The sequence below is a fragment of the Eulemur rufifrons genome, chromosome 8 (genome assembly GCF_041146395.1).
Source record: "Eulemur rufifrons isolate Redbay chromosome 8, OSU_ERuf_1, whole genome shotgun sequence".
NCBI lineage: Eukaryota > Metazoa > Chordata > Mammalia > Primates > Lemuridae > Eulemur > Eulemur rufifrons.
The window spans coordinates 76,408,994-76,481,082 of record NC_090990.1 but is presented as its reverse complement, the minus strand read 5'-3'; positions in this window follow the sequence as shown (position 1 = coordinate 76,481,082).

Genomic DNA, 72,089 nt, shown 5'->3' with positions numbered 1-72,089 from the left:
CAAATCAAGTTTAAGTGAGATAGTTGGAATGAACCATATTTGATAGCAAAACAGAGTGACTATAGTCAATGATAACTTATGATATCCTTGAAAAAACTAAAAGAGTGGAATTGGAATGTTCAATAACTAAAAGAGTGGAATTGGAATGTTCCTAACACAAAGAAATGATAAATACTTGAGATGATAGATACCCTAATTACCCTGATTTGATTAATACACATTGTATGCCTGTATCAAAACATAACATATACACTATAAATATAGACAACTATTATGTACCCACAATAATTAAAGATTTAAAAAAGAAGATAAAGTATCTTCAGTGTCACTTTCTCCCCCTTGACTCCTTCCCCCACCCCCTGGTTAAAATATAACTTGTCTTCCTGGAAGGGGCATGGAAAGCTGTGGCTTTCTTACTTAATGACATTTAATAATAGCACCTGTTTGTTAAATTCATTTGCCTTTGCTGAGTAGCAGCATCAGTGGTTCTCAGACTATTGAGGGGAAGCCTCACTCCTACATTGCTGATAACAGTGGCGTTTCTCAAAGTATGGGCCAATTGATCACATGTATCAGAACACCCAGAGTCTTTATTAAAGATGTGGATTCTAAGTCTCATTACAGATTTATTGAATCGGAGTCTCTGCAGATGGGACCTAGCACCAAGCATTTGCACAAACTCTGAGGCGATTTTCATGCACACACTAAGGTTTGAGAACCAGCATGTTGCAACCTAGAGTCTCCTGTCAGTTTGTCCCTGGTGAAGGCCTTGCGTTCATTTTAGCCTTTTATTCCTATCTCCCAACCCTCCACCCAACCCCCTGCTTTTAATAGCCTTATAAAACTCCCAACAATAATTTTCCATTAATAATGATCTACTCAGAAATAAACATTCTTTTTAAGGCAGTTGTCAAAAATAGGATCTTTGAAAAACCACAGATTCCTCTGTTGCTCTTATTTATTTATTCTGTGACAGGGTCTCACTCTGTTGCATGGGCTGGAGAGCAGAGGCAGGATCATAGCTCACTGCAACCTCAAACTCCTGGGCTCAAAAGACCCACCTGACTCAGCCTCCAGAGTAGCTAGGACTACAGGCACGCACCACCACACCAGCTAATTTGTTTTAGAGACAGAGTCTTGCTATGTTGCCCAGGCTGATCTTGATCTCAAACTATCCTCCCACCTCGGCCTCCCAAAGTGTTAAGATTACAGGCATGAGCCACCACATTTGGACTCTATTATGCATTTTCAAATAAAATTTCTCCCCTTGAAAGACATTTACTAATAGACTAAAAAAAAACCCTCTCTTTTAACAATTTAAGAAATTAGATTCTTTGCCTTGTGCATCCACAGTACCTCGGGCAGACACCTGTAAAAATACCAAATGGAAATCCCACCAGAGGAAGGTGAAATTTAGGCACATGTTTTGCATCCTTCATTGATGTTTCCTTATTGTATTTCCCTTTTTTTGGATTTCCTTTCTTGGCATGAGTTTTTCCTTTCACTCAACCACCTCCCCATACCCTCTTTCTATGTTTACATTAAGCAGATATTTAGGCATTGAAGCTGAAAGGCTCCTCAAACCATTTACAACAAAGCCCATGACTCCTGAGGATTAGTAAGGGGAGGAGGAGGGAAGCCAGGCTCCCCCAGTGCATTGGCAGAGGACTGGGTTTGCTAGAAGAAATGTAATGATTGGAACTCACATTCCTGTGGGAGGCTCAGCAAGAAAACATCATTTCAAATGTGTAGCAGATAAATTACTCAAAGTTACAGGAAAAAAAAAAAAAAAGAAACCCTCCTAGCTGCAGCAAGTTATGTAGGCTATGAATTATTTTATTGAACAGCATTAAGTGCTTTCCTGTTGGAAAATGAGGAACTTATTAATTATATTAAGTTTGAAGTAATTAAGCCAGGCGCTGTCAGGCTGACACGGTTTGCTCAGCAGGCGGCTGGATTCTTTCAGCAGAGTGAAGGATTTTTCCCATATGCTGGGCTACAGGTGAGCCAGTTGGTAAATATGTGACACCTTTTAATTATATCTCATTGTAAGCTGTAGCTTGTCTTATGAATTATGTGATCATTTCTTGTTCTCTTACGAAAAAGAAGACTTCCTTGGTTTCTCTAGGAAGGGGGTCAGGGTAAGAATGGAGGAGTGAAGGAGTTCATGGAAAGGAGGAAAATCAACACTGTCGTGGGTGCTTTTCCAGGTGATTTTAGGACCTGCATATGACCTTCTACCACAAGTTCTGGAAAGGGTTCTGTCTCAACTGGCAGAGCAGTTGCAAGGATGCTGGTAGCACTGGGCACAAAAGGCTTTGTAGGCTGTCGGATCAGGGGCTGGGTGGTGGGAAAGACTGAAGAGCTGCCCCTGTTCACCTTCTTTCCGGGCTTTTCCTATGAGCTTTCTTGGCTGCGTAGCAGGATCTAGGAACACGATGGAGAGCTTTTGAACAGGAAAAAAAGATGGAAAAGAGGAAGTTGAAGAGAAGTTTGCAGCTAGCAACATAGGCTTGGCACAGCTGCAAAAGTTTTCCAGGTTATTTGTTTTCAAAGGTCTGTTTTGGTAGTGATATGTTTCCAACATTTCCTTCCATCACTTTGATGAAAGGGTGAGAAGAAATTCGTCTTTGACAGTCCTACCCAGTCCTGCCACTTCCAAACCCAATACCAAGTTCAAACAAGTAGTCCGCTCCTCTGACAGCGCTGTGTAACAGCACGTGTTTGCAACCTGGGGTTGCAGTATGTTGCCCACTTGTTTCTTCTTTTCTAGTGTTCAGGAAATATTCTTTTGTGGCCTCAAAACTTATTTGTTCTCACTCTGTGCCTTCTGCTGGATACTAACTAACTAATTTGATAATGGTATTTATGCTAATGTGCTTATCCAGTCTCTCATTTATTTAAGCACTATTAATTGACTGTCTACTTTATGGCCTGTAGGAACAGTGCACAAGACGAATACGGGCCCTCCGGCCTAGAACTTACCTTCTAATGTGAAAGAAATCTTTCCTGGTTCCCATATGTACGGAACCTGAATCTGTCCTCAAAGTTAGGTGGGCAAGAAATATTATATTAACTTAAAAAAATACATTTCATTTCAAATTCAACTCCCTGTATTTTGGAGCTGGTGGAAAATTCAATCTAAGTGATTTTTTTTTTTTTTTTAACAGTCCATACAGTTCGTAGACAGAGCTAGGAACCCAGGCTAGGTCTTTGCATGCCCCGCAATACAGAACTCTCTGTCTCCAAAACATAAACAATTTAGTGGGCAGTGTGGGGAGGGGGAGAGGACACAACATGGAGAGGGAATATTTAAGCTCCTGTCACCCCTCTGGGTGGAGAACAGAGGGCAGGGAGAGAGTGAGGGGCACCGTGACCAGAGGCTAGGGGCTCGAGGTCGGGAGGCATCAGAATGGAGCCTCTGAGGTCAGTGTTGGTGAAGAGAGGGGTATACTGGTCTGGGAGAGACAGGGGGCAAGGGCCAGGGAGCAGGGATAGGACTGACTTCCTGAGAATGCTTCCTGAGTAACCGTACAGTGCCCAGGAGGGTGGAAGAGCCTAGCCAGGGCCAGGGCAGGAATGGAGTGAGGGAGGGAAGGATCCAGGAGACAGGAGGAGGCAAGGGACCCTTGGAGCCCAGTTTCCTCATTGGCTGGGGCCCTCTGAGGTTCAGAGACTAGGAGGGAGGGCTACAAGGGGAGTGGGACCAGCTGGCCAAGGGGCTGAGGGTTGGGGAGGTGACAGCTGGAAGGAGAGTGCTTTACCCAAATGCCCCTGAGCTCTAGGCCCAGAAAGATAGACACACACACATCCTTGGAGCCCCATCTTTTTTTCTTAGTGGGGAAATGTAGTTCTACTCAATGCCCAGACCCCCAGCTGCAGCTCTGGCCTGGTCCTCCTGGTCTTTTAAGCACACACCTCACCGCTCCTGCCCTGCATTCACAGCCGCAGCCTAGAGTCCCCCGCCCAGGATGCTCAAGGCCCACTCCCCTTGCTCCCAGGTGCCTTCAGGCTCCTCCCTGGTCCATCTCCGTGGGTTGCCCATCTCCTCTGGAGAAGACAGTGTGGGTTGAAGCGGGGGAATGAGAGGACCTCAGAGAAGGGGATAGCCATGGTCTTCAGCAAGCTGGGTGGATGGGGCAGGTTTGAAACCTGGAAAATCACCATGGAGACTTCAAGGAGCCCCCACCTCTTGGAGGAACCTGTCCTCAGCCCCTGGTCTAAACTCTACCCACAAGGCCCATGACAGGGCCTCCCTCCCCTTTGATATGACCACCAAAGACAACACCATCAGGGAGATGAAGATGGGGTGTACTAGAGCCAAGAGAAAGCAGCAGCCTGGCGGTGCTGAGGAGCAGAGGCAGAGGTGCAAACGCGAGCCCAGCGGCAGAGCAGATGAAAGTGGAGCAGCAAGGGGCCGCCACCGAGGAGATGAACATTGTGGAGCTGAGCTGCAAAAAGATGAAGAGGAGTAAGAGGATATTTGATAATTGGATGACAACCCAAGAACTCTTAACCCCAGGCACAAATCACCAGATGGCTCTAGAGTATACAATTCGTTATTAGTGACTACTGTATCATTTTTATTTTTGCATATGAACATAAAAAAGAACACTATCATGGTAGCAGGAAATCGTGCTTTGTTCAATATAGCAGGTTGTATTATAGCAGGTTGTATATAAGCTAAATATAGTCATCAAGTGTATCGTCCAAATTTGTGAACTTCACAACTCTGTGTCATAGCTCTGTTTTAACCGGAGAGAACAACCCTTATAATCTTAAAAGGCAATAATAACACCAGCTATTTTCAAATAACAAAATTTGGTTATCTTTTTTTGCTTACCTTTTACAAAGTGTTTAATTAAAAAGAAATTATTTAGCATACTTTCCCAGAACAATTTGTTTAAACTGTATTATTTAAAGAGTTAAGCATGCTTTTTTCTACCTAAAACACAAATCCAACTGCCAATCTGTATTTATAATGAAATCTAATTTTACAATGTTACCTTGCTGACTGTGTTTTATATACAAGTGACCAGTAATAAATCATTTAGTTCAAAATTTCAACCCAAACCCACCAAATTCTTTGGTCAAAGATTTAATACTCATAACCAAACCAGCAGTTTTGAGAGTTGTGTTATAGATACAAGCATTATTCTGGTTAAGCTTCCAAAGAGAGTGTAAAGCCTTAAGGCTCAGGTTACTCAGCCCCAGTGTAAAGGTTTTAACAGAAGGCATAATATTGTGCAGTTTCATAGAAGTTTAAAGCATGTTTTCAGATATTGCTGCTCTTTGGAAGAATGTGCATGTACAGGAAAGATGTGGATGGAGACAGTTATGGAATTTTGAGTGCTCATTATTGAAAACCTATGCTACGCAGATTGAAGGTGCAGACTCTTATCGGCAAGTTCATAAAATCATGATTAGTTATAAACATTAGGTAAAATGAAGTTAAATTATTATTTTCTATTTGACACATTTGAAGTGATTTCTCATTTTGCAATAGTACCTACAAAATAAACACCTTTTGCTATTTTAACATTTTAAAAAACTTAATCCAACATGTTTATTTGGGTTTGCTTACTTGATCCTGTGGAGATGCTCACAGCCATTGGGTGTGCTGAGTAAATTTGACCTTGGCTGGGGTCCTTCAAAAACTAACGAACTGAAATGTGAAACAACCTCTTGCCCTATACTCTTGCCTTTCCATTACGAATCCTGTTTTACTTATTTTTTTAATTTAGTTTCTGAAGTCTACATTTTTGTTACTCATTACCATACAGAAAGATACAATGTATATACAATACTAAAAGGAAGTCACACTAAAAAAAACACTTAGAATAATGACATTTCTGTACACACCTATAGTTTGGAAAATGTAAAGATACAAGCACAGAACTTTATGAAGAAAAACAGTTGCCAAATAACTAGTGAAATTGAGGCAAGAATTCCTGTGAGAGAATACTGCGATAAACCCAGAGGGGGAAATCAAATCAGTTCTGAAAGTCTTAGGAGAGAAATTCTTGAGTTCTTACCAAATCATAGTTTATACTAATAAGTAAATGTCCTTTCTGCTTATGCTCAGGACCAGCCTTGTGCTTATAGAATTTGCCCACTGAGAAAATATTTCTGAATTTATGGCACAGAGAGGCAGCTTTCTCCAAAACAGAAATCATGTTGCATAAGTCCAAGATGCTGAAAGATAGGGTGTATATTAAACTCCGTGGAAAACTATGTTTGCCTTTCAATAAACAAGTATTTATTTTCTGTGTTACCCATATAAAGCATTATACTAGCTATTCTTTTTTGGTTTCATCTCTGTTTTGAGCAGGTATTTCCTTGTAATAAACTAAATTATAATACTCAAAGTAAAGAAATGTGGAAGGGATAGGAAAAGTGAATTTGTAGACAGAGCCATTTTCTCTCACATCTGAAATTTGCAAACTGCAGGACATCAGCAACTAGTAACCTAAATCTCATTCAACAAGTTAATTCCCAATTTCTCAGCAAACAATTAATGCTGATTTATAGAACCTTTAAGGTAGAACCATCTCAACCTCAAAAATGCTCTCGGATGCAGCCATGTGTTTGTCATCCCACGTGCACAACACAACCTTTACTCACTTCCCGTTAACAAGACAGCATTGTAGCACGCTGTATATTTTCAAAAATGTTAGACGTAAATTGACATTTGACCAGGCATTGTCTTTTGGAAACTGAGCTAGGCACTCATCGATTTCAGCACGTCTTCCTTTGCTCAAAAACTGAAGAGGATAGGCATGAATATTGTGCCACTCACCTTGGTTTACATTTTAGAAATCTTTTAAAGGCACTGCCCTCGGAAGAGTAACACCTCTTTCGACATTTGGGGGAGGCTGTGGGGAAGTGCTCTACCCGCCCTTCTGTGGGTGAATACCTTCATGTCTTCCATAAAGACCACACGTTTGCCCTGTTTGCCTGCAGCTTTCTGTCTGCCTTAGCTCAAGGACAGTGTTGAATTGGACACATAATGTAATAGGCTAAAAATCAAGAAGAAAAAAAAAAGACTTGTAATTTTTGCTGGGACAAAATAGGCATTTGCAATGAAATCAAATGTTTGGTTTAGCTTGGCCCCTATCAGATAGTAATTTTCATTTTCATGTTAAATTGGTAGACTTTGCTTAAGCCAGGGGCAGGACAAAATGACCCTGGAGACTAAATTACCTCTTAGCTTTGGAAATAGAGTTTACCTGCAGCCAGGTCTGAGAAGAATTTGCAGTGAGTTGACAGAAAGCCTGGAAACATTTGCAAGAGTGGTACCAAGAGTGTAGATAAACAGAGGTGCTAAATTCAGAAAATGAATTCTGTCTCATTCCCAGTGAATTCAGAAAAAATATTCATTATCTGTCTAATTAGCATAAGCTCAGTAAAAAGGTGTGCCATTCCTTTGTTGTCTAAAATTGAATAGTAATTTGTTTTTCTTTCTTAAGCAAGAGCTATGTTAAAAAAACAACAAGCCAACCAACCAACCAAACAAAAAATCAGGTGTTTCAAATCTAGGAACCCTCAATGTACACTGAGGAAAGAGGGTGTCATTTTGGCACCATGTGCAACAGCTTCTGTACAACCTTTGTGTCATCTTTTACCCCAGTGAAAATGATGCTCTTTGCCTGTGATTATAGACTCCTATTGATTTCCAATTTTCACCAGGCATGTTCAAATCCCTTGGGCTCTGGGCACTTGTAGATTCTTACCAGTCTTGCAGTGAGGCAACAATGTGGTAATATAATTGGCACAGTATAGCAATCAGAAACTCTGTTCTACTTTCAATTTAGTTTTTTATTGCAATATCATGATTATATAGTGTTCCATATTTAGAATTATATGTCTCTATATATCTAACATTTATCACTAGTGAACTCAAAACATTTCTCAAAGACCAGACTAAATTTTAATGAAGCCGGGGCTTACCTTTGTTACCAAAAAGAAAAAAAAAAAAAAAATTGAAAATCAGTGTAGTACCCTGAGTAGATTAGGTTGTGTCTTTGTACTCTGTTAGCTTGCTATGACTTCCGTCTCTAGAGTAACGATTGGTCCACAATTACACTGCAGCTGCTCTCTCAGGAACTACTTATGTGGGGGAATCTACATTCAGCAAGTGTTTATTTTATACAGTAGAGTGCCACCCAAACAGTTCTGGGCTCTTACCAAAAAGTCATCCAGAAAGCACACTTCACAAACTGTAGTGTGCAGCATGCAACTACTTTCTTTTTATCATGAAATATCTGAGCAACACTTTTATTCAGTCTAGGGAAAGGACTTTCTGACAATTCAATTTTTTTTTCTGCAAGATGTATGTTCATGTTCTAAATCTTAACTTCCTAGTTAGTACAGATCATGAGTTTTGATGCATGCTAAACTGGAGAGCCACAATAAAAGTTAAAATGATTTGTCAAAATTTGGGAGAAATATAAATGCCTACACATTTCAATTTGTATCTTTAAAGAGTAGGTACTAGTAATTACTTTAGGGATCTGACCAGCATGAAAGAGAGCAAAAAAAAATTTTTTTAATTAATTTTAAATTTAAAAATATTAAGGGGGTACAAATGTTTTTGGTTACATGGATCGTTTTTGTAATGCTTCAGTTCTGGCTATAGGCATGCCCCTGACTCAAATAGTATTCATAGTACCCATTAGGTTGGTTTATTCCCCTTTCCTCCTTCCTCCTACCCCCTGGTTGCTTTCCAATGAGTTTTAACTTCCCTCTGTGCACATGTGTACTTATCCGTTAGTTCCAATTTAATAGTGAGTACATGTGGTGTTTGTTTTTCCATTATTGCAATACTTTACTTAGGAGAATGGTTTCCAGTTCCATCTAAATTGTTTCAAAAAGTATTATTTCATCTTTTTTATGGCTGAGTAGTACTCCATGGTATACATATACCACATTTTATTATTCACTCATGAATTGATGAGCACTTGGGTTGATTCCACATCTTTGGGATTGTAAACATTCGAGTGCAGGTGTTTTTTTAATAAAATGACTTCTTTTCCTTTCCATAAATTCCCAGTAGTGGGATTACTGGATCAAATGGTAGGTCTACATTTAGTTTTTAATGGAATCTCCATACTGTTTTTCATAGAGGTTGTACTAACTTGCAGTCTGACCAATAGTGTATAAGCGTTCCTTCCTGTCTGCATCCACGCCAGCATCTATTGTTTTTGGATTTTTAAATAAAAGCCATTTTAACTAGGGTAAGGTGATATCTCGTTATGGTTTTAATTTGCATTTCCCTGATGATTAGTGACATTGAGCATTTTTTCATATGTTTATTGGACGTTTATCTTTCTCTTTTGAGAAGCTTCTGTTCATGCCTTTGCTCACTTTTTAACAGGGTTGTTTGTTTTTTTCTTGCTGATTTACTTGACTTCTTTGTAAATTCTGGTTATTAGCCCTATATGAGATTTGTAGCTTTTGAATATTATCTCTCATTCTTTTGAATATTATCTCCCATTGATTGATAGCATTGACATGTGGGATGTTGGTCTGTTCATTCTTTTGGGTAGTCCCTTATTGCTTTGTTTTACCTCTTGTTCTATTGTTTTATAGGAGTTGTGAGTTTGGGGTTTTTTTTAAAGGTGAATTTACACTGGTGGGTATCTGTTGTGCTCATTTGTGTATAGTGCTGTTCTGAGTATTTCGTGCAGAGCATGTCTGGTCAAGGTAAATTCCCTCAGTGTTTTCTTGTCTGGAAGGGACTTAATTTCTCCATCTATTGTGAAACTTAGTTTTGCAGGATACAAAATTCTAGGCTGGCAGTTCAGTTTAAGTTTATTGACGATGGGGGCCCAGTCCCTTCTGACTTGTAAGGTTTCCACTGAGAAGTCTGCAGTTAGCCTGATGGGTTTTCCTTTTTAGCTTATTTGATGCTTTCATCTTGCTGCTTGTGGAATTTTCTCCTTCATTTTGACTTTGGCCAGGGTTCATTACTATGTGTCTTGGAGATGACCTATTTGCTATTAATCTTCCCAGTGTTCGATGTCCATCTTGTATCTGTATGTCTGAATTTATGGCGATTCCTGGGAAGTTTTCTTCAATATTTTCCTCAAATGGGTCTTCCATGCTTTTAGCTCTTTCTTCTTCACCATCAGGGATACCTATACTTTGAATACTATTTCACTACACATAGTCCCATATCTCCTCTTAGTGATTGCTAAAACTTTTTTATACTCTTCTCTGTCTCTTTGAATGACTGGGTTATCTCGAGAGCCTTGTCTTCAAGCTCTGAGATTCTTTCTTTTCCTTGGTTTAGCCTGTTGTTAAAGCTTTCAACTGCATTTTGAAATTCCCTGAATGACCCTTTCATTTCTTTAAGTTCTATTATATCCTTTTGTTTCTTATATTGTCTAGCTCTCTAGTGACTGTATGATTTTTTTATTTATTTCCTGAATTTTTTTTGGCTTCTTTTTGTTGGTTTTCAACTTTCTCTCTCATTCCAATAATCTTATTTGCCATCCATACTCTGAATTCCATTTCTGTCATTTCAGCAATTTCCTTGTGGGTGGAGTCCACTGCTATAGCTCCATTGTGTTCTCTTGGGGGTGTTGAACTATTTTGTTTTTTTCATGTTGCCTGGGTTCTTTTGCTGGTTTCTTTTCATCTGGCTTCTCTTCTTTAAGCTCTGAGTTAATGGGAATGCAGGGAACCTGTTCTCCTTTGCTGGTGTCTCTCTTGAACCAAGTCTAGGAGTGATGGCTTCTCAGGACTGGGGAGTTCTGAGTGACGCTCTGCCTGCCCAGTGGTAGAGGTGGTGACTCAGTGGTGGGGCCTTAGGGTCCATACACAACTCTGGAGTCTCAGGAGTGGAGTTGTAGAACTGGTGGGGGCCCTGGAGCTACAGGGGCAAAGCCTCAGACTCAAGCACAGCGAGAGCTTCAGAGATGGCTCTGGGATTTTGGGGGCAGAGCCACCCATACAGGGGGCTATTCCACCAGCATGGAGACTGCTGATTCCCAGTTGCACAGGTAGGGGTTTGTCTCAGTGGGCCAGGGTCCATATAGGTGGGCTGGATCTGCGGTCTGCTAAGGTTTTCCCCCACACCAAGGACCCACTGAGACAGTCACCCAAGGCTTCCCAAGTGGTGCCTATGGCATTTGAAGCTACTCATCTATTCGGCTCCTACGCTGGGGAGAAGGTGTGCTCAGCCCCTAGTCATAGGGCTTGAATTGTTACAGAGTCACTGCTTTTGAGCGATGCCACCCCACACACTTGTGTATTGTGCTGAAGCTCCATTAGAGAGAGCACATGCTTTGATCTAGCTACTGGACTGCACGTGTTCTGTTAAGTGAAGAGCATGACAGATCTGCATAGTTTCCAATCTTTCCTTTTATTTTCTTTTACACAACCTTAGAGGGAAAAAAAAACCTCTGTAAAAACAAATGTAGCAGTATTGTAATCTTCATGTAGTCTTGTGATTAAAGAAAAAAAAAACAAATGAAAACCTCTGGGTTTTAGATGGAAGTACAAACAAAATTATTTATTTGCTTCTGCATACACCCTTTAATTTTACTTTCTGATCATTCTTCTGAGACCGGATTTCACTAGAGTCCCCAAGGTAATGGAGCCTGGTGACTAATCCACTGAGCCATAGAAACTCCATCTGCTTACTCACTTTGACATTTTAATAATATCCCATTTGGACCTTTGTTCAATTTTTCTTTGTGTGCTACATCTTTGCTTTAACATTATAGCTGAAATAATTTATTATAATGAATACTATCAAATCTCACTAATTAAAATACAGAGAAATTTTATGTATTTCAACTGTGTATATTTTCCACAGGAAATGGACTCACTAAAATTTGTCAGTGGACCCTCAAATTGCCCTCTTAATTACTGTTCATTGTGTATTTTACTTGGAATACAGGAAAAAGTATGCCATTTTTAAAAAAAGTAATACCCTATTTTATTTTCATCTTACTTTGAAATCTTGTATGTGAAGTATTTTTCGTGGTAAATACAAGAATAGATTATTCTAATGATACAGTAGAGTAAGGTAATTTCAAACACCATTGCTGATGCCAGAAGTAATATTAAATGCTGACTTATTTTGTTTTGTAAGTATGCAATTTCTTTAAATGAAGATTGATTATGATCTAGTATTTACATACATAAATCATACATATTGTGACAGATTTGTAACATGCTGTATGTGTTGCCCTCTGGGACTTGATTGTATTTAGCATATGTCCTAGTCAAAAGCTTATTAATTATTATTGATTAATTCATATACTTCTCATTCATATAAAGATATTGAGGAATATCATAGAAGGAGGAATTGAGACTTCAACATACATTAGAAGATTCTAAAAATATTTAGTCAAGTCTTAGTAGGACACGAAATATACAAAAATCCTATAATGTAACCTAGATTTTGTAGAAGACACAGATGGTAAAGCAAGTGATACATCATTTGCAGGATGTTAAGTTGCAAACAGAAAGTTAAGCACGATCCAGACTGTAAAGCAGTGTAGGAGTCCAAGTGTGAAGAGATTTAAATAATAGAACAGTAACATGCAATGTATTTTCTCTTTTTCCCAAGTAGTCTTAGTATCAAAAATTTATTGGTGAATGCTGCTCTAATAAAATAACGATCAAAGCTTAAATTTACAGATTGCTCTTCATAATGGAATAGCCTTTTACACACATCTCATTTAATCTTCTTGACAACACTATGAGGTCAGTATCTTCCTACTTCTATTTAAGAGATGTAAAAAAAGAGGTTCAGAGAGGTTGAGTGGGCTCTGAAATGTCACTTATCTAGTAAGTGGTGGTACAGAATCTCAGTTAAAGCTTGTGACTCCAAGCCTAGTGCTCTAAATTTCATCACCGCAAAGGCTGGGCAACACCATACCTTGGGCCCATATCTCAGAGCTGATTCACTCACTTCAGTCATCTTTACAATGTGTACTAATGGCCATGGTGTTAATGACTGTCCAGTGATCTGTATCAGTCACTTAGGGAGTAATTAAATGGATTTACTGTACCAAATTCATTAGTTCTACCATATATTAATAATCTATATAGGAAAAAATGAGATGGACAGCTGAGATATTAATCAGACAACATGATCACTGAAGAGACAGCTCGCCTGCATAATGGAGAAGTGATGCGGTATAGAGGAAAGAACACAGGCTTTGGGGTTGCACAAACCCAGGTTCAGATCATGAATCTTACATATACTAGCTGAATTTGAGCAGGTTAACTAATCAATATGAGCTTTAGTCAGCCTCCTTACCTGTAAAACAGATTTTTTTTTAAAGAATTAAATATCTGTAGGAATACTGTCATATTATAAACACTCAATAAAAATTATCATTACTATTAATATAATTCATACATTGTATCTAAGTATCATATTTATTTCACCTAGAAACTTTCAAGGGACATAATTTTAATAATTAAATCATAAATATAGAATAAAACCATTGTCATCAATTTGCTAAATATTTAAAAATACTCAAAGGACTGGATATTAATTATGCTGTTTTCTATGTGGTCTGGGTAAACATTCATGATTCATATCTAAAATTGTACTTAAAGAAGGAAAATTACCGGCCGGGCGCGGTGGCTCACGCCTGTAATCCTAGCACTCTGGGAGGCCGAGGTGGGCGGATTGTTTGAGCTCAGGAGTTCGAGACCAGCCTGAGCAAGAGCGAGACCCCACCTCTACTAAAAATACAAAGAAATTATATGGACAGCTAAAAATATATATAGAAAAAATTAGCCGGGCATGGTGGCGCATGCCTGTAGTCCCAGCTACTCGGGAGGCTGAGACAGGAGGATCGCTTGAGCTCAGGAGTTTGAGGTTGCTGTGAGCTAGGCTGACGCCACGGCACTCACTCTAGCCTGGGCAACAGAGTGAGACTCTGTCTCAAAAAAAAAAAAAAAAAAAAAAAAAAAAAGAAGGAAAATTACCAAGAATTTATTCAGGAATAAAATAGTGTCAGTGACAGAAAATTATAACAATTCATAGTATTTGAGAACAGATGGCATGTATCTCTGTAAATGTGGGGAATTTAAATTATATTTGATATTATCAACCTAATGGTTATCATTAAATAATTATATTATTAAAATTTAAAAATGAACAAATATCTGTAGGTACCCAAGGATCTAAAAGGTGCCAATATTTAACATCAAGAAACTCTAACATAAGATCATGCCAAAAGTTGAACTAAAGTATACAAACAGGAAAATAGCATTAGAACCATGACAGATACTTTATTTGTATATTTCATTCTGAAATTTAAGAATGGTCAATTAATAGCAAGCATTCTACTATGATGAAAGCTTCAGTTCTTTCATTAGAAGAATCCAGAAATTGTAGCTGATGATAAATCATTCAATTTTATGACTGCATTTTTACTAGATTTTACAATGATGTAACTTCTGAAAGATTAACACTGTATCTTGGTTGAATTAAGTCTACCAAATTGTGAGTCTCTAGATAGAAGGAACTCAGAATCTACAGTTTGAATCTAATAGGTAATACCTGATAGGTAATAACTAATAGGTAATAACTAATAGGTCAGTTTGAATCTAATAGGTAATAACTGATAGGTAATAACTAATAGGTCAATAAGAAATCTTCCCTATATTCTTACATTAATGTTTTTCTTTGCATATAATATAGATGACAAATGGATAATTAAAATTACATGGAAAAATCCAAGAAATGGGGAAGATGGAATATTGTTAGCTATAAGATGAAAAAGAAAAGAGAAGGAAGTCTATGAAAAAAACCCAAAGGGACAAGGTGAGGGAGACAAGAAGTCTGTTTCACCTCAATGATAGGAGCAAAGACAACATCCTCAGAGACCATGGGGAAAGAACAAATGAAAAGATAAAAAAGACAAGAAGTTAGACCTGTACCTCTGGTATCATAACAGGAGCAATTATCTTCTTTTATGTTTTCAAACGTAGCTAATTCACTAGGCAAGTTGACTGGTAGAGATAAAAGTAATTCTCCTAAATTCCAAAGATGATAGAGGTTTAATAAAAGTTTGAAAAAACTATTGTGAATCCAGCTAAAAGTTTCAATAAAACAGCCAACAAAATGTTTCTCCTTTGCAAAAATACTTATAAACTAAAAGAGACTTGATGAGTATTCAAGTCAATACAAATCCAAACTTGGTTGACAATCCCAAGATCCCTAGGTTAGTTAGTTTATTGCATAGCAAAGTTCAAATAATTGAAACATGGGTAGAAATATAATGTCCTTTAAGAGTCTGAGTCTACAAAAAGTAAGTAATCTTAGCATAGTTTTTTTCAAATGTTAGATTGATTTGCAGTATTTCAAAGTATGGTAAAATCTTGAGTCTCCAACCATCCTAAGGTAAATTTTTAGAAGAAAGGGATAACTTTTAAGCAAATAAACTCATACAGGAATATATATATAATCATATATAGCTCCTGATTTCAGTATGAATTGGATCAATCAACTCTTCCTTCTTTATCTTGATATAGGCAGTGCCAGATTTTTATGTTCCAAAATTCATCTCTCAGTTGATTGTTTGAAATTCAGAGTATATTTTTTAATAGCTTCAGGATAATAAATGCTGGTTTGCATATCAAACTCACAAAAGATCAGGGCAGATTTTATATGCTATACATTAATAATAAAAATAAAACTATAGGGTTATAGTACCAACAGTTAAAATTAATTAAGTAAAGGCAATGTTCAGCATCTTTGAGTTATCATATTACCATGCTTACCTAATTTGTTATTGATTTGGGGATTTCCACTGTAGGGGTGAAGACCAAGCTTCCCTTCTGCCCTGTCTGAATGTTCACTGAAATGCCTGACAACAGACAGATTAATAAAAAAAAAAGCACACACATTTATTTAATGTGCACAAGCGTGTGGGGAATCACAGGACAATGATTACCCAATTACCCAGTGAGGTCCAGATGCTTGTATACCCTTCTTCATAGGCAATAAGAGAGGGGAGTGTAGGAGTAAATGATTTTCAGAGGAAATGAATGATCTGAAAGAACAATGGCCTGGGACAATGTTCTTCTGAGCTCTAGGGGAGGTGGTGGGAAGGTGAGGGGTGGAACTTCACTGTGAACAAGGGTTGTGTTGTTGTGCAAGTAAGGTCTCCCAGGTAACTTCTTAGAGCTGCCCTCAGAAGAGTAGGTGAAAAGTCTGGGCATGGTGGAAACTTCCAGTCTCTTTTCTTCTTCCATAGTTAATTTTTCCTAGTTAGTTGAGATTCCTAGGGAGGGGGTCTTAGACAACTGCATTTCTTTTGGAAAGAAGCTTTCCTAGTCAGATAAGAAAATACCAGAAAGAGTCCTTCCCTGTACTTTGGGAAACAAAGAAGCTCAAGGAGACAATTGGGCCAAGGAAGACCAGAAAGAGATCTTGGTTCTAAGGCTATTTCTGAGGGCTTTTAATTTCCTTTAATTGAAAGTATGCCAAAGTGCCATATATCAGAGTATCATTTTTTAAGCCTGAACACCACCAATATCCAAAGTTCTTCTAAAGTCCTAGAAGGCAAAGATTGAAAATTTAATCATATTTACTATGGCAAATTATAAGTTTCAGATCAAATTTATAAGACAGCATGACTTCATATTTTATGAGGTGAATTCTTTTTATAATATAATAATATACAGCATATTTGTAATAGTTTAGTATTTTTAATTTCTATGAAATCTTATTTTGATAGATTTGCTTTTAAGAAAGATTACTATTCATATTTATAATTTATTTGATGTTAAGTCCTTCATTAAGAACGTAGCATCCATATCATAACATTATTCCTAGGGTGTTTTCTGATACCAACAACCAATTCAATTCTTCGGATACCACCTGGGTATCCAATAATTCAATTCAACTCTGACACTATCTACCTAGAGTTAGTGCCAGATCTCACAAATGAAAGGAGTTCAGTCTTACAAGACCATCCCCATTCAGAAGCCAGTTGCAAGTCCTGGGCCACCTGCACTTCTGATTGACTGGCTATAAACTGGAGCTTTCAAAGACCTCCTCCTCATGTTTGATAATTTGCAAAAATGGCTCACAGAATGTAGAAAAATACTTTACTCACATTTTCTGATTTATTTACTCACATATTCTGATTTATAGAAAGGATATAACTCAGGAACAGCCAAATGGAAGAGAGGCATAAAACATCTCTCGTGTATGGAGGCAGGGGTGGCACAGAACATCCACACCCTCTCTTGATGCACCCCTCTCTCAGCACCTTCATATGTTCACCAGCACGGAAGCTCTCTGAATCTCAAATCCTGTTGTTCAAGAGCTTTTTTTTTTTTTTTTTTTTTTTTTTTTTTTTTTTTTGAGACAGAGTCTCGCTCTGTTGCCCAGGCTAGAGTGAGTGCCGTGGCGTCAGCCTAGCTCACAGCAACCTCAAACTCCTGGGCTTAAGGGATCCTCCTGTCTCAGCCTCCCGAGTAGCTGGGACTACAGGCATGCACCACCATGCCCGGCTAATTTTTTCTATATATATTTTTAGCTGTCCATATAATTTCTTTCTATTTTTAGTAGAGGTGGGGTCTCGCTCTTGCTCAGGCTGGTCTCGAACTCCTGAGCTCAAACGATCCGCCCACCTCGGCCTCCCAGAGAGCTAGGATTACAGGCGTGAGCCACCGCGCCCGGCCAAGAGCTTTTACGGAGCCCAATCTCCAGCCCCTCTCTGCTTCCTGGAGGTCAGAGGTAGGACTAAAGTTTCCTATCCTCTAAGCATTTGGTCTTTCTGGTGGTGGGCACCATCTGAAACTATCTAGGAGCCCTGCCCTAAGTCATCTTATTAGTATAAGCTCAATTGTGATAGAAAGGGGCTTGTTATGAATAACAAAACACTCTCCTATCACTTAGGAAATTCCAAGGATTTTAGGAGTTCTGTGCCAGGAACATGGACAAAGATCAATGAATACATTTCTGATTATACTAAAATTCCCAAGCTACTCTATAACTCAGTTTATAGAAATATATTGTGACAAAAAACAAAGAAGTTTCTGACCTCTCCCCTTTATTTTTCATGAACTCATTTTGAGAACTGATCATTTTAAAACTGAAGGAAGAAATGTTAACTATTACAAAGGCTACAAAAGAGGAAAAGTTTCATAAGGGAGGAAGGAATTCATTTTGGAAGACCAGTCAATTTGAGGTCAATAGAAAAGCCACATTCAGTTGTGGCAGCATGGCTTTAGAGTCAGACAGACCTGTATTTGAAACTCACTTCTAGCCATTTCTAGGTATGTAAATCCATAATGTTTCTGTGCCTCAGTTGTTTCATCTGTAAAATAGAGAAATAACAATAATAACTTTGCAGAATATTTTTGAGGACTGCAGTTAAGTTACTGGAAGACCAAAAAGGACAATCTTGATCTGGAGTTGAATTATTTGGAACAGTTATTCATGGTTGTACCAATAATCAGGAAAGTAAAAGAAAATCAGCATATATCTTAGGTATAAACAATGGGTCTCTAGGGAAAGCAAAGTCTGCAATAGTGAGAGGAGGAAGAAAAGAGTTCTGTTTGTTGGATAGCCTGACCGATCCTCCTGAAGAAGACAAGTAAAAAATGTTAGACCGTATATTACTATGTGGGCTCAAATACTTAACAATTGGGTTTCTAGAGGGGGAAAAAAAGCCTCAATTTGGTTTTTTGTTGTTGTTGTTGAATATCATGGTGTAAATATTCTCACCATAGCCAGGTACCAATATGACATCACTGAATGCATAGGTGGGAAGAGATGTTAATAACTCAGTCTCAGGATCCAGCACAAGTCAGCTCCAGCACACTACTCTGTGTGTGCATATCATTTATATTACACACATATGTATATACATATATACACATATGTATCATCCATATATGTACATGTAAATATATATAATCTTAAATTTATGGAAGTGCTGACAAAATGGTAAGCAATTATTTGACATTATTACTAATATTACTAAAGTCTAAGGGAAACTTGAACATGGATGTTGCTTTTATCTTGAGCTCATTTGTTGAAGATGATGACTTAGGCTTTGAACTATGTTGCCTCCTGGGTAATGGCAGATTAAGCCTCAGGCTCACACAGCTGGGGAGTCTAATAAGGACTGTCTTTCCATAAAGGGACCCCCAGTGGCTACATCCTCAGTGCAATCAGAAGTAATTCCACCACCTCCTCCAGTCTTTGGAGACTGAAGAAATTTGCTAACGGGCCAATCAGATCAAGCAGGAAAAACAAAATTGCTTCTGAGAACTTTTAACCACCAGCTACCCCTCAAATGGATTGTTAGCCCACATGAATGATACAAAATGTTTTTTAAATTTAAAATATCCCTACACACTTGCCATAAGAAAATGGAAATTACCTCCAGAGGAGACAGCACCTTTATTCCAGACCTCAAAGTATACCTACAAGCAGTTTTAGGGGAAAAAAAAACAACAACATTTTTTTCAATAAAAACAACCCACTAAGTACAGAAGGAAACATGGCATCATGCATGAGATCATCAGAAATAACATAAAGCAGTAACAGGTCTCCAAAGACTTCAAATCTTGCAATATAAAACAAATATAGTTATTACATTTAAAGAAGGAAAAGACAAACTTAAAAATATTCTAGGAAACAGAAAACAAGAGATTACTAAGCATGTTTTTTAAAGAACCAAATAGAATTTATAAGCTTGAAAAATATAATACTGTAAATTATTGCTTCTTATAGTTTAACATCATAAAATTAGCTGGATAGTTTTTTGTTGTGGTTGTTGTTATTGTTTTGTTTTGTTTTAAATAAAGACGGAGTCTCTCTCTGTCACCCAGGCTGGAACTTCTGGGCTTAAGAGATGGTCTTGCCTCTGCCTCCAGAGTAGCTGGGATTATATCCATGAGCCACTGTGCTCTGCTATTTTCTTACTGCTTTTAGAGATGGGGGTCTTGCTATGTTGCCAAGGCTGGTCTTAAACTCCTGGCTTCAAGTGATTCTCCTGCCTCAGCCTCCCAAAGTGTTGAGATTACAGGTGTGAGCCTGTAATAGGCCCAGCCTGGATAGCTTTTCAAAACACAGATTCCTGGGCCCTATTCCTACAGATTCTGATTTAGTCTGAGGGCAGGCCCAAGAATTTTCATTTCTAACAAGCTCCCAGATGATACCAGTACTACTGGTCTGAAGACCACACTTTGAATAATACTATTGTAAATAAAAGTGCTCAGTGGATGGGCTTGACAGTAGTTTAAATCAGCGAAAGAGAATATTAATAAGCTAGAATATAGGTCAGAAAAAATTATTCAGGATGCATCCAGGAAATATACAGACAGAAAATGTAAAAGAGAGATATAGTCATGGCTAATAGAGTATGAGAAGAGAAAGAAAGTATAACAGGCACCATATTTGAAGAGAATAATGATTAAGGTTTTTCAGAATTGATGAAAGATACAATTCACAGATTCAAGAAGTCAAGTAAATCCAAAGTAGTACACATTGGGAAAAAAAAAAAAGGAAAGAAGAAAAGACTTGATATCTCAGCCAGCAAAATGACTGGTTTATTTCCTTGTTTTTAAGAGATGTTACCAAAAAGAAACAAAATGCATCAGCCTGGGGATACTTCCCCTCAGAAATTGGCCCAGGATTACTTGAACTGCAACGTTGCATCATGACAGACTTCCAGGATCCTGGAGAGCTGGGGTATTGCTTTTCCTCTGATCATGGCAAGAAACAGGGAAAGTTGCTGTACAAAGAGCTGGGGTCAAGGCTGTGTCTTGCTTATGGGAAGTATTGTGAGAAAATATTCATTTGTCTCTAGAATCACACTTGAAATTGGGGGTAGAATCATATTCATTTATCATACTAGGAATAATCAGAATTTAGTGTAATCATAACTCAGGTGAGTTGCTTGGATATTTCCAACCTTCTGAATATGTCCCCAGGGATTAGGGACTGTCTAGACCGGACAGAGTGGATTGGTATTTGGAGATACTGAAGGAAAATCTATCAAAAATTTGCTGTTGGTTCAAAGGCTGTATCTTCTAAAGAAAAATTAATTACTTTATTACATAGACATTTTCAATAATAAGTATTAAACAGAAAGGATTTTCTGTTAACCCTCACTAGGTGGGAAAATTACATTAACAGACAATTCCATTCTCTGAAGCATTCCTGTTAACCTAGATTTTTACTTTAATTTGCCTAAGTGTTTATCTGTCTACCATCAAAGGACTAGAAAATTGTGTTAGTTATAAATAAATGTAAGCAACTGAAAACTAGCAGAGAAAATTCTCTTCTCACCTCCCAATTAATTTCAGCAAATTAACTTTATGTCAAAATAAAATCTATTATATTTTGGTGATCTTGTGGGATAATAAAATATTACTTAGCTAGAACGGCATAGCTCATTGAAAAGCATCATTTATTCAATCCTTTTCTTAAGGATTTATTAGTAGAGATTTACTATTTGCTAGACACTTATAAGTACTGGAGGTATAAAGATAAATAAGAGAGATTTCTACATCTGGCTCCGCTATTATCAGTAATACTAGATTACCTCTCTTGCCATGAGCAATTTTAAAACTGGGCAATATAAGGCAACTGTTTTCAGGCACTGGACAACAGCACAACATTGCAGCCCTGGGGATGTGGAAATAAGAGATGAGCCTCATGCTTGTCCAACCCTCTGCCTGGAGACAGTTTCCTGGTCATGGTGGATCAGGAAGTGGAGTCTGAGTAGAGAGTGGTGGCCTCACTGTGCTCAGGAGGCTGAGGTCAAAGTTTGGGTCCGTTGAAATGGCTGGGATCTGCAGGAGGGCATCAGATACTAAGAACTGGGTAGAGTCTCGGGACCTGGAAGTCTCTGTGTGGGGTCCTCTTTGTGTTTGTGGCTGAGAACTAGGTTATATATATATGCAGAGTGGAACCACCTCCAGATCACTAGAGAGTGAAGCAGAGACACCAGTAGGTGAGCATCTGTGGGAAAAGCATTGCCTGGGAATATTGGAATTCTGGCCCCGCCAGAGTGGAGAGATTCGTTAATACATTGCTAACACCCTTGAATCCAGCTGAGACACAGAAATGCTACACTTTAGGAGTAAAGGTGACAACCTAAAGTAAGGCCTGCACAAAACCCTATCTAGCAAAGCCTAAAATTATGATTCAACAAGATCTTCAGAGGAGACGGAGTTTGGATGTTTACTCCTGGCGAGTTAAAGACATTTGGGAAACACATTAGGCTCTGCATGGATTCCAGTAACAAAGCATGAAACCAAGTTTGCTCTAGTACATAGCGATCAACCAGCAATAGAACTGTCTGCTAACATAAGAGTCAATAGTCTTCGGAAGAACATGACAGGATTGAGTCTTTACAGTGTATTAGCAACAATTCAGCATTCAATCAAAAAATTGCTAGACATACAAAGAAACAGGAAATTATGCTTCAGAGTCAAGAAGCAAAGCAAATAGAAATTAACCCTGAAATGGGCCAAGAGTTGGGCATAGAAAACAAGGATTTAAAGGTAAACTATTCAAGTCCCTGTTCTCAAGGTCATTGTAACTTGATAAGGGAAGCAGCTATGTTTTTAAAAAACACTCTGAAGTGTGAAATGAGCAATACTAAAGTTTTGTAGTTGGTATAGTTTCGGAACAAAAAAAGTTAAGGATCAAATCCATAAAGGTGGATTCAAAAGAGTTCACAGAGAAAGCATGTGAAATAGTTTTTAAAGGGTAAGTAGAAGTTGGCAAGCCTTCCTGAAAGGGGGAAATAAGGGTGGTCCCGGCTGATAAGCAGAAGGAGAGTGTGTGAAGGCATGAAGCTTTGAAATAGGGGCCCTGCAAGCATCGTTGTGTTACGAACACGGTTTGTCATCAGTAAAATAGGGACAATAATAATATCTACCCTCTTGGGTCTTTGCAAGGATTAAATGGAGTAATCCAGGAATAGTGCTTGACTCATGAAAAGCACTCAATAATGTTAGTTATTATCTTGGTGAAATTGCTTGGTGTATTTTGGAAAAAGCTATGTACATCAGTATAGCTGTGGTATACATAAAGGGAAAAAAGATGTAAAGCCTCCTATGGGGCCAAAGCTAAATGAAATAGAAGATATGAAAGTTCCTAGCAGTGTTGGTGCTCAATCAGCTTGGGGCAAATCAGCTTTTACAGCTTCACCCTGGAGAGGCAAAACAAGAGGAAAAAAATGAATCAAGTGCATTGTGTGAGGCCTATAGGAATGACAACAGGCAGAGAGCAGTTATACTGTCCCCTGCACAATGATGTCAATTCTTCTCTATGTGTGAAAGGCTAATAGACAAAATCAGGGTCACTATCTAAACAGCTTAGAGTTCAAAGAGAGGTAGTTGCAAATAATGGCTGCAGATGAGAAATAAGGTCAACACAAAGTAAAATTGCCAATTAGCTCCGTATAAACCAGATGAAATGTACCCTTGAGGAAATAAACTGAATGCTATGTTAAGAAATATAAGTATGATCAAGAAAATAATGACTGATAAAAATTGAAGTGTAAGTACTACTAAATTCCCTTCGTGGGTAAGATAGCAATGTCTCCTCCTTTCTTCCAAACAAAGTTTTTAGATAATTTCCTAAAATGACACTTTGGTGTTAATATTTTATTTTTGTTTATTTTCTTTAATGCCCAGGCCAAAGAACCTTACTAGCAGTAATATAGCATTCAATTACAAGTGTTTCTGTTCCAAATGTATACTTACCTTTCTCCATCCATCAAACCTTGATTGAATGCCAGGGCACTGCATCATGTCCTGAAACATTTGAAATTTGTCAAACAGGAGAGAATATGAGTCCTTGAGATATGGGCCTCTCTTAAAAAATGGCTGGTTCAAATTTAGAGAACAACTGGAAAAGGTCTAGCCTCTTTATCTACTCTTCTACTCATTCATCCAACTCTTCTCCCTGTGCTGTGGGGCATTAAAAAATAAGTAAATAAATGAAAGGAGCTCCAGTAACTCCTTTTAGAGAACTATTGCTCTTTAGTTAACAGTCTACTAGTATAAAGTACAAATGAAACAGTTCGATTGATGGCTAATAGTGTACTCCAAATTACATAAACACCTCAGATAAAAACAGTTGAATCTATTATATTAATCACTAAATAATAACCTTGAAAACAAAACTATTTGGGTGTTTTTATTCACATTAAACAATGGCCAGCTCTTTGCTGATATAACCATTATATATAACCAGTATATATGCAAACATGAGAAGAATTCCTAGGTTACGTATTTATCAGTCTGACACACATATGCTAGAAACAGCTGACTAGCAAAACACTAGTCTCCGAAGGCAGGGAGTTTTTTCATGTGGCTACACAGGAAGTATCATAGAATCAATGACTTTTTCACAGTGAGAAAACAATTTCAATTCAAATTCAGCTTGGAAGGTTTTCTCTATCCATCAAAAAGCCAGGACTGGTTGTAAAGCCCTTTCCATTGCCACAGTGCTCTGAGAGAAATAGTGAGAAGTGCAACGCGGAAAGAAAGAGATGTAGCGGCAAAGTGCTAGGGCAGAATTCAAACCATGTCAGGTTTACTTGGAGCCCTTACTCTGCTTCTGTGCTTCTCTTGGGGTGCGGGAAGGTCATGGGCATTGGACTAAGAAAGGTAGAGGTTGAGTCCTTGCCATGGACACATTTCCTGATCTTTCTGCCTTTCATTTCTTTCACTTTTAAAATTTCAGTCCTTTGGCATGTAGTCATACTTAATAAGTATTTGTTGATGAATGGATAACTAAAACGAATAACACCTAATTGTGCAGTTGCGAAGATGAAAAGAAATAGCATTTCTTTTATATTTATATAAGCTTTGCACAGAGCAGGTGCCAAATAATTTCTCCTTTATATTCTTATTCCTTAAGGAAAGAAGCCATACCTTATACTTCTTTTGATTAATCATAGTAGCTAGCATAGTACTAGAACAATAAAATATATCTTTATTGGTTATTTAATAGTACTCATTTTATGTAACAATAATTGGAACCTAGGGATTTACGTCAGACTGACTTATGCCAAGTATATTATGGTAATCTAGGCAAACAGTATTTAAGACATAGGCTGCAAAGTGCAGGCCCGCAGGCCATACCTGCAGATGTGTTTGATTTGGCCATGTATGGTGCTTTAAAAAAAAAAATCTACATATTGGAATGTCGGTTCGTGACTTCTATTACCTTTCTGGCTACTATAGGCATTGAAGAGCCTATTTCTAGTTTAAAACTAAGGTAAAAGTATTAAGAATTGCACTGGAGAAATAAGGATATGGCCTCTGAACGAAGTATAGGTGGCCACAAGTTTTATTGATAAGTGCAAGCTGAGAACTCAAGGATTGCTGAATATCTAGGTGCTTTCTTAATGCATACAACATATTAGTTAATTGAAAATCCATACATTTTTAGACAATCTAAGGAAATTCTGATAGATGTACTTTGGTAGATAGTATATGTTTAACCCAATATTTTTTAGACAAGTTAAATATAAGTTGATTCAAGATTACTTATAAAAATGAAATATGAAAATAATAAGATAATATTAACCTCAAACAATAGATATGACTAATAAAAAATAAGGTTCCAACTTGACCAAAAGATAAATTGGGAATAATAATACGGAAAAAATATATGTTGACCATGTTGGTACATCAGAAAGTGGCCTATCCCAGGATCAATAGAAATGTTAGCAATAACTGAGTTATTAGAACTGCTCAGCCAGAAATATGCATATATTAACTATAAAAGGAAATGAAAACAATACATATTTTAATATCATCAAAATAAATTTCTACTTCTAAATTCAATCAACTGAATTTGCTGTCTTCAGCCTTAAAATTACTGCTTAACTTGGAATAAAACATCAAAGTTTATCTTTAATTTTAGTAAAGCCCCATGTATTTTACAAACATGGAGCAGGTTTGTTTATTTTCATTTAAGACCTGCATTAAATTTTAGTAGAAAATTCTGTAATTCAATATGAAAAGCAGGCCTTGTATTTCAGGCTAAAATAATCATCATCATAAAACTTAATTTCTTTTTCATAATTTAGAATGAAGATAAGAATCTTCATTTTGTTCATGGATGTACTACAAATGCCTAGAGTAGTTCCTGGAACACGGTAGGAACTCAACATATTTATTAAATCAATGAAATTGCATCATCCTATGACACTAGTAGCATTTTTCAAATCATAGCAAAATGAGAAAAATAATAGTTTATTCATGAAAGGACTGACTCTATAATTATATACTTGTAATTAAATTTGATGATAGACTATGGTAAGATTTGGTTCTTTGTTAATTTAATGATTTTATTTGGAAAATAAATTTGGCCATGTTTAATTTGGGAGGAAAATTTTATTGGAAATCACAAAGTCTGAATGCCACTGCTACGGAGAATGAAACGTGCTGTCCTGTTACCTACACCATTGCTCTTCACCTGTTAGTTCTTTGGACAACACTTGCTCTGAGCTTTTAAATGTGTTCCAATCTATAACCCTGTGTGCTTTTAGAGTCTACTCCATAGGTTTGAAATGTCTTCTCGGATAAAATACCTTTCATTCCTACTGCAGAATTTATGTTATTTTCCATTTTCCATTAATTTGTATATTGTGTGAAAAAGAATGACCTGGCATGTTTGAGAGTCCCTTAGTTCTTAGCTGTTTTTTGCATAATGTAGATACAGAATGAAAATTTGTTTATTGACTAAATGAATGGGAATGAATCATTAACTACTGAACAAAGTCAGGGAATAGTGAGTGAGAGGGAGATTGGCTTATTTGGTGCTCTTACAACAAATTTGTTCTTGTGGTTTTGATGCACCAAGCACCCCTCTATGGTTATAAATGACATTACTTCCACATTACACTTGTGGAAACTTAGGCTCCTAAATATAACTCCAAAATATGAATAGCTGAGAAACTAATCCACAGTCAGAGCAGTAAAATCTAAACCTGGAATCCACATTTTCCTACTGCTTGTCTAGCCAAATGTTGGGTGTGGCTATCAACTCAACATTAATGGGCTTGAAGTAATTCAAAGAGCCACAGGAAGCTGTGGAAGGGGTGTGAGGAAAGCACACCCACTGGGGTTTCAGGGAAAAGCAAGTGACTTTAGAGACAGAAGTTTGGAAAATCTAAAACAAACACAAAAAGAGGTGCTTGGTTCTGGAAGGAAGGGAGCACTGAGGAAGAGAAAGTACTGGAGCCTGGTCCCGAGAAAATCAGACATGACCTTATCTGTACTGAACCTATGGCTTGATTTGAGAAATTTCCCCCAAAGTTACATTTTCTGTGTTTATTTCTTTTATAAAAGTTGCTTTAACTGTACAAAACAAACCAACAAACAATTCCTGAAGAAAAAGCTTAAATTTTAAAAATCATTTGGAAAATAATTATAAGGTATTTCAAATACTGGAAAAGTATAGAGAATATTTGAATAATCACATGTGTACCTACATTGCAATCAACATATAGTAACATTTTGCCACAGTTGCTTCAGTTTTCTTATTAAAATTACAAAAATATTGTGGTTTTAACTGAATCTACTTTAAACCCCACCCTGATATCATATTTTAATTTTCTCCTCTGTAAATTGGACATTTATTTTTTCTACTTCCAATGTGTACATTAATAATATAGAGAGTTGTGTGTTTTAAAATCTTTCTTCTGCAATTGCCTTTTCTTTAACATAATATTTTTGAGATTAAAAAACATTGACATATGGATATAGGCCACTTAATAAGTTGCGGTACAGTATTCCATCATATGAATATACCACAATTTATTTGCTCATTCTCTTAATCCCAGGAGTAGGAGTTTTTTTGGCTATTACCAAAAAAATGCTGCTACAAATATTTTGGCATATCCCTGTGTGTATGTATGCAAGGGCTTCTTAGAAGTAGAATGCCTTGGCCAGAAGTCACATGAGGCTTCAGCTTTGCTTGATGTAAACTGTTCTGTAGTGTGGTTTTACTCTAAGAAAGGATTCTTGATGCTCTACTTTCTCTCCAACAATTTGATGCCATCAGAATTTAAAACTTTTGACAATATTTGTGATATGAAGTGCTATCTCATTGTGGTTTTAATTTGCATGTCTCTAAACACAGATTTTCTCATTGTAAGCTTATTAGCCATTTGAGTTTTCTTTTATGTAATTTTTTAATCTTTTACTCATTTTCTTTCCTATTAGGTTGCTTTTCTTATTGATTTGAAGTTGTCATTTTTATATTCTGGATTTTATTCTAGACAATACTTTTTAATTTATTTTTTATATCAAAAATTTGTACAGGAGTACAAATGTTTTTGATTACATGGATCTTTTTTGTAATGCTTGGGTCAGGGTTATAAATGTGCCCATTGCCCAGATAGTGTTCACTGTACCCATTAGGTAAGTTTTAGCCCATCTCTTCCTCCCACCACCTGCTTGATTTCTATGGAGTTATACTTCCTTCTGTGCACATGTGTGCTCATCAGTGAGTTCCATTTAATAGCAAGTATATGTGGTGTTTGTTTTTCCATTCTATGGGTACTTCACTTAGGATAATGGTCTCCAGTTCCACCCAAATTGTTGCCGAAGGCATTAATTCATCCCTCATTGTGGCTGAGTAGTATTCCATGGTATACGTATACCACAATTTGTTAATCCGCTCATGAATTGATGGGAGCTTGGGTTGATTCCACATCCTTGCAATTGTGAATCGTGCTGCAATAAACATTCGAGTGCAGGTGTCTTTTTTATAAAATGACTTCTTTTCCTCTGGGTAAATACCCAGTAGTGGGATTGCTGGATCAAATGGTAGGTGTACTTTTAGTTCTTTGAGGAATCTCCATACTGTTTTCCATAGAGGTTGTACTAGTCTGCAATGTCACCAACAGTGTATAAGCATTCCTTTCTCTATGCATCCATGCCAGCATCTATTGTTTATGGACTTTTAAATAAAAGCCATTCTGAGTGGGGTAAGGTGGTATCTCATTGTGGTTTTAATTTGCATTTCTCTGATGATTAGTGACATTGAGCATTTTTTATATGTTTGTTTATTGACCTTTTGTCTATTTTCTTTTGAAAAGCTTCTGTTCATGTCTTTTGCCCATTTTTTAATGGGGTTGTTTTTTTCTTCCTGATATCCTTGAGTTCTTTGCAGATTCTGGTTATTAGCCCTTTATCAGATGTATGCCTTATGAATGTTTTCTCCCATTTTATAGGTTGTCTGTTTGCTCTGTTGATTGTTTCCTTAGCTGTACAGAAGATTTTTAACTTAATCAAGTCTCATTTATTTATTTTTATTGTTGCTGTGATTGCCCTTGGGGTCTTGTTCATAAATTCTTTGCCTAGGTCAATATCTAGAAGAGTTTTTCCATCATTTTCTTCTAGAATTCTTATGGTTTAATGCCTTACATTTAAGTCTTTCATCCATCTTGAATTATTTTTTGTGAGTGGTACAAGATATGGATACTGTTTCATTCTTCTGCATGGGACTATCCAAGTTTCCCAGAACCATTTATTGAATAGAGTGTCTTTTCTATGGTGTATATTGTTGTCTGCTATATCAAAGATCAGTTAGCTGAATGTGAATGGTTTTTTATCTGGGTTCTCTGTTCTGTTCAATTGGTCTATGCCTCTGTTTTTGTGCCAATACCATGCTGTTTTGGTTACTATAGTCTTGTAGTATAGTTTGAAGTTTGGTAATGTGATGCATCCAGATTTGTTCTTTTCACTTAATATTGCTTTTGATATTCAGGCCCTTTTCTGATTCCAAATGAAACAGAATTATTTTTTCTAGATCCGTGAAATATGATGTCGGTATTTTAATGGGGATTGCATTGAATATGTAAATCACTTTGGGCAATATGGACATTTTAACAATGTTGATTATACTAATTCATGACTATGATATGTTTTTCCATTTGTTTGTGTCATCTACGATTTCTTTCCTCACTTTATTGTAGTTCTCTTTGTAGAGATCTTTCACCTCCTTCATTATGTATGTTCCTAGGTATTTTATTTTCTTTGTAGCTATTGTGAATGGTATGGAATCTTTGATTTGACTTCCAGCTTTACTGTTATTGGTGTATAGAAATACTACTGATTAAAGTACATTGATTTTGTAACCTGAGATTTTGCTGAATTTATTTAGTGGAGTCTTTGGGGATTTTCTAGATATAAGATCATATTGTCAACAAAAAGTGAGAGTTTGACCTCCTCTTTCCTGATTTGGGTATCTCTAATTTCTTTCTCTTGCCTGGTTGCTCTGGCCAGGGCTTCCAGCATTATGTTGACTAGAAATGGTGACAGTGGGCATCCTTGTCTTGTTCCAGTTCTGAGTGGGAATGCTTTCAACATTTCAGTATGATGTTGGCTGTGGGTTTGTCATTTATGGCTTTCATAATTCTAAGATATGTTCCTTCTATGCCCAGCTTGTTGAGGGTTTTTAGCATGAAAGGGTGCTGGATTGTGTTGAATTCTTTTTCTACATCTATTGAGATGAACGTATGGTCTTTGTTTTTACTTTTGTTTATGTGATGAATCACATTTATTAATTTACATATGTTGAATTGTCCTTGCATTCCAGTTAGTCCTGGTGAATTATTTTTTGATGTGCTATTGAATTTGGTTTGCTAGTATTTTATTGAGAATTTTTGCATCTATATTCATAAAGGATATTTGTCTGTAATTTTCTTTTTCTGTTTTGGCCTTTCCTGAGTTTGGTATCAAGGTGATACTGGCTATATAGAATATGTTGGGGAGGATTCCCTCCTTCTCAATATTATGGAATAATTTCTGCAGTATGGGTACTAGCTCCTCTTTATAGGTCTGGTAAAATTCATTTGTGAATCCATCTAATCCAGAGATATTTTTTGTTGGATAATTTTTTATTATTGCTTCTATTTTACTGCTTGTAATTGGTCTGTCCAGGAGTACTACTTCTTCCTGATTGAGTCTTGGGAGGTTGTGTGTTTCTAAGAATTTGTCCATTTCCTCGACATTTTCTAGTTTTTCTGTGCAGAGATTTTGATAGAATTCACAGATGATATTTTGTATTCTGTGGTATCTTTTGTAATATCTCCTTTTTCATTTCTGGTTGAGTTTATTTGTGTCCTTTCTCTTCTATTCCTGGTTAATCTAGCAAGAGATCTGTCAGTTTTGTTTATCATTTCAAAGAACCAAATTATAGCTGATCTATGTTTGTTTTTTCTTTTTCATCTAAAACTTTTCCTTCTTTTTGAGATGATCTGGCAGCTGGTGTCTTTGGTCAGCCATCTTGTCTCTCCTGCTCTCCTTTCTAGACAGTACTTTTAAATGTTAGTATTTGAACAAAACTACTTCACAAAAAGTCAGTATGCTATAAAAACTGATATTCCATACTGTTTAAAGTTTTGTTTTATTTTACCCCCAATTGGCAGTGAGATTGTTACTTTTATGATGAGATTTACTATTTTGATTGCATTTCCTAAAAGTACTTAAATATACTTTCTTGTTCGGGTACAGATAATAGAAAGTAAAATTTTAGGTACTATTAATCTGTTATAATTGGTAAGTTTAAATTTCATACAGTTGGGCTACCATGGTCCGATAGAAGGAAAGCTTTGCTGCTAAATGCAAAGTGCCAGAGAGGAGGGCACCCCTGCCAAATTGCCCACTGTGGTCGTACATGTACTCCACTCTGAAGGTACTGTAGGTTTTGCAGATTATATATTGGAAGTAATTCATATTATTAATATTTTCATAATTATTCATATTATAATTCATATTCATAAAATTCATTAAGCCTGTGATGGTTAATTTTATGTGTCAATTTGACTGGGAAGTAGTGGTCAGATAGTTGGTCAAATATTATTCTGGATGTTTCCATGAGGGTGTTTTTTTTTTTTGGATGAGATTAATATTTAAATTGTTGGACTTTGAGTAAAGCAGATTATTCTCTATAACATGGATGGGCCTCAATCAGTTGAAGGCCTTATAGAACAAAGACAGACCTTCCCCCTGAGCAAGAAGGAATTCTGCCAGCAGACATACTTTGGACTTGAACTGCAACATTGGGTCTTCCCTTAGTCTCCAGTCTGGTAGACCTAGGACTTGAAATGCAATATCAACTCTTCCTGGGTCTTTAGCTTGCTGGCCTACCCTGCAGATATTGGACTTGCCAGCATCCATAAATATGTGAGCTAATTCCTTAAAATAAATCTCTTTCTCTATATATAATTTTATTGGTTCTGTTTCTCTGAAGAACCCTGACTTATACAGTACCATCTAACAGACAGTTACTTAAGTAAACATCTTTCTATTATCAGAGCATATCATGTATTTCTTGTCATAGCTGGCACATTGGACTGAGACTATACTCATGTCTTCTACTTTTATTTGGAAGTGAAGATCTTCCATAAATAAGTGTCTGTACTTATTACTGATTCAAGAATGCTAATCATAAAGATGGAATACATCCCAAGAATTTCTCAGGACCTGAGTAGAGGTTTTACCTCTGTATTCAGGCTGCAATATGAGTTAAACTATGTTTGGACCTGAGGTCAGGTTGACAAACAGGTGTCAGTCTACAACGATAATTTCTGATTATTAGTGATGGTCACCAGAAGGGCTGAATTAAAAAAAAAAATCTGTCGCCATTTTTGGGCTCAGTGAGAAAAAGACTGTGATATCTTTCTTGATAGGCCAAGGAAGGCATATGCTTTATATTTGATATCTCTGGCCTAGGCTTCAGCCCAGTGATTTAAAAGAAATTCTTCTAGCTCATATGTGAGAAGGCCTACCTGTCCAAGGCCAGGAGTACAAAGCTCTTGTTAATATTAATCTGTCTTTGCCCAAGTGTTCTTTCTGTATAGTTCCCTTGAGAATGTGCAATAACAATAAGATCCTGGCCAAATATCTTACCATTGAACCACAACTAATAGAAGAGATAATCACCTAATTTCTTCTATTTTATTATGTCCCATTTATTGAATAATTGCAAACCACTATTATGCCCCAGAAATATATTTACTTTAAAATAAAAGTAGCCATATTCTCCTGAATTTCTGAAATACCCCTGGTACTTAATAATATGTTGCTTTGATTTTTTTATTTAAGGTATTCATAAGTTTATGGATTAATGAAGATTGCAGCTTCTTGAGGGCCAAGACTGAACCTTTTGGTTTTTTTGTATCCTCTATAAGAGCACAATAAATAGTGGCTGGATTGAACTTCTTTTAAGGGACCATGGAGTCTCAGATCTTGAAGACTCAGTATGTAGTTGGAGGAAAAAAAAATAAAGGCCAGAGTGTTCTTGGCATCACCAAGAAGGGTATTAGAATGAAAATAGAAAGTATAATATTACCCTTGAAGAAGAACATGTTCTGGTCACTACACTTCCAAAAAGCTATAACTGACTTGGAAAGGGACCAAAGACGGGCAGTTTTGGGTTGATAAAGGTGCTGGAATAGCTTTCCGATGAGAATAAACTAGAATGACTATTAGGGCCTCATTTAAAGGCCTTTGCTACCAGAGCAACTTCTATAACATGAATAAAGAAGGAATACTTTTATAAATGGAATATGAAGACTCCAAGGGGGCAGCTGCTATTGGGCTGGATTTCTGAGAGGATCCTTAGGTCCGGCTGTAAGTATCTTTGGGTCTGGTTGGCACACATCGCTTTATCCACAGTTATAGCTATCAGGGATCCTGCATGAATGAGGAGATCACTTTTGCCTTTAAAGACTCAGGCTTGTAGTAACAGACTCTGGTTTCTTAAAATGGAAAAGACCTGTGTTGCGTCCAGATAATCAAGTCTTCTTTACATCTTCGTTAGAGCAACCAGCTGCCTTTAGAATTTTCTACCCAGATTCTATCTTTTAATCTACTCAGTTTGCTAACCCGGACTTAATTCTGATGCTTACCTGGATCTAGACTCAGTGTCTCCTCACCTGTTATTCCTACTGCAAGCAGGACCTGGTTAATCGCGCCTGTGCCAATGCTAGCTACCGTTTTTGACCCCAGGCAGTCAACTGTGTCTTTCCTGTGACACTGCCTGGGCCTTGGCCTGTTTTGGTCCATCAAGTCTTTGGTTACTCGGCTTTGCCTTTATACTCAAGACAGAAAAATTAGCACTCCTCTCTCTGCAAAGACAATGGGAGGGTAAGTTATGGATGAGTCTATCAAATAGTGATTCATTCACCAAATTTCTAAAGTTTAAGAATGAGAGGAGTAAAAAACTCTTCCTGTTTCACAGCAGGTAGTAAACCCAAGGAATATTATTATCCCAGAATTGTACAGGACAGAAATAAACAGTCTCAAAAACCTTGAATTTAATTAAGGAAGGCTTGATCCATTTTCTCACAAAAGGAAATTTATCAATATTCAGTATTTATAACATTTGAAGGTAATATTGAAGGGCAGCCAGGCTTTTTCATTAAATGCAACTGTTGGTGCAAGTAGGTTTTTCTTTAGGTCTTTTTTGTGTTTTCTTCAGACTATTATAAAAGAAAAGAGATTAGTTCTACACCTTCTTGGTTCTACCAAAGTAATAATAATGCATATTTATTGAACACATATGAGCTAAGTGCTTGATATAGATTTTCTCATTTAATCCTCAGAACAATCCTATGTGATTGATACTATCATTATACGTGTTTTGCAGATGAGGAAACAGAGACACACAGAGGCCTGAGTTCCTATGGCAGGAAATGGCACTCCAAGATGGGAGCTCTACCTGTCTGACTACAGAGCCCACACATTTAGCCACCTCTTGATTCCAATACTGAGGGCAATAGGCCACACTTCCTAACTGTGTACCTGCTTTGCAAAGTCCATCCCAGGAAAGGCTGGCATCTATCTTCTCTCCAGGCCTTGTTTCAGGACTAGCAGTGTTGTCAGTATCTAAACCTGTCTCCAGATGAAATTATTCCTGCTGTAACCAGAAACCCAGAAAGTAAAGTTAATAAATCCTCTGCTCATGCCCAGGAACTTAGTAGACTGAATGTGAAGGAGGCCAAAGCAGATTTAAAGTGATTGAAATGACAAAAGGTGAAATGTGAGTGAAGTGAATGAATTACAGAAGTGTGTATGAATACTATTGCACAAGTGAAGCAAATTCAATATCAATTCAATTTCTGACCATGTGCAGAGGGAAAACAAGGGCAAGGGAGCAGAAGAGTCAAGGGTAATGAACAGCTTTATTACTTTTTGTCATTGTGCCTCTACATGTGGGTTTCTGCTGCTATTTATTAACATGCAGAGGTTAAAGTTTGTGTAAGATGCTGATCATAACGTTACAGAAGGCTAAGTGACATTCTGCAGTGGAGAATGCAGTTCAAAGTCAGATTATAACAAAATGTTAACTTCTTTTTAGTGTTGTAAAATGCTGAGGGCATTTTAGAAATTAAAAATAAAGACTTTTAAACAAACAGGCTAGGCCCTATTGGGTGAGTCAGTTGTTCCTCGTCTATAGGGGAGTCTCTCCTGAGTTATACAGGGGAAGGGCGTACGGTTTCATACTAAGCCATCTCTGCTGTTTGATGTGTATAATATTCAGCTTTGAGCAACATAAAGACTTAGCTATCTGAGCGAACAATTCTCAGGTGACACCTTCTCCATTTAAACTTAGGCTGGCCTGGGTTTGAATCTTGGTACCTCATTTATAAGGTGTGTCCGTGGACCAGTTGTTCAGCTCCTTGAGCACCACCCTCCTTACTATAAGATGAGAATAATTACTACCTTGGAGTATTATGAATAATGCAGTATCTGGAAAGGGATTGGCAGAGCCCCCAGTACACAGTAGGCCCTCTGAATGATAGCAAATATGGTTACGTACAGTGCACAATACCGTGCCAAGCACGTAGAGGAGATTAACACATAGTGGTTGAAGGAGTTTAATAAATGAAGGACCAGAAGCTGTCCTCAAGCAATAAATCTCTTTTTAGTTGTAGCTCCCTGTTTCCATTTTCTTAGTGTGGCTCTAATAGTGGCAATTGCACCTGTGCTGTTGGTAAGAGAGTAGGGGTAAGGCCTGACCGAGATGTTCAGGAGATTATCGAATATGCTTTCATTGGTCCTTAAATCACAATGTATAGGTAGCTATTTATGTAAAATATTTATAGAGACAGACTTGGTTGCAGATGCCCTATCAATATTTCAGGTTAGGGGCTGAATCAAGATAAATGTAAATGGGCAATATGGATGGTGTATTAAAAACATCCATATTCATACATTCTACTTATTAAACAGATAAGACTATTCTTCCCTTACCACCCACCCATACATGTGCACAGGCACAATAGTCTCTTGCATCTTCAAAAACATGGACTTCACTTTCTTTTGTTTATTTTCCTACTTTTGCTAGAGATAGTGGTACAGAGAAATGTTTCTCTACTATTAGAAAACGATTAGGGCAGGATCGTGTTAAATAACCTGATGTCACAGGGAGCTCCGAGGACTGCTGAGCACTGGGGGACGTGTGCTCTTCAGGGGAACCACTGCTCAGTTCTGGATGACTATTATCATGAGAGAATTTGAGCTTCTTGTAAGAGTTTCTGATATCTCAAGAGAAATCAGAGCTTTTATGTAAGATTGACCAAAATATGTTTAAAACAGTGCAGGGATGAAATAAATCCTGTTTGCCAGCTGGATGTGGCCCAATGGTTTGTGTGATCTCTTTTCCAGGTCTGGCTTCCCTGAGGTACTCCATTGCTTTAATCAACTGAGAGTAGAACAGCTGGGTTGGAATCCAAGGGCCTCTGTTGTCTGAACCTGTATTCTGAGCTCAGTGAGTGGTGGCAGGGCCTGCACATGGAGGCTGGAACTGGAAACCAGGCACAGCCCAAGGAGTAAGGTAGTGGGTCAGTGCAAACTTAGCAGCAGGAGGGGCAAGTGTCTCAGATAGCCATGCAGGGCACGTCAGGGGTTCAGCAAGACAGAACAGATGGGCCAGGTGGCAGTGTGGGAGCAGGCATGGGGAGGGAGCCAGCGTAGTAGAGAGAAGGTGACGGATGTCTACAGAAAAGACCTGTCTGCACATGCTTAGTAGCTGGATTTCTGAGAGGAAAAAGAGATTAAGAGGAGTGACACAGACAAGGACTAGAAGTGCAAGCTGGAGACTTGGTTTCAAATGTGGTTTTGGAATAAGTGGCATGATGTAGAGTCACTTCGGTCATGGAATTAGGGCTCTCTAACTCAATTGCTCTCATTCAACAATAAGAGTAGGCTTAGCCCCAAAGCCTAAAACAGGGCTGAATCTGTGAGGAAGGAACTAGAGCTACCTCGAACTCTGGCTTGAATTCAGCTGTGAGCAAGGGATCAGGAAAGTCAATACGTCAAGAGTACAAGATAGCTCAAGAGGCCACTGATCTGTCTGTTCAGCAAGAGAAGAACATATTAATGTTGAGAACACCTAGAACCATGTCCACAACCCATTTTCAGTGGTGGCGAGAGCCCAGGGTGGAGGGCCTGAAAGAATGATCCCAGGCTGTTCCTAAGGAGGAATCCTTTCTGGAAATGACTCAAAAGACCTTGACCCAGTCTTTGAAAAGAAAAAGATGTTCTAACCATGTTGTTGCTGAATCCCACCTATCATTTGTGCTGTCATTTAGAACTACCTGGGTATCTCTGGTAACTGATAGGATGGGCCTTCCAGATATCTCTTTGTAAGAGGGACTGATGAGCTTCTTGGGAAAGAACTTATTCAAAATGAAGAGGAGCCAGACAAGAGTAGGTTGACTCAGCAAGGAAATCTGAATTATGTCAGCAGTGTCAGGGGCAGAGAGGAGACGACACAATATAGTGACTGTTGCTGGGAATTTATCTCATGGATTAGCACTGGCCCAGTTCCATTGGAATCATGTATGAGTACAATGGAAAACAGTGGGTTTGTTTTTTAACAAAAAGCCCTTAAAAGTTGTTTCATCAAGTATTCTGGCCACAAATAACACTGTTTGAGTGTGTTCCCACTGGAGGAAGGCACCAACAAGGAGATTCTTCCACACCTTGCAGTAGATACTGGTGCAACTTTGGCATATAAGAACCATAACCTGTTGGTGGGAGGCAGCAATGCTTGGTGGCAGGCCTGTTGTCTGGTAGGAGGTGGAACCTACTGGGGGTGAAGGTGAGCAGAGCAGGAGAAGAAGAAAAACGGTGGTGGTATAATGAGAGGAGTTTTCCTGGGTGCATAGATGAGGTGTGCTCTGCAGATACCTAGAAGTATTTGGAGGACAAGAGGATACTCTGAAGTCTTGTTTGGGTAAGCAGGGGCAAGGGGCATATATGACTTATTTATTTTGTATTTCAGAAGATTACAGGGCTACACATGTTTTGGTTATCTAGATTGCTTCTGCACTGCTTCAATCAAAGTTGTAAGTGTTCCCATCACCCAGATAGTGTACATTGTTCCCATTAGGTATGATTTCTGTTCACAGGAGCCTCTGCCTGCTTATAATCTGCTAAGGCTTGATACAAACTTGTGATTCATTTTTAAGTTAGAGTGAGAAACCCCTGTACTTTTTCGCTGTCAATTAAGTGTGGTCAGTGGATTCTTGTCACCTGTGAAAAGATCTGAGCTGTTCTGATACCATCAGGCGTCAACTCGAAATGTAGTGTCCTTAGGTTCTTTGACTTTAGGATAATACTTCCAAGAAGGCACTCTGGCCCGTGACATTCTTTACCATTTTGGGAATAAAGAAACTAATTCATTTTATTTAAAGACCTATAGAGACAGATACACACGAGTGCATGCACGCGTACACACACACACACACACACACACACAGAGAAATATGTAGAAAGGGAAGTAAGTATATTGTAACTGTTGGTCATAAAATTCATTGTTTGAGATCCTGGGTCTCATATTTCTCACTAGTAGACTCTTTATTTATAAAAAGACTTAGAGGACCATAGATGGAAAGAGAAAGGTGTAGAAAGGGAAACAATTGTTTCTTGTCCCACTTTTAAGACTATGCATGAAATTAAGTGGTTTGTTAAAAGGCTCATGTCAGAAAAAATGTGCTAGCTTTATAAAAAAAAACACTGCATATGAAGCATATTAATTTTTTCTTTCTGCAAGCCTTTTCTGGAATAATTTTCCATCAAGAAAACAGCCAAAAAAGGAATAGTAACGCATTGTTAGGCAATTACATTATAAAATGTTACCCCCATATATAGGGTCTCTTTGGCAGACACTTGCAGTCCCGTGTTTTTCATTGTAAGTGGCTTACATCAGTACTGACATCTTCCAGATGTTAGTAGCTTTGATTTTTTTTCCCCCGTGTTGCAAACGAGTTGGCATGGAAACAACTCTTTGCTGGCAACATGACATATGATTCAAGGCAAAATGCATTTTAACACAGATGAATAGTTCAGGAATCTGCCTTTAACAAAAGTCATTTTGAGAGCTGTTTTGAATCTGTTGGTGTTTTGTGACAACTTTTTCAACTTAGATGGAAGAAATCAAAGCATTCTGAGTTATGCAATGTAGCTATTGCTAAAATGTGATTTGGCTCTCACATGGAATAAAACCTTCAAGTTTAGAAATGGACTTGAGGTATAAGGAACCTAAACAGTGGAAATTATCTACTTTTTAAAAGAATGAACCCTCTAAAACAAACCCAATATGGAGTGGCAGTCTGCTGCTCCTCAAAGTAAGAGCTAGTGCTGTAATTATTTCTTTTTCCCTTAAGAGGACTATCGAGTATGGAGGAAAAACAGATTCTCTTCACTGTGCCTTGCTAGCTACCATTTTTTATCCACTCCACAATCTCTCCATCAGAAGGGCTGGGAGCACAGGCCACAATCTCTCCACCAGAAAGCCTGGGAGCACAGGATGTTCCAGATATCCTGATGAAACGCCCTCTGCTTGCACCAGATTTTAGAGAATTCAAGTGCTTGTCCATATCCCATTCTCTTCTCCTGAGCACAGAAAGAACTGCACTTTCCAGCCTCCTTGCAGGAAATAAGGCTTTGTGTCGAGTTCTGGGCAGTGGGCTGTGAACGGAAATGATAGATGCTGCTTCCAGGCCCAGGCATTTAGTTGCCCATGCAAAACCCTTCAGCACCCTCTTTTTCTCTCTCCTGGCGATGAGAAGCTGTATGTTTCAGAGAGTACAGCTACAAACTATGGAGCCTCCATTAGGTTGGGTCCTAGTGATTATGTTGAGCAGAATCTTCAAAGACAACCTGTAGAGCAGTGGTCCCTGAGGCAGAGCTCAGGCAGTGATGAGAGCGATGGGGAGGGGCTGTGAAAACAGATGAAGCTTCCCTGGCTCGCCTGCCTGCCGCTCACCTCCTGCTGTGCAGCCCAGTTCCTAAGTTTCACGGAAGACAATTTTTCCATTTCTCCATGGTCGGCGGGGCTCAGGTGGTGATGCACACGTGGTTCCTAACACACGGCTACCAGCACTGGGCCGTGGCTGGGGGCAGTTGGGGACCGCAGCCCTAAAGGACATGTAGCTGAGTACGAGAAATGAAGTTTTGTGTGTTAAGGCACTGAGATTTTAAAATTGCTTAAACCACAGCATAACTCAGAATGTTTAAGCCATGCCACACTTTAGAGATCATCCTGTCCAGCCCCTCATTATGCAGATACAGAAAGTAAAGCCAAGAGAAGTAAGAGACTTGCTCAATGATCACACAGGCAGTATATCTATAAATCAGGGGCTTTATCTCTGCTTGTGAGAGGAAATAAGACTCATCCTCAGACTTTTCCCTCATGGTAATGTTAGGGCATGTGATTTGCATGTGCTACCCTAACCTAGTCATTTAAAGTCAAACCTCATTCTCATGACAAAGGATGTCACTTCACATCTTCTGGCATTCCTATATCCACAAGATGCCTATGCTGAAGAGACCGGATAAGAAGGTATGAGCTGGAAGAGAGTTTGTATAGAAGAAAGCACACATATCTCTATTTTGGCTACTTCAGAGGTATTTGGTGACTTCTAAATTTAAAATTAAAATAGAAATAAGTAAACGTAAAGTTTAGAAATATTGAAGTAGAACTGGTAGGAACGTGCCCACTTGGGGAGAATATAGACCAGCAGTTCAGAGTGGCCGTGCTGAAGTCAGACTTGCTTTTCTACTTCCTTCACGTCATCATCATCATCATTTCTGATGAGTCCCACTGCCCTGTAGGTGGTCCCAACCACCTACCTGCTGGTGGGGACCGAATCTGTACCATCAGCTCTCGCCTCATTCCTAAAGCTCAGGTAGACATTTCCAGCTGAATTTTCCACAAACACATCAAAATGATCATGTTGATAACCAAACCCATTATCTACTCCCCAAAGCTGCTTCTCCTCCATGATCCCCTACTTTCATTAATGGCATCACCATCCACAGGTCCCCAAGTCAGAAACTTGATAATCTTCCCAGACTCTCATTACCACATGTAACTACGGGGCTGTGGCTCTGTTCACTCCCTTCACTGAAGCCTATTTTTTTTCTTACTATTAGCTGATCTTCCTGCTCAAGTTATTTTGTTAAAGCATCAAACTCATCATATCATACCCCTAATTATAAAAACTTGATTGCTCCTTAATGCCTGTAGTTGGAGCATAAATTTCTTAGCACGGTGTATAACCTCTTTATAAATTGATCACAGTTCACCTTTCTAGCCTCAGTTTTGGAAACTCATACTGGCTTCCCACTGATCATTTTACAACTTCTAATCCAGTCATGTGTATAGACTTGATTGCAGATGCCCTATTTGTAATCTAAATTTGTCATTTGGAAATTTTGACATTTTGAGCCGCCCATATGTGGCTGGTGAACAAGGAATCCTGTGTCCACTTAGATGTTTTCTAATCATCCTTCATGATAATGTTTAAGATTTTCCTCATTGAAAAGTCCTTCTTCAACATCCCTAGGCAGATTAAGCCACTCCCTCCCATATACGCCTCCATATCACAGCTGTATCACTTCAAATTTCTGTCTTAATTCCTTATCTATATCTCTACTATCACTAGATTATGGATTCCACAGGGACAGGAGTCATGTGAAATTCATCTTTGCAGCCCCAGGGTCTTGGTCAGGACTTGGTGCATAGTGGAATGAAGAAATGACTAAATTATAAACACAATGGTTATGTTTGTTTTTTTCCTGTTGTAATACAACTTGAGTCAATTTTCTGAGTGTCTTCCAAATGCAAAGTACTGTTTCTAGGCTAACAAGATGCCTAAGACTGCTTCTGCCCCCCAAAACTTACCATTTTATCTTATTTATACATACATTTTGATTAAAGACTTCTTCTAGGGAACCTTTTGTTTCTTTAATAACATAGCACATTTGTAGTTTATACCTGGCCTAATTTACAAAGTCAGCTTGCACTAAACAAGTATCATAAGGTAGTTAGTATTACTTTGTATAATATATTGGCATTTAAAACTCTTTACAATATGGTTACAGTGTCAATAGGCCATATTGCATATGAACATGTTTTATATATTATATATAATCACTGATCCTTAAAATAGCCATGTAAGGCAAAGAGGCATAAGAAAGCCACAATTTCAGGATTTAGAGTCAGAATATGTGAGTTACAATATCTCTTCTGACACTTCCTAGTCATTATCACCCTGGGCAAATTATATAACTTCTCTGAAATCCAGTTTTATCATGTGGATAAAGTTTTTCATACATTGTAAGTACTCAATACATTTTGGCTAGTGTTTTGATTCACAAATGAAGAAATAAAGATCAGAAAAGTTAATTAGTTTCCCAAAGATCACACAGCCAGGTACAACCTCCGCTCAGACTAACATCAAAGTCCTTGCCCTTGTCACTGCAATGCCTCCTTCTATATATAGAGGCAGACTAGCTCAATGCACCAAAACCACATGTGAATTATCTAAACTGTAGCTGGTCACGCTCAAACTGACGGTGTGCATTTTACCTATCGCTGTCTCCATTTTATCATGCAAAATAAAATGACCCAGGTGTTCAGTAGCCTATTATTAGCATTTAGAAAATTTTTATGGTCAGGGTTCAGTAAGCAAAGAGACAGTGTATGCAGTAGAAAGACTTTTGTATCTGATTTTGAACCTCAGTTTTCTCATCTGTAAAATGGTAATAATATCCACAGGCAGGATTGTTGTGAGGACCAGGGATAATGCAAGACTAATGCTTGGTACATAGTAGGTGCCCTATGAACAACAACCATTATCATCATTACTATCAGCAGTACTCCAGTAAGTTAGAGCAGCTCTCTGTAAGTTCACCCATAGGGAAAAGAAGAGCTTTGCACATGCCTGAGGGCCACAACTCAGTGAGCTACTGCTTAGCCTGTTTATTTATGAAAGTTCTTTATTCCATTTGTGGCTGGATTATGGCCTTAGGGCAACCACAGCACTGCTGCTCAGTGTTAATTTCAAAGCAATGCAGCAAATTGATGGAGCACGCGGCTCAGGCCACCAGCTGTACAGAGTGATTCCCTCTGCCATCTGACTGTGCGCTCAGCACCAAGCATTCACATAAGGAGAGACAGTGTTGGGGGTGGGGGCGGGCAGTCTTTTGGCTCTGTGCTGGAGAGATATGTTACCCTGCCACAGAACGGAAAACTGTGGTGAGTGATTGGAGTCCACGTTGCTAAGGCAAAGCAGAAAATGATTTCTTATTAGTAGTAGTTGTAGCATTAATAATAACAATAGCCATGAAGTAACAAAACAGTCTCTGTCTTTGAAATATAGGAGAGAAATAATTGGCCCAGAAAGACATTATCAGCTGGAATGTTCCATATTTGCTTGATTTACCATCTTCAAGCAGTTCAAACAGCTTTGCACAATAAACTTAAATGCCTAAAATGTCCTGCTCGTGCACTGAAGCATCTTTTATATACTTGTTTCCATAGTTTGGAACACTCTTGTTGCAGAAATAAGAAATCAGAATAGACCCAATTTATTTTACTGATATTTGAAGGTAATTTTTTCCTTAATGAATGCTTCTGTTTGGATGATAAATTGTCCATTAGACAATGCTCAAGTGTTTTTATGCTCTCTGTTTTGATTACGGAGCTTTTAATGTAGTGTTGCATCCACTCTTTGAATTTTCTCTGTAATTCAGTCATCTGCCAAAGAGAATAGACTGGAGAAAATGCCAGACTGATTTTCCTTCCTTAAGTATTTTCAATTTATTAAATAAATGACCTAATAGATTGCATCAAGATGTATTTTTCTGCTTTGTGCTGACCTTATTGAGAGTTAATCAGTTTTGTAATGCTAATTAGATGTCAGCATTAGTATCTGGTGCATACATAGAGATAATGGCTCCAGCACACAGCACACATAATGTCTAAGACTCCACCCTTTTTCTTGTGCTCAACACAATCACCAGATTTCTGAATTTGCTCCACTTTTTAAAAAAAGGTGGTGTGCTGTTTGCTTCTTTTCAGACTCATGAGGGAATATGTTCAATGTAGTGTGAGCAGAAGACACACACAATGCAGGAAATTAGTTACACAGTTGCTGTTTCTGTCATATTGTTAATGGGAATTACACATCTAAGTTTCCCTATAGCAATAGTTCACAGTGGGCACTGGGAGGAAATAAAAACGCATGAGAGAATTCAAATAATGGATGACATGGTGACTACAGTTAATAACAATATATTGTGTTTTTGAAAAATGCTAAGAGAAGGGATGTTAAGTGTTCTCACCACAAAAATGATAACTGTTAATTAGCTAGATTTAGTCAATCCACAATGTGCATACACTTCAAAACAGCATGCTCTACATGATACATACACTTTTATATGTCAATTAAAAAGTAATAAAAGAATCAAACTAATAAATAGTATGATATTTAGTTTGGTCAAATTTTAAACTACCTTGGGAAATGAACACATCTTATCTTACATAAACACTCTATATATGTAGGCTTCCTGTCAAAATTGGTATGTGTTTTACTTCAATGTGAGCTCTGCTTCCAGTGCCAGGAAACAGTATTTGACAGTGATGTCCAGTTCCATTGGTTCTTCTTGGAGAAAACTAAGTAACGATATTAAGTTGTTTTGACAAGTAGCTTTGCATTTGCTAAATGTTTATTCCACAGTATCACTTAGCACCCTGACCTACTAGAGAAGTAATCTTCATGACACTAACTTGCATAAATAAGGGCCAAAAAACTAAAAACCAAAAAACTTCCAGTTGCATCCAGTGCTGTGTATTACTGAAATTCAATATGCTTCTTAAACAGAAATAGATAAAAGTCACATGCTTACATTACAATTTTCCATTTCGAAAGCCACTAGTTTAAACACTGTATAAAGTTGCAGAATTCCCCCCCACAAAGAAAACCCACTTCATACTAAACTCTAAAAGTAAAGAAAAAATAAAGACCCCATAAAAAAAAAACAAAATATTAAATGGACCTTCTCAAGTTGAAAAAGGGGTGGCAAGACTGAAGAATCTCTTAGGCACCTCCCTAAGGCTACCTGCTATCATGCAGAGTCCCTAAGGGCACATTTGCAAAATCTCAGGGCTCCCAGGAGCAGAGTTTAAAAACCACAATTTAAAACAATCATAGATTGGAATAAAATTTAACAATTCTTCCTCAGTAAAAGAGAGAACAACCAGTAAAGCTGACCATTTGAATATACCAGTATTAAAAATAAATAATTAATTCAATCCTTTCTTTACAGCCAAGAGTACTCATTTCCCAGTTGAAGAATTGCTGGAAATACTCTCTAAGACACATGAGTAAAAACCACTCCTTCTTCAACAGGCTGGATATGAAGAGTCCCAAGTGTTGAGGGTCGAGGGCACTTGCTCTGTATCACTCCTGCCCTGGCTCACGTGCATCAGTCGGGGGGCAGTGCACCTGTATTGGTCACTCGCTAGACTGTTGGTCCTGCAAGAGCAGAGACTTCATCTTGATCTTCCTTGCAGCCTGGTACCAAGCATAGCACCTGATCTCTAGCTTACATGTTTCTCCAGCCGTGGTCTTGTAGTCATCTTTCCACTGAATTATGAGTACTCCTTATTTTCCATTTTCTTTTAGGTGATTCTTCATTGGTACTCATTGAAACGTATAGCATTTTTTTTTTCATTTAACGCTGATATGTCTTGAAATTCCAGGAGTGGGATTTTATAGAATCAGTTGGAAATAAGGGCTTTCATGTTTAGTTTTATAGTTTTAAAAAAGTAATTTATTCAGTCAGAGTGAAACCCTGTTGATGTATCATAATTGCAGCAGGTGTCTTCACAATGGCTCCTGAAAAGATGTCCAAGATAAAAAATCTGCAAAATAGGAAGGATTTTCCTCTTGTGGGCAAGGCATGCTACTTTTGGTGATGCAATGAGGCACCTGTCCTCCAGGAGTTTACAATCTCTTCAGGCAAATAAAACAGATACATAAATTATGACTGATAGTGCAAGTACTACAGAAGATATTTCAAGTTAATGATACAGAAAGTAAGTCAGAGAAATTCAAACATAACGATACCATTTCATTTGGTACCTGGAGCCTCATATTCACATTCTCAACCATATAGATACTGAAGAACTTAGGCAACTGTGAAAAAGATGCTAAGCCAAGAGAAATAGATTCCTGGACTTGTCTCTCTGCTTTGAAGTAGAAACCTTGGGAAGAAAATGTAGGGTTTTCTGCCCACTGTTAAATACTTGACACCTAGTACAGTGCCTGCCACATAGAAAATGCTCCTTAAATATTGGTTCAATGAAAAAATAAATGAATAAACTGCTATGCTGCCAACATATGATATCTATCCTTGCAACCCAAAGATTGGAATTAGTACATTTCAAATTATAGCCACTCTTGATAGACAACTAGAAAGTATTAGGCAGTATTCAATAATGATTGGCATCTATAACCCAGGTATAAAGAAGGAAGTGTCTTAGAGTTAAGAGTTAAATGGTGGGAGGGTTTATTCAGGAATGATAGTTATATTTTAAACTACATTTAGCACTTATGCTTTTGAAATGTGGATTTTAATGCAGTGGGGGTTAGAAGTAGAGAAAAGGTTATGGCTCTCAAAAGCCTCCATCTTAATTCAGCCTTTACAAAACTCTGTGGACTCATAGAAACACAGGGATGAAAATATTCTCATGAATGCTTTTATTTAACTCAAGATGGAATGTGTTTCATTTGGGAGGTGGCCTTAATGAGGAGTCAGGAATGTTCAAGAAGACAAGAACAATGAAGGATGAGTGTTTATGTGAGGGCCTGAGGTGAACGCCTGGCTAAGTTTTATGATCTGCTATTATCCATGGTGAATCTAAAAATTTGTATATTGTGTTAATAATTACTGTGTTCAGCCTTACAGTTTATCAACTGCCTTTATGAGGAGCTCTTATCATACCCAAAGTAGGTTCAAACCACAATAGTTGGCCTTAGAGGTGACAATTGATTATACAGATGCATTAGTAAATATGAACATATATAATTAGTATATATGTACATCGCATATGTATTTAAACATTTTTTCTGACTTTTTTTTTTGAGACAGGGTCTCACTCTGTTGCCTGGGCTAGAGTGCCATGGCATCATCATAGTTCACTGCAACCTCAAACTCCCAGGATCAAACAATCCTCCTGCCTCAGCCTCCTGAGTGGCTTGGACTATAGGCGCTCGCCACCACACTCAGCTAATTTTTTTTTATTTTTTGAAGAGGCAGGGTCTCACTATGTTGCTCAGGCTGGTCTCAAACACCTGGCCTCAAGGGATCCTCCTGCCTCAGCCTCCCAAAGTGCTGGCATTACAGGTGTGAGCCACTGCGTCTGGCCCATTTCATCTATTTCAGTAACTATATCATTTGTACCTTAAGGTCAGTAATTTTTCATTTATTTATTCAACAAATATTTCCTGAGCGTCTACCATGGGACAGCCAGGCACTGGAGCTAAATGATGAATAAGTCAAATGTGCTTCCTGTACCCCCAGTCCACATGGAGCTTTCAGCCTGGAGGAAAAGACTAGTAAATGAGCTCCTGCAAAGTGGTGTATTATGGGGAGTTCAGGTTACTTTATCAACACAAAGGAGGAACATGGAATCTGTACTTAGAGTTGGCAAACTACCAAGAAAAAAGGAGTCTATGTAGACTGAGGCTGGGCAGATGAGAAGGAGTTGGCCAGGCTGGTATGTCCTTTACAGATCCTCACAGCACCCAGCATGGCATTGCACACAGTCTGGATGCCAAATGATTTTATTTGATTTGAATTTTTTATTTTTGAGCAATTGCCACAGATTCAGCTTTACACCAGGAATTGGAAGAGATTCAAGGGAGTGTAAGACTTCATCTCTGTAATTAAGCATTCTACAAATTAGTTGAGGAGAAAAAGCACATACATTGTTCTCTAATTGTTTTATATACAGGGGATGTAATTAATAACTGCATGCATAGTATAGGCACTAAGTACTATAGAACATCAGGAAAATGAGGGATTAAAATAAGGGTGAAATGAAAAAGTGGATAAGGGAGACAACATAGACAAAAAGAAACTTAAGATGAATTGTGGGACAGGCAGAGGTGATAGGGTAGAACTTGGTAATGAGAATGAATTTGGTAATGGAGGAGAGTAGTTGGGGAGATTTGGGGTCCATCTGAGCACAGGTTTTTTTATACTGAGCTGCAGTTTTAGCTGAACTTTGTAGATTTTGGTGGTTTCCTGAGTAGGAGAATGAAAAGGCAAATTATGCCTTTCCTCAACCTAAAGCCCTATTTCAATGCCTTCTTTCTCTTGAGGGCCCTACATTTTGCACAACAGAAGACTTGAGGGAGTTTGGGGGAGGTGGTGGTCTGATACAGAACTAAACTTTCAAATGTCTACAAATAGATCAGAGACCTCAGAAGAGAAAGGCCTGGCTGTCTTTCCCATGAAGGGGAGAGTAAGAAAGCCCCTTTCCAATCCGTCAAGACTTCTACAGCACAAGTCTCAAGCACGAATCACAAATTAATATCCCAACAGATTATCCTATCTCATTATCACCATTACTAAAAAAGATAGATACATTTTTGAAGGAACAAGAATAAGGCTAGAGAAAAGAGGTCAAAGATGCTGGTGAGTAAGTATGGGATTGAGAATCCAGAATAAGTGAAAGTGGACAGGATTTAGAATAAATCCTTATTTATAATAAATTTGAAGGCTTTACCTCTTAAGGTAAAGAAAGTATTCACTGAATTTGAATTACTGCAATTGTGTAAGGAAAATAGGTCACATCACTGTGCTGTTCCTGTTTCTAATCTACCACAGGGTCTTAGCATATGCTGTTCCCTCTGCCTAGAACGCTTCCCCTCTCACATGCCCTGTCCTTTGCCTAACCTTCTCCTATTCAACCTTCACATTTCAGCTGAATTATGACTTCCTCAGGGAGGCCTTCCGTGTCTCCTTTGGGTCACCTTCATTGTTCTCTTTCAGAACACTGTGCAACTTATATTGCATAGCACTTATGGAAATATGTATTTTACATTCAGTGAACCTGTCTTCTGCTGGACTATGAGCTCCATGAAGACACGGAGCATTTTTATTTTGTTCCTCACTGTATCTCTGGAGCCAGTACTGTGCCTAGCACAGAACACGCCCACACTAAGTGCTATTGAATGAGCAAATACATGCAGCTGTTGCATGTGAGGGTGGGTGGCGGCCTTGCTGGGGAGTTTGATGACAACACCAATGGGGCATTGCCACAGCTTGTGAGCCAGCCAGTCAATGAACCAGGATCAAAAGAATTTTCTGCACTTGTAACAAAGCATGGATTTGTGTTGGGTTGGCATCCGGCATCCTGGGATCAGGGCTCTGGGAAGCTGACTGTGAGGAATATTTTAGGGTTGTTGGTTTCCTGACATGAATCCCAAGGTAGGATCCACATTTCCTAGTTTGAATGCTCCTAACAGCTTCTGTCCTTTTTCTATAACTGTTAATACTGTGACATATGACAGGATGGGATATATTCAGAATTAAATATTCAGATTAGAAAATTCCAAAATTACCAACCAATTAGTAAATCAAAGAGGATTTTATTACCAATTAGTGACTCTACTTTTATAGCGTTTTCCACCGAAAAAGTCAACGTGATCCTGACTGGGTTTCTGCCATAGATCAAATCAAGATATCAGGGCTATTAGCTGGTTTGTGTGGAGCCATAGGATTTGTGTTCAGGGGATGCCTCTTCACGTTGTTGTCAGAGCTTCTTGTTTTCAGCAGATGTTGCACACCACTCATCACTCACTCGCTGTGTCAGAAACTTATCAGCATCCTGAGCTGTGGCTGCCTCTAGTGGATGAAGAGTTTCCCAGCTTGCTTAAAAGAACATCAATCATTCTTCATTTTCAGTGTTCAAACTTGCTCATCAGTTAGTAACAACACTTCCTGCAGCCTTGAAAATTATTTCTGAATAAACACAGGGCTGAGGACAGCTAAAGTGATTGACAGCTCATAACTTCTCCAGTGCTTTATGTTTCAAAACCAGTGTGTATGCAGATGTCTCCTCATTACCAACATTTGGATGTCACTTAGTGTAGCTGCTACTGAGAGAGGAATGGCATGGGTTATGTTGTCAAGCATCTTAATGGGGGCTTTGTGCCGGTAGCAGACATTCTTGAGAGTTCTGAACCAGAGTTGAGATTTGAGTGGGAGAACAGCTATCACTTACAGATTAGGTAGCTCACAAAATTGTGATGTGGGGAAAGTTTATTTTTAGCATTCTTTCCCTTTCTTTATGTTTTCTTTCCAGATCCCCACAACCAAAGCAAACTCTCCACTGAGATACTTAAAAGCCTTCTGAACAAAATAGATGTTCTTCCCCCATAAAGGATTACTGATGGCCACCCTACTCTATTCTCTAGTTTTGGACTTAAAGTTACTTGAGCAGAGACTAGGGTGGGAATGGGTGGGGATAAAGTCAGAGGGTTAGGAGGAGAAAGGATAATGGCTTGATTAAATATGTTAATTTCTGATAATAGGTAAGATCTGATCACGGATTTTTTTCTTTCCAGGCATCTGATGAGTCAATCTAATGAAAGTGCCTTTCCCCGTAGGGACATTAAAATTTTGTAGCTGGTTTGAGGAGGATGTTTCTATGACAGGGTGGGCTTTGGGCCTTCTTTAGTCATTCAGTGGAGGTGTCAGTGTTCTTTGCTTTATGCATGCCAACCACCATATTTGCATAATTTGGAAAAGACTATGATGGTTGCCTACTGCTTCTAACTGGCCCTATACTGGACTTCTTTAGATTCTCCCACTTCCTAAGCAGTATATTTGGTATTCACTTGGGCAGTGGCAGCAGGCCTATTGGTATGGAAGAATGATCATAGTGCTCAACAATGCATAACTAATAGATAAGCTCATGGCTCAAGTTCTGGGAGAGTTCATCCATTGTTGGTTATCCTCAACACTAGAACAGCCTGAGGCCTAACAACCACTTAAGTGGTGTGATTTTCAGGATAATGAGATCAGTAAGGCTACCAGATTGATATACAACTGCCCCCGCTAGATTTTAAAGGCTTTGAGAACAGGGACTGTGCCCTGTTTACCATTATTTTGCAAGAACATAGCCCAGTACTTGGCTTAGAGTAAGCAAATGATAAATAGTGATTGACTGAACAAGGCTTTCCCCCTCTCTTCAGTTCTCTTCTTCCCACCCTCCTCCTTCCTCTCATTTGCAACTCTTTGCTCCACCCGCCCTCCCAATACATGCTCTCCCACTGCCAGCAAGTGTTGAGTGGCACAGAATTTCAGATTCCGTAGTTATTCATTTGAATGAAATCCACAGATTCTCTTTACTGACAGCATAGTGATGTGAGTAGGTGTATTCTTATGGCTGTTTGAGATAGGAGCAAGGATAACAGCAAAATAGGAACAGCAAGAGACAGAGAGCACAGTGCTCATGGAAAATAGCAGGGCCACAGCTTGTAGTGTTTTGCACTCTGAATAATGGGGTGAAATCAAAAGGTCAAACTGCTATAGGTTTTAAAATTTTAGCTTTTGTGTCCAAATCAAGTGGTTCTGTGGCTTTAACATCAAAAAGGCTATTTGTTCATTCCAAATTATTGAAATTCCTCTACGTGCTAGGCACTGTCTTAGACATTGATGATTTAAAGTAAATAAGACAAGATTCCTATGAGTTTCTCAGTCTAGGTAAGCCATATATGCAAATAGTTGTAGTGCATTAATTAAACAATGGCTTGGGGAACAAAATTACAAAGCATAACCTATCATATCATTTGTTCTTTTATTGCCCCCTGCCCCAGTCTCCTGGGGCAAACACTGGGCCAAGACCATCAGTCTGGGTGGGTGGCCTTGAAGTCTTCTTATAATTGTATGGTCAAGAGCACAGGTCTTCAAAGACCTGTGAACTGAGAACAAGGACCCATCCTATCAATGAGTGGATAGCAATTGGAGCAACCTGTTTTTCCAAAACTTAGTCAAAAGAATCCAAATCCCTTATTTGGGTCATTTTTGGTGAGTTCACGAGGTTGGATAGATCAGAGAATGGAAGGCTCAGCAAGAGGTCTTGGGGACAAACAACAAAAAAAATATATACCCTAAGGGACATATAAACAAAAAGAATATAGCAAGTGCAATGAAAGGAAACAATGTCTCTAGAAATAAAAAATGGGCTTTACCACTAACACTTGAGACATCTGACAGAACCAAATCAACAAGCTCTGCTACAGTTTCTGTTGGCTGTTCATTTTCTATTTTTCTCTCTAGACATCTTTCTTTAAAAAGAAAATCCAGTTTTCCAGGGCTGGGCAGAGCGTTGGGATGAAGTGACAGGAGGCAGGCGCTGTCAAGGAAAGACGTTCTCTCTGGAAGGAAGTGAGGGACAGAAGGGAATGCTGGCTCCTCTAGGCAGGTTTCCTTGCTGCCACTCCATGTGTCTTTTCCCTCCCACTCCTGTGGGCACTTTCTTGCTTGGCACAGTAAAAATTTAGGAAAGTCACGACAAAAATCCTGTCATGTGCTAGAAAGGAGAAAAAGTTTTAGATCTCTGCCTTTTCACGAATGAAAGAGTTTCATGGAAATTAATGTGCAATTTTAGAGAGGAGATTTGCCTTGTTCAAGTTACTCTAACATTCTCTCCAAGTTTCCACATTCCCTGCTTTTACTACTCTAATAAACAAACAAAAAGAACAAACAACTGCTCCTTATACACACACACACACACACACACACACGAAATCCAACTTAGTTGGCAGCCCACATCATCTATCCTAGGGCTTCCTCTAAGGACTGAAGATTTATCTTGGACTGACTTCAGACATTTCCCCTCTGATCTTCCTCTGGCTTCGCTTTTCTCCAATGTTTCCTCACTGCCTCCCTTGGCTCTCATTAATTAACTGCTCCTCACTCTGTGACTAAACGCGAGCCGTTGTGTTTGGCTGTAGAGAGGATTATGCCATTTTGCAAACACACACACACGACTGGGGAGAATATCTTGGGTAACACAGAGGCAAAGGAGGTAAACTAAGACAACCACTTTTTAAAAACCTGTTGAAGTAAGTAACCAAAAAAGCAAAGAAGGGGAAACCGGTTGATTATTTGGTGACATTTACTTATTCCCAACACAATATTTTAAAAGGCAAATACACAAACTGGAACTTGCTATTTAATTGAGGTTCAGGTATTTTAAAGCTTGCTTATCTCTCCAGCCCGTCTGGTGTTTCCATGGTGTTCCTTTTCCGCTTCTATTAGTCTGGAACGTGGGTAGCAAGTTGATGAACATTTTTAATGAGTAAATCTTTTTCTACACCAAATTTTATAGATAATTAAATCTGATTTATAGGGCAGGTTTCAGCGACAGTGAAAGAGGGAGGAAGGAATGCAAGGGGGAGGGGCCAATTATTTGCGTGCTGAGTGTGCCTCCAGAATGGGTCTGCTTTGTTTGTGTAACCTTCCCAGCGGGCACTCTGCAAGGCTTGCAGGGAGGTTTCTGAAGCATAATAAGACTGAGGGCTTTGCCATAGGTGTTTTTGTTCTGTTACTTGGCTTTGGTTTTTAGGCAAGGAAGTTCTCTCGTCCAAGAAACACATCCTGATCTTTATTTTCTGCTCTTCCATTTTTACTCCAAGTTGTGCTAAAAGCAAAAGCCGCACATATAAAAGTTCACCACTAAGGAATTTGCCCTTTGAACAGGTATTCATTTAAGATCTTCTACATAGCGAACACCACTCTAGATGCTGGTGATACAGAAATCAATAATTCAGGCAGCTTGGACTTGCTAGTTGTGGGGTGAAATAGACTCAGTGGAAGAAAATGGCAGTTTAATGACAGAATTGAGAGCCAGAGAGGGTAAGCAGGCTGTCTAGAGTCACACAGCTTGTCAGTCAGAGATGGATTTGGATCTAAGAGTTCGGATCTCCTGACTTCCAGGCAGGACTTTTCTTAGTGCACAGTGTTCTTTTCTATTTGTGGAATACATTAACAGCAACAAAAACAGCAATGACTTATGATTGGAAGTGCCCGTAGTGCCTGCAACAAGGTAACAGATATTAATTGACCTTGAAACACTACGTGAAGTGCTTGTTTAAGTACAGTCACAATTCAAATCATCAGATAAGTTTCTAACAGCTCCTTTACCCCTTTGTTTGTATTCATTAATAAATCAAAAATTGTGTTGGTTTGAGTTGTGAGTCTTGAAATATTTGGTAATGCTGAAGCTTGAATGTATACAAAATTTTATCAATCAAAGCCCCGAATCCTGACTCCCCTCTGAAGGAATGTGTTCAAGATAGGTTTGTAAAAGCCAAGATTATTCCTGTCATCAGTCATCATAATCATCATTGTTATCATCATATTACTGTGAGTGATAACATGTGTTACATACCTTAGATAAAAATTTAAAATATAATTAGTCTTCCAAAATAAGACTTAAATGGCACACTGCCAAAGTGGGCCCTAATGCTTGACTTAAATTAAGACATTGAGAGAGAAACATACATATCTATGGACAGCTTGCTTGCATTTTGTTTTTCCTCTAAATTATTCTATGATTATAATAATAATATAAAGGAGTATCCAATTTGTACATAAAAGAAAATACAACATATAGAAAATCAAAGACCTAACCCCAGAAAGAACCACTAACAACAGTATGATGTGTAGGTTTCCAACTTTCTTCTATATGTATACTGATATAGGAACATACATATAGCACTGTGTGGCAATACCTTAGTCATTTAATGATAAATTTTGATTGTCTTTTCGTGTGCATACATATAAATCTACCTCTGCCTCGCTCGCTCTCTCTATATATACATCTCTCTATATGTAGATATATATATATATATTTAGAGATGGAGTCTCACTCTGTCACCCAGGCTGGAGTGCAGTGTCATGGTCATAGCTCATTGCAGCCTCAAACTCCTAGGCTTAAGTGATCCTCACACCTCAGCCTCCAGAGTAGCTAGGACTATAGGTGTGCACCACCAAACTCAGCTAATTTTTAAATTTTTTGTAGAGGTAAGGTCTTGCTATGTTGCCCAGTCTAATTTTGAACTCCTGGCCTCAAGTGATTCTCCTGCCTTGGCCTCTGAAAGTGCTGGGATTACAGGTATGAGTCACCGTGCTTGGCCCACCTCTGTATTTTTAGCAGCTTTATGGTATTTGCTGTAAGGCTGAACAATAGTTTAAACAACCTATACTTAATTAGTATTTGAGTTGTTGAGTTACTCCTTATCAAAATTAAAGCTATAGAGTTCATTCTTGTACATATTTATTTATGAACTGTAGTCATGAACCCAGAATTGCCTGTTTCACTCAGGTTAAACATCAGAGCATATGGGCTGATATATATGCACACATATGTAATATATACTATATATATTATATACATATAAATATAGGCTGATATATATACACCCATATACATAAATATTCTTACACATACATATACATATATATTTCTTCCCATAGGTAAAAGAACTATCCTATTTAACACTGAAGGTAGTTAGCATTACACTACATACTGATCCAAAGAAACCCCCAAATTACCCTCTCATCTTCCTCACAATTGCAAAATAAATAAAACTACTTTTAAAAATCACTTGGCTGGGCTGTGTTATTTAAAGCTAGGCAAGTGAGGGGGCAGATATTAGCAAAACTCATTTAAATTATAGTGAAATGTAAAAAAAAATTCTTCATGAATCAAGCTGTTATTACTACAAATCAGTTAAACCAATCTCCCTCAGGGAAAAACCTAAGAACCCAAATTCCTTTCTTAGAAGGATGTTATTAAAATGTCTCTGTGGTTTATTGATTTCTTTAGTTCTGCTCTTTTAAGAATATGGGAATTTCTAACAGAACTGATACCAAGACTAAGTGCTAGGAAATGCCTGTCAAAATTATATTTAAAGACAATAAAAGTCATGTGTCAATATGAAGGAGTTGGTCGGAAACTTTTCTTTCAGAACTCCTCTCATTCTAACCAAGTGTCTTAATTCTTTCCACCTGCCATTCTCAGGCAGCCCCCCCCCCCCCCATTAAGGATTAGTTTTCAGTCTCTTGAGGAAGAAAGCCTGGGGTTAAAACTTAGTGAAATGTCCCACGGATCCTTCTTATTCCTGGCATCTCGCACTGTTGTGCTACCTTTTGCTTGAGTTTTGCTTCCTCTTTGCCTTGACCCCTTGGCCTGGAACAATGGGACTTTTACGTTTTGTCCGTGTTCTTTGATGTAATGCAATTCTGAACTTCAGTATAGTCTTCTTCCAACTCTGAACTCTCTCCTTGTTCCATTTTGTTGAACATAAACTTAAAAGCATGAAATGGTCTGCCGGGAACCTTGGAAATAGTTAATATAAGATTCTTATTTAAGAGATGAAACACAGTGAGGTTAAGTGACATTTCTAGACTCTTATCACGAATAAGAGGTAAAACCAGAATTAATGTTTCCTGATTGTCAGTCCTGTATCATTTCAGAACACCTGTCAATCTCTCAAGGCTTTACAGCCTTCTCAAAACTGGCCACTGTACCTACACCAGCCTGAATTCCCCACCTTGGCCCCATTTGTGGTCTTCATCCCAAGAACTATTGCTGCCTGCGTTAGCTGACCATGACAGTGATATTTCCTCGTACGGGATAAACTGAATATCAGCAGTATTAATAGTTTTTGAAGGCGTCTATTTAAATGCCAGCATTGGTCCTGTGAGTTAAAAACTTCTGGCTGATGACGTCTCTTTCTCTTTGGGGCTCTAATCCTCTTGTGGCGAGATGAGCCACGCTGATTATCTTCTTTTTAAATATCTGCGTGAATGCTCAGCACTCATAATTTCAGCTAAACAGGAAACAGACTGTATAATTTTTAAGGAGTTGGTCTTCAATTGACATCTTTAATGACAGAATTACCTGCTTTCTCTGTTGTTCAGTGTGTGGATGCTCAACACTGCGGTGTTGAGGGCATGGATTTTATGGTCGCATGAATCAAGGTTTAAAACTGGTTCTTATAACTTGCTTGCTGCGTGACCTTGGACTGTATCAGTAAAGCTCAGTTTACTCATCAGTAAAATGGGACAGTGCTGCTGGCTATGAAACGTTGCTCTGGGAATTAAAGGAGATAAAATGTAATTCAGTGTCCACCATGGGACCTGGCACATTGTGAATTCACAGTTAATAATATTACTTTCTCTCCCTCTTTATCCTTTTTGTGTTTACTACCCAAAAAAAATTCCTTAAAGAGAAGAAGTGGGAGAGAGTTGTAAAAGACTAAATACATCCATTTAAGTTTTTCTTCTTTTTTTAAATCAAGAATTTCTTGCTCAAAGTGCTGCATTATAAATGGACTTCTCAAAAAGCCACTTGTATCCGTAGTCTGATCATTTATTCCTTGATGAGAAATATTTTGGTCTATTAGCGAGAAGAAAGATTAACTGAACATTAATCACAAACTTCACGATGAGAAGAAGTGTGCATATATCACAGAAACTGCCAGAGAGAAGCCACTGCCACAGACCGGGAAATGTGTGTTTGGTGTATCGACTTCGGTCTCAGACTGCTGAAGTGGAGCCTGACTACTCCGTTAACTGAGCAACCTTAAAATGTTCTTAAAAATCCATATGTGCTATTATTTTAAAAGAGAAGTTTATTTGATTTGATTTTACTTACATTTCCCCCCCTTCTCTTAGGCAATTAATTTCTTGCTGGTACTGTGCCTGGAAACAGTGGGAGAGAATGAGTTGCTAGAAGTGTATTTCTAAATTAGCAATCATCTCAGTGACGTGTGCTCTCAGTCAATGTGTTTATTTCTTGGTTATTGCCTGTTTTCTAAAAATACCTAGATGGAGGCTACGCGTATCCTGGTAATTCCTTCAAAGCTGAATTAGAGCATGACAAAGTCGGCCAGAGTTTGCCATTTTGGTGTTCCTACCATTGTTTCGGGGATGAGGCAAGGGTAGATTTTACCAGAATGAAATGATTCTGTCTCTGCCTGAAAATCCTCCTCTGACTAAGTATCTGGCCCAAAACTTTGGTTAAAAAGTCAAGTTAGATGCAGGGTATTGCTACCCAAAAAAATCCCCTCTTTGAAAGCTTTGAAGGAGAAGCCCCATTTAAGACTCAGTAGTCACAAAAACAAAGGAGGCTTCACAGGGTGTAAATTCCCTGTCAGGGAACTGTTATTTAGCTATTTGCTAGCGTGCCATTATATCAGCACATAATGGAACAGAGTCATCCTGGAAACAGTGATCACTGATGCAGGGGTGGAGATTCTGTGTGTGTGTGTATGTGTTTAATAAGGTCCACTAAGCTCTCAACCATCCATTGTTAGAATTCTCTTCCCTATTTTCACCTTTTCCCCAAGGCTAACTGCTGTACTGAGTGTGTACGGAGTAGCTTTAGAGACGCAATACTGTATCAGGAAATGGGGAAGTGTAAGTTGTGAGTCTCTAAGGAGACTTGTATTGGGTTTATAACCCATTTGGAAATGTAACCACAATTTCATTTCATCCCAGAGACCCCTATGGAGCAGTAACAGGGGAGAGTAGGATGATTCACCTAATTTCTTTGATGTAAATTTAAAATTTCTCCTGACAGATTATGCTGGAGGACTGGGGCTTGAATGCATCATCCTGAAGAATTTTTGCAGTTGCCCAGAAATGTGGGGCTAGAGAGAGCAGATGCTTGGAAATACCAAGTTTTTATAGCCCTGGTACATAGCCCACAAACTCCAGCATGCTTCACACATGGAGAAGGATCATTTGTCATTTTGATGCCAAGATGATACTCACGACTCTAAATGAAATGGATTACTTCTTTCTACCTCCTGCTTGGACAAAGTAGAGGCATTTCAGGCATTTATTGGTCACACTGTGTATGCATGACTGGCAGGGTGGTATCAGTATTTTCTCCATGGTAGTGTAAATGAGGGTCTTCAAAACTGCTCCTGACAGCAGAAAGTACAAGTTTCTTCCATGATCAATTAGGGCATGGTTTATCTGGCAAAAGTGACTTCACTGAGAAACAAATAAACAATAGTCATTAAAAGTATATTTAAATTCAGAAAAAAATGACATCCAAATAGATGGCACGCACCTATACACACCATTCTTTGTATTTAAACAAAAATGTTTTTCTGGGCAACTCAGCAACTTGCCGGCATTGAAAATCTGGACAACTTCCCAGATGGTAGATATTTTGCATTTTGAGTTGTAGACACTACAGTACGGAAATCTCTATAGCAGGTCTCCCTATTTTCAAGGAATTATTCCTTTATGGTATCACTCAACCCTTGATTGTCACCAAAGAATACACTGAGGTTAGAATTACTCATATTTTGGCTACCGGATGAAGGAGAGTGGCCAGGGACGTGGTTAGAATCAAGTTTCTACTCCTTTGGAAACCTAAAGGTAATGGCAAGATCAATCAATCTCCAAATATTTATTGAGTGCCCTCCGTGACCCAAAGGCATTCTGAAAGCCATGTTGCTCTCTCTGGCTTGCACATCAAAAAGGTTCTGTAACCTTAACTTGCCTTTTCTGTCAAATGCACATGAGATGATGTTCTCAGGGAAAAATTTAGCCACCAGGATATTTTTTTTAAAGATTTTTAGTTTTAGTTTGCTTTGTTCTAGGGCTTATACAGGAGTTCTTATGCCTTGGACCTAAGGGTTTGTGAAAAAGGTGCCTCTGGGACACGGCCCACGGGCAGGCAGGCAGGCAGGTCCCCACTGGGAGGCTGGCATCTGTGCCAGACAAACTCTTACAAGGGATAAGCACATTTTGTCAGCCCAGCAGTCCCAGAAGCTGCCCAAGCTGCCGAACCTACCTGCCCATCACCTTTTGATCACCTATGGTTCACCTGGTAACTCATCTGATAAGCTCTTTTGCCTTGAATTGGAGAACTGAGCTGCTTGGCTCTCAACTGGGAATTTATTTCCATTCTTAACCCTTGGGCCAATCCTGGTCCCAGGCAGGTAGAATTTAAGTGGATGGTGATGACTTAGTGGCTCAGCCTCTGGTCAGTCTTATTGACTTTTTTTTTTCACCTTCCTTGTGAATAAAACTCTATATTGAATCCCAATTCCAATAACTGAAATAACTCCTTGGCGCCCTGCCTAGAATCCTATATCCTCTGCTATTCTGATCCTGTCTTGCCACCTGAGTCATTTTATAGACCTGAACTGTAGTGCTGTGGTTGGCTCCTTTTACCTGTTGCCAGATTTCCCTGATATTGACTCTGCCCACTGCCAACCTGGCTTCTGATGCTGCACTTGTCTTCTCTGCCAGCACACCTGTTGCTCACTGCTGACTCTCCCCTGATGCAGATTTGCCATCTGCCTGAACTTTCTGTCTGTTTCCTGCTGCTGGGAATGTGTCCGGTCCTCTGTGTCTGTAACTATTATTAGAACATAGTTTGCTAACAACAAACAAGCAAACCTTTTGAAAACCAGCTTATAAGTTTAGTTTGTCCTATTCTCCATCGAGCCTTGGCTATGAAATAAATTGTTTGTGATGCATTGTAACACTGAGAATATTTATATAAAAAGTTCAATTTTATGAGATAATTGCCCAGAAGATTTGCTCAGGAACAAGTGAGCAAATGGAGTAGTATCCATTCCAGTGAGTGTGGCTTAGAAGTTCTGGAAAGGTGAAGTAAATGTTATCAAATATAAATGATTCTAATATTTCCAAGGATGTTTGCTGATGGACTTCACCAGAGCCAGATGGTGGCTGGCTTTCAACATGCCCAGGAATATTTATTAATCGACAGGAATCCCTGGAAGAGAGATATGATCTCTCCTGCTGGGGCAAGAGAACAGACATTGGAATGCTCTAACTGTTGGGGGTGTGGGGAGGGGCATTGCTGGAGCAGAGTTAGAAAGGAAGGAGCGCTTTCATAAACCTGTGTGTTTACAGAAAGAAGTGAGAAAGTAGCTTTAAGGACCAGGTAGGAGTTGAGCCTGAGCCTGGGTTAAAGGCCCAAGAAAACAGCAATTTGAAAAGGATTAGGAGGAAGGAGAGGAGAGACAAAACAGAAAAGAAACAAGATTAGGAGGGGACAGTGAGGGCAGGAGGGTGGGGTTCAGGAAAAGGGGAGGGAAAACAGATATCAGGAAGAGCAGATTATATCGGAATTCAGTTTAGGAAGACTGAATAGCAGGTGGGGCTTCAGATTTAAGAAAAATGCTTAATGGGCTGGGCCAGGAGGGTTCCCAGTTCCGTACATGAAGCAGACCACTAACATGTGATCGTCTGAGGTCAAAAGGGTTTGGGCCCAGGGAGGAGAAGAGATCTTTATTTGTTGACCTAAGTCTCTCTAGAGGAGAGTTCTTAACTGATGCCTGGCAGAGATATCAGGGAAGACTTAGAAGGAAGCCAGGACTAGGTCTTAGGAGGAGCAGATGGATAAGAGAGAGAAGTGATATGAGCACACACCAGGAACAGGCTGATTTAAACTCTTGCCAGAGTGTACGAAATGGAAGCCCATATTTGTGACTGGCTCTTAGTATCTACTGTTTTGTGCCTCCAGAGTCCCTGATGCACTAGGACACCTACATCCACCCTGTGTCAACTGGATGGCAGTGGAGCGGAGGGGTTAAGAGGTGAGCTCTGGTCAGGAGGCTTGGTTTGAATCCCAGGCCCTATCATTTATGAGCTACGTAATCTTGGACAAGATATTTAATCTCTAAGGTACTTCAATTTCATCTGTGAAATCACTGAATTGCTGTGAGGATTAAATGAGATAATGGTCCTGGTAATATTAAAGGGTTCAATTAACAAGAGGAAGGCAGCCTGTCAAGAGAGGAAAATAGGATGTGTTCACTCTCTTTTATCCTCTGGAATAAAGATAATTGTCAGGAGATGAACAGTAATTAAAGGGAAATGTATTAGGGAGGAGCCTTATTTTGCATCCTACCTTACCTTGGGAGTGGGGTGTTTGTGGCAGCCAGTTTCATAGCAAGATGCAAGGAAATTACTCCCCCGCCCATGGAGGCACTAAGAGTTCAGCTACGCCTTTGAGCTTGGATTATCTTGATTTTTGGGGGTACACTAATAGCAAAATCGTCAAGGTCTCCATGTATTCACCATTTATTCAACTTGTTGACTACAACAAATTATGAAAAAGTTTCAAGTAGACATCACATTTAATACCACATCCAGCAAACACATTCCACTTGACAGTAAACTAGAATGTTCATGTGTTGAATTCTGTAAAGGCAATTTCACGTCAATGATAAGTAAAATAATAGATGGTGCTGAAAGAATTGTGAGGCTGTGATACACTCGATGTGCTGAGGCAATTGACTAACGGGAACCGGGCCTTTGGAGATATTCAGCTTGGATATATTTTAGAGTTATGGATCTATTTATAAGATTGCCATATTTCACTTAATTTGTTCCTTTCACAATTGTAAAGCATTTTATGGAGGATAAGGCTGAAGAATTGTTGGGTTCCAACAATTCAGCATTTTGAACAGCTTTTATACCTGTGCAAAATGGCTAGGCCAGCTTCTGCCAGGTGAGAAAATTACTTCCTGGGTATGGAGTAGGCAATTTTGGGAAGGGGTGCTAGTCCTTCTAAGTTTTGATTATGTTATCTCCATTTATTTTTTTGGTCCAATGAAGTCAAAAGCTGTTATGCTCCCTTGAAAGAGTCTATTTATAATTGTCTGGAGAACCTCTTTTTGGATTATATACTCAAACAATTAAAAATATTTCCTTAGAGCCAAAATAATCTTTGAAGGGGGTGGTTTTAAGATGGAACCAATTGAGAATGCCTTGGAGTGTCTGTTGACCAATTGCTATAGTTAGATAGTGCTAATGGTAAAAGTGATTTGGATACAGCTTCTTGTGTAGAGTCTAGCTCCTAATGAGAGGCTTCTAATGCACCTTTCAGAAATGATGGAAGATTTTTCTCCAAGGGATGCATGCAGCACGTTCAGCCTGTGGCTTCTGGGGTTGTCATTTGTGTAATCATTATAATGTTGAAAAGTGCGTGGCCGCCGCACAGTGGCAAAAAGCCTCACTGTCGGTATCTTCACTGACTGACAGAGCAGAGCCAGGACTGACTCCCATCTGGCACTCTTAGCCATTTTCTAATTCTGTGCAAAAGGCTGCAGTATCCTCAAATATCTTCCAAGGAGCCATCTGAATAGAACCCAATTTCCAGGTTTGTTTGTCATGGTTACAAGGTAAACTAATGCCAGGTGATGTGACTTGCCATGTCCTTTTGCGAGATTTCTTTTGAAATTTTCTGAATACTTTTTAAAGATGGTTCTAGTTTTCATATTCTGAACAGGGTGATGTGTATGAATGTAAGTGTAGATTTCATGGGTATGAATTCTGTTAATAGCAAAATTCTTAGATTGTTGTCAAGAACTGCCAGACTTTTGCAATATGGACAGTATATATTTGCTTCTCTGTACTTTCAGGCTTTATAACAACTTGAGCACATGCACCAAACTTTCTTCCCTAGCTGCCCTCACAATTCCACTTAAGAAGCCTATTGAAATGACCAAAGAATAAAATACAATAAAAAAATAAAAAACAGGAAAATCCTCATCAATATTGGAAACTAGGGAGTATTACTATTTCCATCAGGTACTTTGATTGAATTGATAATATTAATATGGAAAGAATTTGAAAGATATCACTGTGGGTTGATATACAACTCTCTGTAATATAGCAGTAGAGTGTTCCAGAAAAGAGTGAAGTACCTGGCAGAACCTAATTCACACCTCCTAAATGTAGTGGACCATGGGACAGATGGGAGCATTTTCCTTAGAATCTCTTTCTCCAGGCTGATACATTTAGATGTGGCTGCAGTGGGAGGTTGTGAGGTTTATGCGGATGGGCACAGCACAGACGATGTAGTACAATAGTGAAGCGGGGATTCTAGCTGGATTCTAGTGACTATTTTCCTTGACGTGGAGGGCAGCACCAGAAAGGAGGCCTGGGCAGCCACATACGGTAAATAGTATGGACAATAGAAACAGGAAGCTGGGTACAACAAAGTATGGTAGTTCCACCGAGCATCTGCTTAAAGCCTGCGGCATGGGCTGCCCAGGGCTCCCACAGTTTCTTTCTCACTTCTCCTCTCCCTCTGCCCTCCAGCATGAGGTTTGGAAAAAGGTCTCTCACGAGGAAGATAAAATGGAGTTTGAGAGAGCATCCACACTTCTGCTCCTGGGCACGTATGAGGTCAGGAGAGTCAAAGAGATATAATAAAGGGCAAAACAAAGAAGTTTTTTTTTTTTTATTCATAAAAAAATAAGAAAAATGTAGTACTTAAGAGTAGAGGAATTTTTTAAAAAACAATTTCCTTGAAATGAAGCAGAAGTAAATGTATAATATCTGTTCTGTGTACCCCATAAAATTCTAGAGAACATGGATTATAAGGAAAGAATAGAGAATCATGAGAGACAAGAGAAACAATAGGAACTGTTTTATGTACATAAACAAGAAGATGAGAAAAATAATATAACAGTATTGTAACAGACAAATGTAAATGTGCACTAGAAGGAAGCAGAATCAATGCTGAAGAAAGTCAAGTTAGATATGGCAGTGAACTGAGGTGATCTTATAAAAACGCAGAAAGATGGAAAAAATAGTGGATTTGGAGAACAGAGTAAAGAAATCTAACACAGAGATATTTTATATTCTTGGAGAAGAAAAAAAAAAAGAAAAGAAGCAACAATAAAGGCTAGAATGGAGGTAACTTTTTGAGATTTCAGATAGAAATCAGTGGCTAGCAAAATTAATTAGAAGAGAAGAACAGCTAGAGACATTATTGGGCAACTTAGGAATTTCAAGAATTCAAAAATGATTTCTATGGTCATCCATTCAGATACCTAGAAAGAAATAAAAGTCAAGTAGGCTGCTGAATTTTCTTTGATAACTCTAAATATCAGAATAATGATAATAAAGATGATGAATGATAATAAAAAACAACAAACACTTTCTGAGCATGTTTAATGGATCAGGTACTGTTCAATATGTTTTTTGTATAGTAAGAAATTAAAATGTCACAACAAATTTATGACATAAGTACATATAGTCTCCTCAATTTATAGAATAAAGTTTTCAATAAACCTGAAAAAAGGCCATTTTTAAAATGCAGAAAACAAAGAAAGGAACAAGCAATCAAAAGGTATAAAATATAAAACTGTGATATAATTAAGTCTAGCCATGTTGATTATGACAATACATATAATTTAAATTCCCCTATTTAAAAAAAGGCTCATATTGAATAAAAAATTGAAATAGAGTCCCAAATCAACCCAGCTCTCTGCTGTCTACAAGAGTGAGCTCCCCTCTACACCAAGTAACTCAGAAAATCAAAAATAACAGGACAGGCAAAAATATTTAAAGCAAATGAAACAAAACAGAAACAAAGATAAAAATGCTATTATTAAAGTAATTTTAATGCAAAAAAAGCTTTAAGTGGAATAAAGAGAGTAATTTCATATTGAAAAATGGTAACAATGCCTTAAGCCTGACCATCATTATGGTCAACAGAAATATCTTTCTATATTTGAAAGATTAACAGGCAAAGCCCAAACAAGAATAAAAAGGATTTAAATGGTTTTAACACAGATGATTTAACAGATCTAACTAATACTGTTTCCTAAAGCACAGATAATATATTTTATCCACCAGGTAGGTAATGAATATTTTTAAAAATGTCAAAGTATTTTTTGGTCATTTTTAAAAATGACCAAAAAACTTGTTAAAGAAATGCAAAGTAGCAAAAAGTGTGCAGGGATCATTGAGCACATAGCAAAAAATTAATTATAAACATATGAAGGAATTCCCTTGCTCAAACCATATGGGAATTAAACAACCACCACAATTTTTCTAAATAATTGCTAGGTTAAAGCAGGAATCAAAACTGCTGTTTTAATGTTTAGAAAAAAGAGTCAGTGAGAACAGCACATATCAAAACATATGGGATCTAGTCAAAGCTGTAATCACAGGCATCTTACCAATTTAAATTCATTCATTATTAAATAAGAATAAATGAAAATATTTGATCTAAACCTTTAATTCACAGCGTTCTAGTGATGGACACACTAAACGCCCTGACTTCGACATTATACAATTCATCCATGTAACAGGAACACTTGTGCTGGCCAGTATTTTGAAATAAAAGTTATTAAAGAAACCAATAAAACAAACCTATGGAAATAAGGAGAAAGAAAAAGCAAGCAATAAAATAAATGCAGAAACTGATAAAAAAAAAGTAGCAAAAATTATAGATTTGAAAATAAATACAAGATCTAGTTGTTGAAAAATAAAGAAATATTTATAAAGAAAAATTTCTGCAGCTTTTCAAATAAGGAAACAGGAAAACAACTTAAGTACGGAATTCTAGAAGAAAAGAAGGAAAGGAAAAATTATCAAAGACACTGGAAGATTTCATAAAACAAAATCCAGGCTATTATGTACAATTCAGATTTGAAAATCTAGATTAAATGGATAATGATTTAGTAAAATAAATTAACAAATTGATTCAATAAATGGAAAATCTCAATAGATTGAAATTTTGAAAGGTGTCAAATAAGTAATTCCAGAAATATGCTAAACTCAGATGGTTTTATGAGCAAAATGTTTCAAATTTTCAAGATATAGCTTCTTTATTCATTTTTGACATTTATATCCTCCTAATAAAATATCAAGGTTCCTATCAAAATTGTAGAAAGTTATAAATAAAATACATAGCAGTGGACTGAACTTATTAATACAATAAAGTATACTAGCCCATTATTAAATTAGGTTTATTCCAGAAATGGAAGATTAGCTCAATAATAGGAAATTTATTAGAATAACAATTAAATTAACAAATGAAATGAGAAAGACCAAACTTTGACACATAAATGATAAAAATACATTTGATAACATTCAAATTCTATTTTTTATGTAATCTCTTGATGGATTAATAATAGAAGAATACTGCTTCAAATTGGTAGAGAATATCTATCATACTTAATAGAAAAATTTCTGAATCATTCCCATTAAATGAGAAACATGACAAGGATGCCTGCCATCACTACTACCGTTCAACATTCTTCAGAAAGCTCTAGCCATTGCAGCATGTCAAGAAAAAGAATTCAGATGAATAAGTATTATAAAAGAAGAGATTTGCATATGATATGAATTGTCCAAGCGGGAAATCTAATGAAATCAACTGAAAAACTATTAAAACTAGAATTCAATAAAATGTTCAGATATAAGACAAATATAGAAAAATTAATAATGTTTCTACATATATTTAATAATTACAACAGAATACAAATAGAGCACTAGTTACTTTAGAAACATAAAATTGTTATAATTCCTTGAATGAACTTAACAGGAAAGGAACTTGTTAAACTTATCTTAAAATTCATTTGGAAGAATAAGTGTCTATGAAGAACCAAATCTACTTTGAAAAAGATACACAAAGAAATGAGATTTGTCTTATCAAATATCTATGTATTAAAAAGCTATAGTTATAGAATCTTTCGCAAAGGAAAGTAAACTTTCTTTTGTAGAGAAGTGTAGAGATTTCAGAAGCAGACACATGTATGTGTAGAAAATTAATATACAAGAGAAGGGGCCCAAGGTATTAATGGAAAAGAGAGAGATTGTTTATTAGATGGTGCTTAGAAAAATGTCATACTGTACATAGAAAAATAAAACATGATGTATGAAGAGAGACTCTAGATGGATTAATTATCTAACTGTGAAAATCACAAAGCTAATAGAAAACAATACAGTAGAATATCTTAGTATTTTAACTGTGGAAAAATACAACACTCCAGAATCACAAGGTGGAAAATTGCTGAATTTGATTACATCACATTAAAGATTTTTATTCAATGTTGAATACCATTAAGACTAATATCTAGAATATAAATGAGTTTCATATGAATAAACAAGAAGTAGATATGAACCCCAATAGAAAAATGGTCCAGAGATATACATAGAGAAGCAATTCACAGAAGAGGAAACTCAAGGGAGTAATACACTTTTGAAGAGATGTTCAAAATCACTAGTAATTAGATGAATACACATTAAAATAACAATGACATATCCCTGAAGACCTGTTAGATAGATAAAATAGTGGTTGATACTGCTAAGTGTTGGTGGGAGGAGAAAACATAGGGTATACTCAGGCACTGCTGGTTGGCTTATGGAGAAACTTAGCCATTCTGTAATAAACTGGCAATACCTCACCAAATTAAATAAAGGTATGCCTTATGACCAGTGATTCCACTGTGTTTGAAACCGTACGTGGAAATGAATGAGGATGTTCCTTGAAGCATTGTTTGTGGTGGCGAGGAGTTGGAGGCAGTGCAGTTATCCTTTGCTAGAAGAACGGATACATAAATGTTGCGACTACATCATAGAAATCCATACAGGCTAAGACCAATGAACGATGTGTAGATATGTACTCAGAGTAATACAGATAAATTTTAAAAACCTTGCATGGAGTGAAAAAATGCAAGAAACATTGCATGAAATTTACAACATACTAGCATTTATGTAAATTAACAGTGCATGCATACAAATAGACATTTCATAGAAAAACATATAAATACTCGAAAAAGATATAAAAACAAATCACAATTGTTACCTTTGGGGAAAAGAAAGAAAATAGGAATGGGAAATAGGGATCAAAGGGAATAGATTTAAAGTAAGGAAGAGAGGAGCCTTGCAAGGTAGTGTTAAAGAAAGAAGGAAGGGAGGAGGGAAGGAAGGAAGGAAGGAAGGAAGGAAGGAAGGAAGGAAGGAAGGAAGGATGAATGGATTCGTCTGTTTGGGTTGCCTTAATAAAATACCACAGGCTGAGTGGCCTAAACAGCAAAAATTTATTTTCTCTATTTTCTTACAGTTCTGGAGGCTAAAAGTCCCAAATCAAGGTGTTGGCATATTCAGTTTCTGGTTTGGCCTCTCTTCCTGGTTTGGCCTCTCTTCCTGGTTTGTAGACCTCCCCTTTTTCCTGTGTTCTCACATGACCTTTTCACTGTGTGCTTAAGGAGAGACAGAGGGTGAGCCCATGTGCATTCTGGTGTCTCTTCTTCTCCTTATAAGGACACCAGACCTATCAGAATATGAGCCTACTCTTATGACCTCTTTTAACCTTAATTACTTCCTTAAGGTCCCTATATATAAAGAGTCATGTTTGGGGTTAGGGATTCAACATACGACTTTTAGGGATACACAATTCAGTCCACCCTAAGTAACTAAGAGGGTTATTGGCAGGGGGTGGGTAATATTTTTTCTACCCCTGTCTCCCTATAAGATCACTGTGGATTGAATGAACTTTCTACTGGCAGACTGATTTCTCTGCATAGTTCTTTTTGCATTTTCAGGCCTAGAGATCATAATGGTTCCTACCTGTAACTCACCCAAGATGATGCACTATTCATTGTTGCATAAGAAACACATGATAGTTTTGAAAAAAATTAACAAGGAGTGACTTTATGCCACCAGATAAATTTTAGTGTATCCTCAAACCATAGTAATTTAAACAAAGTGATGGTGCAAGGATAGACAAACTATGAGAAAGTCCTAGAATACAGCCCTATCTGTGTGTTTCCATTTATGCATGTGTGAATATGAGTAAAGATAACATTTTAAATCAGTAGTTTGAGAATATTTATTTAATTATTTTGAAACTATAAAATTAAATTCCTATGTCATGGCACACAATAAGATAAATTCAAGGTGGATAAAATGGTGAAATCTAAAATACATAAGTAAGCAAATAAATGAAGAAAAGGAGAAATTGTGTAAAAATTAATTTGAAGTCTGATTGGGAAAGATATACTTAAGCATAAAATAAATGTAGAAACAATAAAGACAAAGTTCTTTATATGACTACATAAAAAGTATAAAAACAAACTGTCCATATGTTAAAAGCTATAAATAAATTTAAAAGTCAAATTGTCAAATAAGAAAAATATATTTCAAATATATAACTAGTAAAGAATTAATTTTAAAAGTTCCTAGCTTCCTCAAAATAATTTAAAATATGAACAACTCAATACAAATGTAGAAATTCACTAAGGGAAATGGCAAATGACCAATGAATTTATGAAAATATATTTAACCACACCAGTTCCAAATTGAATGTAACTTAAGATGATATGATACCACTTCTACTTATTCATTTGATGAAAATATAAAACAGATTGCTGGCAAGTTTCTGGAAAAATTGAGTTAAATTATTAAAACCTTTTTGGAAGCAATGCATGTAAATATACAGACACATATTTAAACTTTAATTCTATGTTTTCAATTTTTGTCTTTGAATAAATAATCAGAAATATAGGCAAAATATATGTAAAAAGTTTATCCCTATATTACTTGAGATATGGAAATAATCTAAATAAATTTGTAATTAGTTAAATAAAATAGTGCATATGTATAGGATTGTATACTATAAAGGTCTATAAAGTCTTTTCATGTAACATTTAATGAAATTAGAGAAATTCTTACTTTTTTTGGTGAAGGGAAAAGAACAGTTCACAGAAATTTAATGTTAAGTATAAGCCCAGTTAACTATAAAGGGGATATATAATCTCAAAAAAAGATTGGAAAATAAAAATACCAAGGTATTAAAAATTGTTATTTTTTTCTAGGTTATTACCATAAATATGCTCTTAAATATCTTCTTTATGTATCTCCTCTATTTTCCTAGAATTTATAATTAATGTAAATTAATATATTTTTCATAATCAGAAGAAAAGTTTAATTTTAAAAAGGGCTCTTCCTTCAATTTTGTTATATGATAAATTCTTGTTGGCTAAACAGTGGGCCAGCATAAATATCAGTTTTGACTTAGTAAAGAAGCATTGCTGGAGGGCTTCACATCATTTACTATGTGATGTCAAAACGTGTCACCAAATAATTTCCTTAAATTGCAGTAGTGGGCAAAATGCTATATTTTGCTATATAAGCAAATCTTGGCCTGATTATTTTATGGATGATTTTAAATATCTGAATGATTCCATATAGATTTATATAATAAAGTTCTGTGTTTTGTAACAACCCAGTGATGCAGGTACTATTAATCCCCTTGGTCAGAAAACATTCAGTTTATGAATGAGGGGCCAGATTATTAAACAATGATGATGAAGGAAATGAGTATTTGAACCCTACCACTCACTGCTCTTATGCTGTATGATAGTGGCTTGAATATACACAGAAAGAATAGATCACCTTTGAATACCAAAGTATCACAACATTATGTGTTCTCTGCCAGATTAGAGAACAATGCAAGGCTCTTTACCTTTAGCTTCCTCTCAGATTCTCCAATCTTCTTACTGTCTTCCTCTCCCTGTTCTTTCCTTCCTTTTAATTTAACACGATCACAGCCATTCATTTAGGTATGCCTATAGGATGCTTTTGCGTAACAGTGGCTCAGTTAAGTAATTGTGACAGAGATTGTATGGCCAGCAATATCTAAAATATTTATGTCTGGTCCTTTACAGAAAAAATTCTCCTACTGTATAGAAAAAGATCTAAAAAATAGAAATAAGCAGACTTTCAGAAAGAGTTTTTTTTTTTAATTGCTTCAAAATCACTTTGGGTTTTATTTTTGAAGGAAAAAAAAAATCTCAGACATTGGATTTCCCTGGCATATGTAACAGAATTGTTCCTTTACAGAGCCACTTCCCTAAAAAGCAGTGACACAGTTGTGAACTATCCTCTATATATTTGTGCTGACAGAGTAAAAA